Source organism: Neopelma chrysocephalum, unplaced genomic scaffold (genome assembly GCF_003984885.1).
Source record: "Neopelma chrysocephalum unplaced genomic scaffold, ASM398488v2 Primary Assembly neopelma1_77, whole genome shotgun sequence".
In the NCBI taxonomy this organism is placed as follows: Eukaryota; Metazoa; Chordata; class Aves; order Passeriformes; family Pipridae; genus Neopelma; species Neopelma chrysocephalum.
In genome coordinates this window covers 1,885,511-1,955,442 of record NW_020897738.1, presented here as the reverse complement: position 1 = coordinate 1,955,442, position 69,932 = coordinate 1,885,511, and the positions used below count along the sequence as shown (strand labels likewise).

The 69,932-nt window shown below is 51.7% G+C and overlaps 4 protein-coding genes across 5 annotated transcripts in view; 1 reads left to right on the top strand and 3 right to left on the bottom strand.

Annotated features, from left to right (window-relative positions):
• Window positions 1–6,357, bottom strand: part of CORO1C (coronin 1C) — a 43,280-nt gene extending 36,923 nt beyond the window's left edge. The window contains exon 1 of the mRNA XM_027689279.1: window positions 6,257–6,357. The gene's annotated coding sequence lies outside the window, so the exon portion shown is untranslated. The remainder of the gene's footprint in view (window positions 1–6,256) is intronic.
• Window positions 6,358–17,878: 11,521 nt separating this feature from the next.
• SSH1 (slingshot protein phosphatase 1) lies at window positions 17,879–52,799 on the bottom strand. Its single transcript, XM_027689278.1, has 15 exons — window positions 52,697–52,799; window positions 47,737–47,777; window positions 34,842–34,945; window positions 33,342–33,406; window positions 32,466–32,587; window positions 30,671–30,739; window positions 30,193–30,258; window positions 28,787–28,981; window positions 28,477–28,570; window positions 27,078–27,206; window positions 26,399–26,445; window positions 25,038–25,184; window positions 24,218–24,418; window positions 22,860–23,463; window positions 17,879–22,427 (listed from the first exon to the last, which is right to left on the bottom strand). The coding sequence occupies exons 1-15, from the start codon at window positions 52,760–52,762 to the stop codon at window positions 21,180–21,182; spliced, it is 3,198 nt and encodes a 1,065-aa protein (XP_027545079.1). The 5' UTR covers window positions 52,763–52,799; the 3' UTR covers window positions 17,879–21,179.
• Window positions 52,800–53,633: 834 nt separating this feature from the next.
• On the top strand, window positions 53,634–63,281 carry DAO (D-amino acid oxidase). Its single transcript, XM_027689634.1, has 11 exons — window positions 53,634–53,764; window positions 55,073–55,278; window positions 55,387–55,501; window positions 55,821–55,897; window positions 56,311–56,376; window positions 56,628–56,682; window positions 57,105–57,209; window positions 58,046–58,128; window positions 60,085–60,202; window positions 60,785–60,883; window positions 61,262–63,281. Exons 2-11 carry the CDS (start codon window positions 55,085–55,087, stop codon window positions 61,394–61,396), a joined length of 1,047 nt encoding a protein of 348 aa, XP_027545435.1. The 5' UTR covers window positions 53,634–53,764; window positions 55,073–55,084; the 3' UTR covers window positions 61,397–63,281.
• A 3,153-nt stretch (window positions 63,282–66,434) lies between these two features.
• SVOP (SV2 related protein) overlaps window positions 66,435–69,932 on the bottom strand; it is a 16,246-nt gene continuing 12,748 nt past the window's right edge. For both annotated transcript variants that reach the window (XM_027689378.1, XM_027689379.1), the window contains 3 exons: window positions 69,215–69,296; window positions 68,895–68,984; window positions 66,435–68,439 (listed from right to left, as the gene is read on the bottom strand). In XM_027689378.1, the coding sequence (XP_027545179.1) occupies window positions 68,251–68,439; window positions 68,895–68,984; window positions 69,215–69,296 (361 nt within the window). In that variant the 3' untranslated portion in view covers window positions 66,435–68,250. The remainder of the gene's footprint in view (window positions 68,440–68,894; window positions 68,985–69,214; window positions 69,297–69,932) is intronic.

Genomic DNA, 69,932 nt, shown 5'->3' with positions numbered 1-69,932 from the left:
GCCACCACTGTCCCTAACACCTCTTCCTACCCCCTCTGCCAGGGATGAGGGTATCACTGTCCCTGACAGCTCCATGGCACCAGTTCCATGTCCCTGCCTACCTGACAGGGAGAATCACACCCATCCCAACACACTCTGGGCAAAGGCAGATTCCTTGGGGAATTCTTGGACCTGCAGCTGCTCTCAGCTGGAGAACCGGTTCCCAGCAAGGGGTGTGAAGAATTCCAGCCTGTGCCTGATGACCTTTAAGCTTTACTTACCTGTTGGCTTGGCAGTCACGCTGCTGCACGTGCAACCCACACCTCCAGCCCCTCGGGAATCCCTGTGGCATTTACAGCAGCTCTAGAGGAGCCTGGCAAAATCAACAGGCACAATTCCACCCAGATAAGCCCCAGCTGGTTTTTCTGTGAGCTTTCCAAGCCCTTCAGAATTCCTCCAGTAGAGCAGAGGATCGATGTGGCAAAGCACAGAATATAAAGAATAAAAAGATAACCTTTACCCCCCAAAAGAAACATCAGGGAGCAAAGTAGAGTAGAGAGATAACCTGACCCTTCCCAGGGGTGCCCACCCTTAAACAGCAGCACCTTAAAGCACCACACAGAACAAACTGCTCCAGAGAGGAGCAATTTTCCTGGCAGCGGCCAGGAAAGAGCTGCTGGAGGCACAGCAACACTCAGCTAGAAGAGTTTTGTGCCTACACTTCAGGCTGTGCTAAAGCAGAATATATTGCAGAGGAACGTCTGGCAACTCTTGGTTGCCTAAGCTGGCTCAGGACTTTTTTTTCTTGCCTTGCAAATTGATCTCAGCAGATCCAAAAATTAAATTCAACCTTAAAAAATATCACTGAAAACTCAAAAAGAATTTAATCCACCTCCCGTTCTGAACAAGGCAGTTTTGTCCCCATTTACTCCAACCTGCAAGATATGGTATAATTAATGTAAGTACTGCAGAAAGGAATTAAGTGAGAAATTAAGGGTTGAAAAGGTGTAAGAATGGCCATTTATCCACACACACATCCCACCACGTGTGCTGGGGCAAATACCTGAACCGTGTGTAAAACAACAACTACCCTTAGTAGTACATGCTACAAGTATTCCCCAGGCCCTGAGTAAAACCTGAAACCTCACATTCCCAACGTGGAAAAGAAGGATCCCAATCTGTTTGACACACGTGTGGTGAAAAATGCCAAGTAAATGAGTCAGCTGAGGGTTCAAGATTCCAGCAGGAACCAACAAACCACCATGAGAGTTTTTAAGTATTTTAAGTAAAAATTAAAAAAAAAATAAGGCAACTTCAGGGACAATTCCAGCCCTGAGTGTGCTCAGCATGCAGCCTTTGCTGATGACAATCCTCCCTATCATGTCATCATCTGCCCAGCACGGGCCAGTTTGCCCAGCTCCCACGGGACACAGTGCTTCCTATGGACTGGATTTGTTACTGCTGCTAATCCCTGGTGCTGCTAATTACACCCATTAGCAGTTTGTCCAGGATCCAGATCTGCAGCACTGTAGGATGGCAAGTCCCCATCAGATTCAGAATCATGGGATGGTTTGGGTTGGAAGGGACCTTAAAGATCACCCAATTCCACCCCCTGCCACAGGCTGGGACACCTTCCACTATCCCAGATTGCTCCAAGCCCTGTCCAACCTGGTCTTGGACACTTCCAGGGATGGGGCAGCCACAGCTTCTCTGGGCAACCTGTGCCAGGGCCTCACCACCCTCACAGGGAAGAATGACTTCCTAAAATGTGACCTAAATTTCCCCTCTTTCAGTTTGAACCCATTTCCCCTTGTCCTGTCACAACAGTTCCTGATAGAACTGAAGACTTGCACGGAACAGGGCACTGCAAAATGTGATGTTTCAATAGAGCAGGTTTATATATTTATTTAAGATAAACAATGGATTTTCAATGGTTCCAGAACACTGTCTCTATGGCAACTATATGCAGCACCAGGGGGGAGGGAGGGGAAGTTCCCATATTTCTAAATACTCAAACCAGAGTGATTTGAAGTCCATTTTCCAGGGATTACTTATCCTAGAACTGCAAGTGCAGTGCACTGCCCAGGTTCATACAGGGATGCAAACAAGGAGTAGTTTCAGGCACATCATTCCCATGGAGTTTTAGGGAATCCTGCTGAGACATATTTTATAAAACTGTAGAAATGGCTGCTGTAATATTCAGCTAAGAATTATTATCTATATGCTTGTTCCTACACAGGAACTCTCATTCAGAGATGTTATGGGCAGCCAAAATCTGGAAAACCACAGGGAAACCCTGGTCCTTCCTACAGGGAACACTTGGCCTCAAGCACAGCTCAGCAACACTCCCAAGGAGAGCTGGGAGCTCAGCTGAGCCTTAATCACTTTAAGTCAGATCCCACCACTGGTTTATTTCCATTGCTCCTTCAAATTCAATTATTCAAAAGGAAAACAAGACAAACCTAATTATGCTGGACCGAGAGGCCCAGCTCAGTGTCACTCACTGGAACTTCCCTCCCAAGAGCCAGACCTCAGACATCATTACCCACCCAGAGCAAAAAGCACATTATACATCATTTATTGTTATCACCAACAAAATGTGGACTGAGACAAAACCAGGGACGTCAAAGGAGTAAAATGATAATGCTGAAGAAATTCTTTCTCCAATGCACGTGATTCTATCTTGATTCTACCCCAAATTCATCAGCAAAGAAAGGCACAGAGGAGAAACGGTACAACAGCCCACATTGTACTTTATCACCTGCAAATCAAAGAGATTCCTTCTATCCACCAAGAGCACATCAGAAGGTTGGCAGCTTTCAAAAACCATGGTTTTGCCTCTTTGGAGGCAGCAGCAGATATAATTTTCATTATTTCTCAGTCAAGTTCCTGACCCACAGAGTAGGATTTTAAAGCTTTTAGGATGTTCCATCACAAAATCCTCTTCCATTTCAGGAGCACTTTGTGACTTGTTAGGTTTGTTTGCTCCAAGGGATCACCCCTGTTTTATTGACATCAGGAATTACACGGGAGAGGGGTAAAATTATCCACTTGCCCAACAGTCACCTTCTGCTTCATAGGTACTTCATCACTCCATCCACATCCAGCCATTAATTCTGACTGGATTTATAGTCCCTACACAAACCCAGGCAGGCACATACACAACTAGGGGCTGGTGATACAACTAATGGTTGGTATATTCCATTAGGATCCTCTCCAGCTTGCTCCTCCAAGGAGACCAGCTCTGAAAAGCAGTTCAGTGTCACACTGGCATTTTACAGGTCTATATGTGGTTTTAGATGATAAAACCCACACAAAAAGTCACATGCTGAACAATTATAACCTCAAAAAGAAACAAATAATCCATTTTTTGTAGAGTTACTCACAGGAGGAAAATCAGAACAAAGCAATCCTATTAGCAGATAAAAAGAAAGGGCCCAGTGAACAATTCCCAACCATACTGGTGTATCCAACACATTCAGAAAAACGGACTTTCACTGCTGCTTTCCTGAGTCACTCAGCTAAGCTAAGCCAAGCCTTTTTCTGCTCAGTTTTGACTTGGCTTTCACCCCACCAGCACCTGCAACTGTGCATAACGTGACAAAACCCCAGCAGTTCACATCCTGTCAGCCTAAAGCCACCAACAATCTGACTTTTCACACGCGGCTCCGGGACCAGGGTGACTAAACTGAAGCTCTAAGCAGTTTCTAATCAGACTAATTTCAGAGTTCACCACCAGAATACACCAGCCCAAAAATATTAAGCAGGGGAGACCACAGGGAAAGAGCTAGAAGAGAACACAGCCATTTAATTCTTGTTCATATGCCCTGTAAAGGCTTAAACTGGGGCACTTCAAATCCTCAGTGAGTTTCTGTTCCAACACATCCTCAGAGAAGGGCTGAGATTATCACAAAAGCCTCAGTAAAGCAAAATCAAAACAAACAAAGCAAGACTTTAAAAGTCAAGTGAAAATGTGCCTGTGAGCTTGCCCGAGAGGACATTCCTGGCCCTGGGAGTGGTGCTCTGATGACCTCACCGAGCTGCAAACCCAGGCCAGGAAGTGTTTTGCTCATGTCTTCAAAATAGGAAGCTGGCACCCGAGTGATATTCCTCAGAATTGATCACCAAATTAAACCCAATATCATAAATCCTCTTCCCATCATAGCACATCGTTGTGCTTTAATGAGCCATGTGACGAAGCCATCGGTAAAGTCCAATATTGGCCATGGATGTGATGGATGGAGCAGCCACCGAGGGCAGAGCCCAGTGCCCTGTGCTGCATCACCCAGGGAAAAGCTGATATTTCCCCCTTTTGCGCATTCCTCCTCATTGCCATTAAACTGAATCCCTGCCTTTCGCTTGGAGTGAGTCCCAGAAGTGACAGATGCAATAAGCATGAAGATTTCACTTGAAAAAATCCGATGGTGTTTGAAAAGACAGCTCAGGAGAAGACACAGCAATGCCAACAGGGAACACAAATGCTGATTAAAGCAATCTGGATAAAAGGCTACAAGTGACCATTGAAAAATTACTATTATGAAGTGCTAGATTAAAACAAACACCAAGCAAATGCTCCCTGAGTGGGTCAGGTCTTACTGGGGCTACTGAAAATACAAAAAAACCTATATAGCCAAAATAAACACACAGTGCCACAATAATATTTGATCTACCTTTGTGTACACAGTCTTTAGCAAACATCACTATTAGCTGCAATGAAATGTCTCGGGGAGTGCAGAGCCATCTGTTTTCTCCCCCCGAGCAGAAAAGATGATTCAAGGCTTGTTATTCAAATGAAAATGGAATATCCCGTCCTGCCTCCCGCACAAAACACCCGCTGCTTTCTCCACATCCCCACACGCTTCTCCCAGGACACACTGTGCCATTCACACCATTTTCCCACACTCCAGAGCTTCCCTCATGCAACTGCTCGTGGAGGCACACGGAGGGAGAGGGTGGTGCCGGGTAATTTGGGTACAGCCTGGCCTAAAATTAAACCAGAGTGGGGAAATTCAGCAGCAAACTGACAAATCAGCCCCAGCCTGGTGCGTTCAGAGTGCCCCTCTCCTATTTTGCCACCATGCTTGGTCTTGCTCCCACACACATCTCCATGAACAGGCTGAACAGATGTGCTCAGACCAACTCCAGCTATAAAAAACCCCCCAACCCTACTGTGTATCACTTATCCTCAACCATAAAACTGCATCAATCAGTTTTGTTTCCAGGCAGCTTTCACTGCCCTTTTTTTTTTTAATACATATATTTTTTTAGATGTATCTCCTGTGCAGTCAGTCAGTCGCACCATCACATTGTCTGGCTGGGGGTCCTAAAGCTGCACCTCTGCGTGGTGGTGTTGGGACACCTTCCTGTGTGTCCAGTACCTTCCCGGGTACCTTGAGTGGAGGGACTGGGAATTTCACAAAGCACAGGTGAAGACTAAGCTTTAAATCCCATCTTTGACGTATCACTGTTAAACAATGTGGCTTCCTGCACAGGAAAACAAAGCCCCCCACGGCGGGGGGTGGGATGAGAAGCTCGTTAAGGTCCTTTCCAACCCAAACCATTCCGGGATTCTCTGATGATCCCATGACATGTCACACATCCCAGGGACTCCATGCATTTCCTGAACAGCCTCGAAAGAACCACTAATAACGGCGTGACCAGGACCTGCTCCACGAGAGCCTACGGAAAACACCCCCAAACTAACCCCGCATCGGGGCGCTCATCTTTTGTCCTCCGCCTCGGTGCTCGGCGGGCACGGGCGCTCCGGGGGCGGCACACGCCGCTGGCACCGAGCGGCTGCTGCATCGCCGGGAGGAAGAGAGGGAAGAGGGGGGAAAAAAAAACCAAACAAGGGCAAACGTGCGGAACAAAAGCCCCCCAGCGCCGTCCCCGCCGCGGCATCAGGTGCGCGGCGGGAGCGCCCGGCGCCGCCGCCCCGCCCCGGGCTTGCCCTGCCCGGCGGCCCCGGCCGGATGCGGATGCGGCGGCGACCCCGCGCCGCTGCCTAATAAGGAGGGAGCGGGGAGCGGCCGGGGCAGGGGCGGTGCGGGGAGGGCGCTCCCGCCGCGGGCCCCGAGCTGACAGCGGCCGCCACCTCACGGAGCGCCCTCCGGCCCCGCGCGGGAAGGGCCCGCCCGGTCGGACCCCCGCCCTGCCCGCCGCCCTCCCGCGGGCACCGCGCCGCCCTCCCGCCCCCCCCTCCCCGAGCCGCAGCGCCGCTCCTCCCCGGAGCCGCCCGATCGCCCGCCCGCTCGCCCTGACCGCCCCCGAGCCGCACCGCGATGCCGAGCCGCCTCCCGCGTCCGCTCCTCAGCCCGGCGGAGCCGCCGCCTCCGCCTCCTCCTCCGCCCGCCGCCGCCGCCCGACTGAGAGCCGCGGGGCGGGGCGGGGCAGCGCGGCCGCGGGGACACGCCCCCGCCGAGGCCACGCCCCCTGCGGGACACGGACCCTCCGCGCAGGCACCGCCCGCTCCCGCCTCTCCGGGGGGGCGGGGCGGCTCGGTGAGGGGCGGCCCGCCCGGCCAATGGCGGCACGGCGATTGCCGCCACGCGCGGTCGCGCGCTCTCAGGCTCCGCCCCGCCGCCCCTCGGTGGGGAAGGAGGGGCAGGGAGGTCATGGGGGACCTTCGTGAGGGGCAGGTCACGTCCTTCCTGGGGGACCAGGCATGTCCCCCCCTCAGGGACCGGTCGTGTCATCCTTGAGGGCCCAGCCGTGTTATCCCTGAGGGACCAGCCGTGTTATCCCTGAGGGACCAGGCGTGTCCCCCTCTCAGGGACCGGCCGTGTCCCCCCTGAGGTATCGGTCATGTCCTCCCTCAGGAACCGGTCATGTCTGCCCTGAGGGATCGGCCGTATAATCCCTGAGGGTCCAGTCATGTCCCCCCTGAGGGACCGGCCGTATGTCCCTGAGCGATCAGAGTCTGCAGTCCTCAGAGGCAACGCTGAGGAGAACCAGCAGACCCACATGAAAACAACCACCTCCCCTCATTTTGTCACACCGACTCGCTGAGGCTGATTTGAGAAAAGGACGGTGACAAAAGCCCCCAGCTGAAGGCTGCGAAGCAAAACCCTCGCTAAAAATCACACTACAACAAGACACCCAGAGCAGCAGCTTGAAATCAAAGGTTCTCCCCGTTGCACTCAAAGTAAAGACCATTTGGGGTTGCTGCACTGTGTGGTGTAAGGTTTGTACCTGGGCTGTTCTAACAGGTCACAGCAGGGTGAGCACTTTTCGGCACACACCTGGATGCTCACAGGTAACACCACACTCGGAATCATTCGGTGCCTCAGGGAGCCTGAAGACCGAACGAACAACCAAGAGCAGAACCCATATCCCTCAGTGTTACCATACATGGCCAAAACCAAAACTCCTTGAGCTTCCTCATACGTTTTGGCCAATGTTTGTGCATTCATTTGCATGTGGTTTGGTACTTGGGGGGGGTGATGGTTCAGGGCAGTGACACCCCGCTAATTCCCCTTCTAATCCTTCAGAATTTGGAGGAATATATGTCATGAGGAGATGAGCTGAGAACCCTCCTCTTCCCCCATAAAGCTGTGCCAGGACCATGAACTACCTCCAGTAAAATCTGGGTGTTAAAACACTTCAAAAACCTCAGGGAGATACATTTGTCGTGGTCTTGCTGGTAACTGTCTCAGCTTATGGAAACATCAGTAGCTACAGATTAAACAAATGTTATCCAACATATGTTAAACTTTGACACTAGTTAAACCACTGATTCAATAAGCAGGAAAGCCTCTCTTACCCACTGAGCAAGACCTTGATAATAAAATGATACACCCAGAGATTAGAGTGGCAACGCTGCATCCCTGCCCACGGCACCGTAAAATTAATTAATAGCTTCCTTCTGAACGCCAGCCCAGCACACTGACACCACCCTCTTTCCTCAAACAATCGTGTTCAAGCTAAAAAAGAAGAAAACAAAAGCAGTTTGGCAGCCTGGGAGCAGAGCTGCAGGTAACCCCGAGTCAGTGGGTTTGGGGTGTGATTCACATTTTCCACGTAAGTACGTGACGCGCTGAGTCAGTGATTGAGCTGAGAGCCCTGGCTGCCCATCCCTCATTTATTAGGAGCCTCAAACCTGTGTGTGTGGCTTGAAATTTTTTTAAAGTTATATTTTAATCATGTACCAGGCAATGCTTTACCCTGGACTGGAAAACAAGAGCCAGGGCAGCAGCACCCAGCACCACCCAACAGCTCAAAAGAGGAACTGAAGGAAGACTTTTGGCCTCCAGCTAAAAGGAAAGTGGCACAAAGTGAAATTTGCCCTGAGAAATCTGATTGAAGCCTAATCCTCTCAACAACTGCCACCGGCACGGTGCATCCTGCAGGGATGGACAATCCTTGCTTGACACGGTGCTGGACGAATCGCTAAGGATGGACTTAGGTGGAAATGATCCCTGTGGAATTTTTGCTACAGCTTCCTAAAACACCTGGATGGAAATGCTGCAAAGATCACTCAGACCCTCACCTGGAATAATGAGCTATTTAGATCACAACCGTACCAGGTACATCAATTTTGAGCTGAAGTCTCCAACAAACAGAAGCAATAGCTCAGATTTACACAAACTCTTTGATTCCACTGTAACCACTAATCTTCTTCACTTCAGCTGAATAAAACCACGCTAACAAACACTTTAAATGATATCTAGAGTGCTGCAAGCCCAGCAACTTGTCAAAATATGCCACAAATCCTAATTTTTCTGAAGGAAAATACCCTATTACCAAATTTTGCAGCTCCAAGGAGCCACACAACAAGGTTTATCCCATTTTATCTGTACCAACACGCCTGGTTATTACATTTTAAAGACTCCATTTCCCCAGTTTTAGCCATCCCACATATTTTCCCCTCGGCTTCAGCATTGCAGGATTGCTGCAAAGTATCTCACAGCCTTTATACGGAAACAGCACCGTGGCTACAGACTCCACCTCTGAAACTTATGTCAGCAGCTAAATTTAGCTTCCTGCAAATATGCATCAATTCCATCTCTGCAAGAAATCACCCTGGTTTGCTCCTGGTGTGTTTTATAAGTACCACATTTGGTGTGTCCCACAGCCCCCCTTGCCAAGGTGCTGTTTGGAGTCAGAAAAGGTAAAGAAACACCTGAAGCATCTCTTTTTAGGAGAAATTTTGATGCCTTCAGCTGATACCCTGCAATTTGGAATCTCTGAGCAACCCCAGATGGGCATCAAACCCCATCAGTGGAAGCAGTAAAGTCATTTGAGGGATGAATTTATCCTGCATGTCTCAGTTTGCTGAAATCCTCATTGCTAAATATATTCTGAATGGAGGGAAATGGCTTAGGGAGGGTTTAGGGAGATCAGCACTTTAAAGTCCTGTTATTTTGCAGCTTAACTTGTAAGTCACGCAAAATATGCCAGACAGGACAGTTTGGACCTGGTGTCCAATTTATACAGCTTTTCAAGGAGTTTTATGTCCCTATTTATCTATTTCCTGAAGCCTTTTGAATTTATTATTATATTTACTTTATTGTAATATTTGTGTAACAGGAAGCACTAGGTTCTCCCACCTGAAATTTGAATATTTCTTTTATATTTCTCTTTCACAGCTCCTATCATTTAGGGATCTCATCCCATCATTAGATACTCAAGGCCAGACTCAGCAGCATTAGGAAGAGCTGCTCCCACTGAAATCAGTAATGTGATCTTACCTTTCATTTAATATTACTGGAATGTAGTGCTTTTTAATGCAGGGAAATGTTCCCTACCCATGGCAGGGGGTTGGAATGAGATGATCTTTAAGGTGCCTTCCAACCCAACCCATTCTATGAAGTCTGAACTGATTGCAATGACAAACCCACCCCAAGCCATTCTCCCTGTGTGGAATCAGATTTACTTTTAGCATTAATTTGCTTTTTCTGCCTCTTTTCCTCAGTGTCCATGGGCACGGAGGGAGTTCCAGGGGCAGCTTTATGAAACCAGTCCCAATCCTGGTTTTTAAAAGACATTTCAAAGATCATCAACTGTTGAGCAGCTGCCAAGATGAATTTGTCCTAAGAGCCACCACAGAACAGCTCCTGATAATGGCAAATCGATTCTGTCTCGACGATGGGATCTGCCCAGGGAAGTGCCTCCCAGCTCCTGCAAAGTGTTTGTCTGGAGAGAGAGAGAGAGAGCAAAATCCCTTTGGATTGGCCTTATTCAGTCCTTGGCCAGAAAGGGGAGCTGTAGAATTAGGGAATGAAGATAAGGAGAACAAAATGTTCCAGCAGATATTTTAAAACAACAGGCAGGAAGGGAGAAGTGAAGGAGAGTGAATCTGAGCTCATGGGCAAGGAGAGAGGAAAACCTGGATTAAAGCAGAGGGTCAGGAGCCAGCACCCCCGAGCTTTATTCCCAGCTCTGTGTGACATGGAACCACCACTGAGCTATTTCCAGACCCCAAAGTTGGGGTCATATCCCAAACCCCCTCCCCAAAGGGTGATAAAATCTGCTGTGGTGAGAGAGGGTCTGTGCTGACATCGTGTCTGTGCTGCTTGGAATGGCTGGAAGATGCTGGAGATGGATAAGGAGTGAGTGAACATTAGGCCAGGATGGGTATTAATAATTTATGCCATTGTTATTAATGATTTACAATAGATTTCATCAAGCACATCTATTACTGCATCTACCCACTCTCACACATTTTGTGCAGTAATATCGATGTCAAACACATCCTTCCCAACTCAGCTGTAGGAAAGGCACCCAAAAGAGTGCTTTTACAGCAGAAAGAAACCTCTAATTTCAATTTCTACTTCCTCATGTATTTTTCTCCATCATTAGACAGGATTGTAAAATGTATTTTCATTTCTTTCCTATTTTTGCAGTGAAGGGGAGGTAAGTCCCAATACCTAATTAAAATGTTGGGCCACCAAATAAAACCAAAGCAATTACTTGCAACAGATGGGATTTCCTTTGTTGCTGTCTCTGGATGATTAACGAGGAGGAGAGAGACAAGAAAACAGAACACAAAAAGCGAAAAAAAAAAAGAGAAAGGAAAAAAAAAGCAAAAAAAAAGCAAACTGTATTTTATTTACAACATGAAAATCCTGGGATTGACACTTCCTATCATCCTGAAATCCTGAATAGCAGCAAAAAATCAGGCAGGCAGGGAAGGAGCCGGGGCTGGGTGCTGGTTTTCCTGGGCACTGAGCACAGACCTCATTATTTAACCACTTTGGAATCCTTTTGCCATCTCCTTCTGTTTCTCTCCCTGCTGTCTAGGATCAAGTTGGACCAAAGGTGCTGGAAAAATCAGAGATATAAGAAAGGAATCATGTAAGGGTAAATACAGGCGAGGTGTTCGTGTTTGAGATTTGGGAAGACAAATGTTTCAAACAGCTTTTTAAAACCCCAGCAGGCTGTCACGGGCAGAGCAAAATGAGAAGCTGTTCCTGCTCTTCTTCCTGCTCCAGTGGAAGGTGTCCCTGCCCATGTCAGGGGGTGGAACAAGATGAGCCTTTAGGTCCCTCCCAACTTGAAACATTCTGTGATTCCATGATTTTTTATTGCAACATTTTCACAGTTCAGCACTGAAATATTGTCTCAGCCCTCCATCCCTATTTCTTCTGGAGAACAAGGAGGTGCCAGGAGGGATTTACTGCAGCCAGTATTGCCCTGAGGACGGAGCTGATTCCTTATATCCCTTCTCACCCCCTTCTTCTGCCAAACCACCCATTGCATCTATTGCATCCACCTGCTCCTTCCATTCCTGGGAAGGACGGGCTGATCAAACATCCCTGTGTGGCTGATGGGAACACTCCAGATCAGCTGTGCCACTGATATCGGACAATTCCCACCCAGGAGCAGCAGAGATCCAGACACTGGGATAACACCAACCCCATCCCTGCTCCATTCTCAGAGCCTGGCACAGCCAGTTTGCAGTGACAAACACCCCTCAACCCTATTTCTTTACACTGGGAGAATGACAACGTGTCCTCAGCTGCCTCCTAAGGGGACAGGACCTGTTTGTCATCCCTGCAGGGATTCTGTTATCCCTGACACACAAACTGTGGCACGTCCCTGCTCTGCCTCAGTGTCGCGACAGTAACCGACAGCACAACGTGCCTGGTGCTGTGGGATAATCACACCTATTTTTTTAAGCAAACACACGACTCAGTTCAAAGCCACCACAGATTTCCTGTGCCTTAAAACACTTATTTTCCCTTATAAGGAAATGCACAATTGCAGATTGTCACTGAACAGAAGATGTGAGTTAAGCAGCGTGGGTCGGGTGGCTCCTTGCAGGATCCACTCTCTCACACAAACACTCATTTCTGTCCTTCCCTATTTCTGCAGAACTGCTGTTTTACCAGGAAAATTTCAACAAAGTTCACTTATCTGTATTTTTTCAGTGAAAGGCTTTCCAAGTTGATGTCATTCTCCTAAAAGGCTTATTCAGTGAAGTCACAGTGCAGGAGAAAAAGAACTTAAGGAAAATAATGCTTCTTTTTAATGCCACAGCTAAAATAAAATTATACTGGCTCACCCAGTGCCTGGAGAGACAGAGGCACATAATCCCACATGGCAGTGGGAGGGAGCATCCTATGGGCACTGCTGCACTGTGGCTGTTGAAAAAGCAGTATACTGTATTTATTCCTATACAGAAGAGTTTGACAAAGCAAATCTTTCTCCAAAACAATTTCACTGCACAAAGTGCTTTGAACCAACACCTGAATTCCATCCTGTCTCGTTACAAGATTCCATGTGCCCTGAGCACATCCCATCTGTCACCCGGCCATTCCAGGCAGGTATTTTCCAACCACCTCCGTGCTCCCACCCCCCCTCCCCCCCATCCCCGGCGCAGTGCCCTCCAGGACCCCCAGGGCAGAGCCAGAAGCCCTCACTCCTCACCTTTCTTGGGCGCTGGTGGTGCCACTGCCCCCTCTGACGCCTTGGGCTTTTCGAAGGTTTTCTTGGCGTCGGCGACTGTCAGCACGTTCTCATCCTCCTGACTCTTCCTCCCCTTCCGCTCCGGCTCCTCCGAGCCCCCTCCTCCCGCAGTCCTGCCCCCAGGGAGCTGCTCCGTGCCTGCTGCCCGCTGCTCCTTGCCAGGCTTGGCCTCATCTCCGCAGGGCTCCAGCAGCGCCTCTGTCAGCGCCACAGCCTTGCTCATACTCAGAGCCAGGCTCTCCTTGCTGTGGGTCCTGACCGGAGGGGCCGGGGGGGTTCTTTTCTGGATGTAGGAATCGAGCATCCCCGTGTCAGCTTCCCCTCCAAGCTGCTCCCAGCTGTCCTGGAGCTGGCTGCTGCTCTGTCTTGAAAGCCTCTCAGTGTCCCTGGCCACTGAGGGATAATTTGTGACCGCAGAGACCATTCTCTCCAGGCTCTTTGCTACCTGCTTGTCTGGCTCGTGCTTCCTGGCCAGATCCTCCTCGCCAGCCTGGCCGTTCTGGCACAGGTCTGGCCTTCCCTCAGGCTGGGGGGAGAAGCTCCGCGCCAGCCTGAGGCTCTCAGCTGCCTTGCTGTCCCTGGGGATGTAGGAGAGAGATGTTGCTGCCTCATGTTTGCTTTGCAGGATGTAATCCATGAGCTCAATGCTGTCGGACCTGATGGGGACCGTGGGCTTGTTCCTCTCCGAGGGGCAGTTCAGGCTCAGTTGGTTCACCTGCCTGCTCTCCACGCTGCTCTCCGAGTCCGAACAGCTCATCTGCCTCCTCAGGACCCCTTCGAAAGAGTTGAGCCTGTTCAGGCTTGGACTCGCCACCTTCCCATCCCCTGCATAGTCCTCCTGAATCTCAAGCACCATGTCCTCTGTCTCTTCCCATTCCTCCTCAGGTTCTTCTTCTGCCTCCTGGATGAGGCGCCGGTACTCGCTCTCCTCCAGCCTGTAAACCACCGGCCTCACCGTCCTGCCCGTGCGCCTGGGCCCCACCTCCATCTCGTACACCTTCGGAGGGGCTTCTCCGTCCTCCCCTCTCCTGCACCCTTTGGACACGGGATGCTCTTCCAGGCACAGGTCCCCTGCCAACCCTCGCTGCCCTCTCTGCCCGTTGCTGCTCATCTCTGACCTCCTGGCAGGGGCCCTGGTGTCACTCCCGAGGTGGGGGAGGTCCCCCCTCTCCAGCCTGTTCCCCAGGCCCTCCTGGCCGAGCTGCCGCCGTGTACAATCCTCACGTGTTCCCGCGGAGTCTCCCTGGGAAGCAGCGCAGTCTCTCCCCCTCTTCTTACTTGTGTCATCCCGTAAATATCCACAGTACTGCCAGGTGGAGGCTTCCATGGCCGGCAGCTCCGTCACTGTAATTCCTGGTTCCAAATGCTTTGAGAGTGGCCAGCCAAGATTTCTCCCCACCTTGGGTCTGGGCAGGCTGTCGGCACCGCCTTCTCCTTGCTCCGCTAAGGGAGAGAGACGAGGCAGTTGGAAGCATTGGAGCCTGGGTCATGTGAACCGGCGTTCCTTGGCCTCATGGCCAGGAGAGGAACATCCTGTTGGCGCGAGGGAGCGTGACAGCACCCAGCACAGCTACATTGGTCTCTACCCACATATATCCCACCTGGATAACTGGAAAAGCACCCCCCAGCTGCTAATTTGTTGGTCCATGGCACTTCACAGCCAGGACTTGCATCCCATCTGCATCCTTCTCCAGGGATTCTCCTCTTTCCCCAACCTGCTGAAGCAACAGCTCCCCACAGTCCTGTGCAGCAATCCTGGCTTCCCTCCGATCCTGCTGCTTCCACAGGGGTTTACAGCCAGGTTGTCTGCTGCAGCTCCTCTGGCCAGGATCCCCTCCGGAAGCTTCCCCGTGGGTCTCACGGAGAGCTTGGAAAGCCGCATCCGTGCCCCTGGCTCTCCTCCCTGCCTCCCTGCCCTGCGCCCGGGGACGCGGAGCGGCTCCCCCAGCGCTCCTTCCTTGGAAGCGGCGCTGCCTTGGGCTGCGTCCCAGTGCCTGGGGGAGAGATGCCGCCTGCACAGAGCACGCGGGGCAGTGACGGGTCGGCTGGAATGATCCTGGGAATACGTTACTGCGAAGGGAATTGCTGTGACAGAAAAAGGCTGCCCGAGATAAACAGGAGCCCGACAGCAGCCCCAGATACAACTTTCCCTGCGGAGACTCCCAAACACAACTTATCAAAAATCCCTATTAACGCCTGGGCATTTGTCTAAGTAACCCTCCGAGCAGAACGTTCCTCCCTTTGGATAACGCTCCGGAAGGCGCTGGAGCCGGGGAGCTGGAGGGCTCTAATCCGTTTGTACACAGCCGGGATGCCTGGCATTGCAGCGAGCCGCGGCTCCCGGCCCGGCTCCCAGCCCAGCTCCCAGCTCAGCCACTGCCCCAGAGCTTTGCCTTTTATGGTTCCCCGAGCTGGGAAGCATCCCGAGGCAGGATGCAGGAAAACACCTGATGGTCCCAAAGAGGCGCCTGCAGAGGCACCTTTATGGTGCCAGGGCTGAGTTACCCCAGTGCCACCCCAAGAGCTGGCAAACAGCCCCCAGGACCTGCCCACTGGCCTCAGGCCAAAGGCATCCCCTGATATTCCATGGGGCTGGAAAATCCTACCTGCACCTCCATCTAGACCCCCAGGGACCCTGGCAGCCCTCTGAGCACTCCCACAGGCTGCGTGAGTGACACGTGGGCCCACGGTCACGATGCCACCACCTTGTCCCTGTCCCATGATCCATTTCAGGAGCCAGTCCTGGCTGCTGCCGAGGGGAAGGAGTGAGGGATGACGGTTATCCCAGCCCTTATCGGCCTGGAGCCAGACAGGCCCCTCGTGGGGACAGTTCTTTATCAATGCACGTTGCAGAGCTGCTCTGCAGCGAGACAAAACCCCATTTGTTACCACTGGAAGTCTCAGATCCCTGCCAAGGCTGCCCAGGGCAAACACAACTGATTCCCAGCAGGATTGGGACCAGCAGCTGGGCTCCCGCTGCTCTGGCATGAGGGGGACCTGGCAGCACCAGTGCTGGCAGGTAGAGGAATGCTGAGCAAGATGTGCTGACAGGTGTGTGAGTGAGGAATTCCAGAGCAAATCTGTCACCTGAGTGAGATGAACTTGCTCAGTGTTGGCACCATGACCTGATCAATAATTCAGGTGTTTCCCCTCGAGCCCTCGGTTCCCCATGGCAAAGCCAAATTCATTCCGGGCTTCTCACAACCCCTCATGATTTGGGGGTATCTGGGTGGGTTTGGCTTGTCCTGTGTGGAGGTCACAGAGCCCAGGGTTGGTGTGGAACAGGCACGTCCGGGTCCTTGGGCACGCCCTGGGTGTTCCAGTGAACTCTCGGAGCTGTGACATGGCTCTGATGGTTCTGCTCCTGAACCCTCTGCATAAAAGGCAATGGCAGCTGCTGCAGCGTCGCCAGTGCTCCATCCTTCAAACTGAGAGAGGAAGAGACTTTTAGGGAATGTGCAACAAGGCTGGAGCAAACCCGGCCGGCAGCACAGCCCAGGCCATGCCTGCTGCAGGAACCGGCTCCTCTGCCCTCGGCAGCACTGACCTGCAGCTTCTGCTGAGGAAAATATTTACATTTCCACCTCTCCAGAGGCCAGTGAGGCTGTTCCGCCACAGCCCAGAGGGAAGGGACATGGAGGCAACGCCCCGGGGCTGCAGGAGAACCACTGCCAGGCAGCAGCTTCTCTGCTGCAGTCACTGCTGCTGGGGATGTCCAGCAGCAACCCTGGGAGGCCTTCCTGTGTCTTCTGTGTGTGCTACAACCTGCGCCGCTCACCGGCCAAACCTCATCTTTTTGCCCAAAAACATCATTGAAGTATCTGCTCACCACCAAACTCTACATGGAGCTGGGAAACGCTGCCAGCAAACCAACTTCTTCCCATCAGAGGGTCCTTGAGGAGACACCACTCAGCTCCTTTCCGATACCACTCAGTACCACCTGCAGCTCCTTCAGGCAGGAGGAACTCGCACCTTCCCACCACCCCAGTTCCCAACCAGGAGGGCACCCAGTGCCAGGCTGCCCCTGTCATGGCCTGCCCAGGGCAGCTCCACACTCAGCATCTCCTCTCGCCAGCAGGGCTATAAATAAACCCTCCACGGTCGCCGGAGAGAAGTTGTGTTGCTCCAGATGTTGCCTGGTTTTGCCATAGCAACATCACAACAGGATGGAACAAACTGCTTCGAAAAGAACCAACTTTCAATCCAAACAAGACTAAGAAAAGTCCCAGGACTCACCGGCAGCCCAGGCACCCTCCGGCCATCCTGCGCTCCTGGCCTGTGGTGTCCCTCACACAACCTCCCACACCCACCTTGGGAGCTGGGAACAGCTCCGTGGGGGGGCTCTGCCTTTGGGAAACCAAGCTGAGCAGGGATGTCTTGAGACCCAGCCAAGGGATATGGGAGTTAAATGGGCCAACAGCAAACTGACCCCAAAACGGCGTTGGCTGAGGGACAGGCTCTGCCCCAGGATCTCAGACACACCAGTGGGAAGCTGTTATCTCCCCATCCAGAGCTCCAGGGCTCCCAGCTCAGCACGAGCTTCCCAGCATTGCCATGGCTCGGCACTGGAGAGAGTTAACCCCGGGGTGTACAAGCTGCACACACACACAGGCACACGGTCCCGCTGTTTTCCTTCCCCTGCCATCATGTCAGCACGTTTGGGCAAATCTGGGAAGGCCTTGACCCCCAGCCAAGTGCTCTGTGACAGGGTCCCTGTCCTCCACCAGGGCAGGACAGAGCCAGTTCCCTGGTGCTTCCCCTCACCATGGCAGAGCTGCTCCCACACCTGAGATCCACCTCTCCACCAGGGACACCCTCAGGTGGAGGAGACCCAAACCCTCCCAAGCCCACCCAGGGAGCCCAGGGCTGTGTTACCTCAGTCACCGAACTCATCCCATGACTCCATGCCCCAAGCTCCAAGCATGGGAGGAGTTGGCAAATTGGCATCGGGAATTGCCCACCTCCAAAAAAAGCTGCAAAACTCATTGCATAAGGAAACAAAAAAACTTTATTTTATTCCTCACAAGAAGCACATAAAATATTCAGGACATTCTTACAAACAAAAGTAAAAAAAAAAGTGCATGATGCATCATTCCCTCCCACGGACGTACAGTACAAAAATCCCGCCGATTCCAATACAAAACCGGGATTTGAAATACCATGGAATTAAAGGAACCTTGTTTTCATGGAGGACAGCAATGCACAGGAACAGCTACACGTTACTCACCCCCCTCCTCACAGGCTGACTAGGACGGGTCCTGCTGGGACACGGCCGAGCCAAACCCCACCTGCACGGGAAGGACCCCCAGGAGGTTGGGCACTGCCACCACACGGACCAACAGCACCTGGACTTGGAATAAGGTGCCAGTTTGTGCATTTCAGGATTCCTGGCAGGACAGGATTGGGTTTGGATCTGCCGAGCAAAGCGCAGCCGGTGATGGGAAGTGTCCCCGCACATCCCACTTGTGTTTCGGCAGCAATGCATAGATAAACGGGATAAACAGGATAAATGGGGATAAACAGGGACACCAGGAGCAGCCCCCAGCTGTCCTTTGGTTCTGCCATACCCAGAGGGAAGCGGTAGCAGGTGAGCAGACCTGAGCTCGGCAAGGATGGGAGGGCGGGATGCAGGGGGAGAACGGTCTCACTGCCACCAGAAACACCAAAAGCACCAAAACCTCCCCAAAGAACAGCAAACAGCAGAGTTGAACAGCTCAGCAGATACACAGTGTTTGTAAACTATGAGTAAGGCACTCTGTTGTAAGGACACGTGGGGAGGATGAGCACATCGACCTTCTCATGCAACAAACCCAACGGGACCACACATGGTGCAGGTTTGGCTACAAACCCCTGGGAATGGCACAGCCGCTTCCAGGCCAGCTCCCACTGAATCCTGCCTCTATCCCATGACACAGCGAGGGAGCCCAGGGTCCAATGAGGGAAGCATGGGGTTGATCCAGCAAGAGCTGAGTGGGAGCAGCAGCAGGGGAAGGCGGAGGGAGCCGAGCTGTGCCCCGGAATGAGGGGGTTGGGTCGGACACGGTGGGTTGGATGCGGCAGAACTCGGCAGGCACTCGAGAAACAGGAAGGAAATCACATGTTCACCTGCAGCAGTTCATGGAACCTTCTGAAATTATTCAAATCCGACCCTGCGCCTCCTCCCTCAGCTGGGCAGGGATGGGAAGGGTTGGCAGCAGAGAAAGGTGACCCTGCTATGGTCACACGCAGGGGTTCACTGGGCAGGAGCCCCTGAGGCTCCCCCAGATGCCACTCTGAGCCCCATGGCACCCAACAGCCCCGGGGCCTCCTGTCTGCCCTTCCCAAATCCCAATCTGGGTGTAAAGCAGGGTGAAGATGACACAAGCCTAGGAGATGGCTCGCAGTGATCTGGCTGTGCCGCATTCCCGGCTCACTGACGGGCTTTCATCCTGCCCTGAACTTGACCTGGCAGCTCCTCAGCCCGACCAGAGGCTCCTGCACAACTTCCCTCCTGGAGCAGCTCGTGCTCCTCACCAGCTTTCCGGGGTGAGACAAGTGCAAATCAAATTCAGGCTCCCTCAGCAGGGACGTTTATTTACTGATTGCCCGTCCCTACAAGTCCTCATACAATAGAAATGTGGGACAAAAGGGAACTCAACATTCAGGACAGGCAAACCCACAGCTCCCTTCCTTGAGACACTGGATTTTGGATTAATTAGTTCAGACTGGCTGCTGCAGCCTCGCTCTGCCCCAGCTCAGAGGGGAGTTTTAAAAAAGCCTTTCCATGGGGATTTTAAAACGTGGGAGTGCTCACACTCACAGCCTGGTTGAGCAAATCCACCACTGAGCTCCCAGATCTGACCCCCAAATCTGCTTCAAAATATCACCTGAAGGCACGAGCGGCCAATGTGGCTTCAGATGGGATTCAGGGAGCACTGAGACTTGGCAAGTGTTCCCTGCACACTTCCCAAGCTCTTCCCCCCACATTCGGCCAGGGCTTGCACAGAGCAGCTCTTGACCAGGCTGGCTGTCCGAAATATTCCAAGAAAACGTGCATTCCATATGGAATGGGGGCACTGCTGCAATCAAAGCACCAGCCCTGGCACAAGGGGGAGCACATGGTAACACCAGACCCAGGAGGGCACAGGCAGCTCCCAGCTGTCCCCTTTCCTCCAAGGGGAGATCTCACCCTCATCTCCAACATCCCTCTCCTTGGAGCACACACATATTTCTGCCTGACTGCTCCCCCTGAGCAGGATTTATGGGGCTTTCACAGCCCTGTGAGGGTTGGGACATGTCCAGCTGGGCTCCTCACTCCAGGGCCACCCAGGCTCCTGACACACGGCATAAATAACACCCTGGACTCCACCAGCAGCTCTCCAGGCTGCTGGGAAACCCAGGACACAGGGACTGTTCTACCAAAGCAACAGTAACAACCAGAAAAGACACAGTCACCTCCTGGGATTTCAGCAGAGCTGACCCTCCTTGGTCACCCACAGCCAACAGAGGGTCCCACCACAGGATCCACGACACTGACACAGCATCACATCACAGGGTCCACGGGCACTCACGGGCTCTGTCAGCACTGGGACATCACAGACCACAAGGACAGCAAAAATACCCCAAAAACACAACACCTGGGACGGCCACACAGTTGGGGTCACATCGGTCCCACCGTCCCCATGGACACAGCTCCTTCACCTCCCAGCCACAGGGGAGCCTCCATGTCCACACTCCTCCAGGCCTTTACAGCCAACACCAAGGGAATTCCTTCAAACAACAGCAAGAACTCTGGGAAAAGCCTTTTGGATAAAAAACTCAACCAACAAAGCAGGACAAAAAGCCAGCGGGAACAGAGGTAGTGTGCGTGTCACCATCTTAAGGATTTCCCACAAGTGCCCTGTTCAGAGCCTTGTGTTTGCTCTGTAAAAAAAAAAGTCATGAATAATTTTTTTGAGTCTTTGAAACAGAACATTTCAGCATTTTAGGTAGAGATACAAATACCTATCCATAACCACACACAAATCCACGTTATTACACTTGGCAAACAGTACTAGGAAGAGCATCCTGCAGGACAACAGGCAAGTCACACACCAAGGCCTCCTCTAAGCCATGCAACACATTTGATTTCCCTTGTGCCCTTCACGTGACCCATCGTGGTTCTTTTGCCCCCTCTCAGAGCACAGGGAGGGGATGAAGAGGTGGCATTGGATGAACTGCTGCAAGTCAGATGATAAAACTGCACCGGTGCAATGAATAAATGCTGTAACCCCCCCAAAATCCAGCCCCCCTCCTTCTCTCCACAGAAAGCATCAACTTTTGCCTATCCAAAGCACGTTCTTCAAGTTCCCTCCCACCGCCTTCACCCCCGGTTTGGAGGAGCCGTCCGCGCTACTCCGGGAGGGTTGTGGCTCACATAACACAGAACACTCGCTGGAAACGGCCTCTTTGGAGTCTGTTACAGTGGACACGTCCATGTCACTCGACAAGTCCTCGGAGGACAGGTTAAGACAGCCCAGTTTGGCGAGGGAGTTGGACCTTTTGAGGGGCGAGGACACGGTGAGGCCGGCCAGGCGCAGCCGCGTCTCGATCTCCTGCGTGCGCTGCTTCACCAGCCCGGGCTTGCCCCGCACGCTGTGGATGCTGTCGCTGCTGGAGCTGCGCGTCAGGTTGGAGCTGCGGGACGAGGACGGGGTGTAGCAGATGGTCTTCAGGAAGTCCTTGGTGAAGCTGCTCGTGTGCTCCAGGCGGCACACGGTCGGCGTGGAGGTTTTCTGGGAGACCCCCTCCAGGATGCGTTTCACCTCCAGCCTCTCCACGTTGTTCTCCGCGTCTCCGAGGACCATCGGGGCCGGTGTCAGGAGAGGCACGAGGCCGGGGTGGGACATCATGTCCTCGCTTTCCTCCACGATGCTGGAGTCCACCCTGTCCCGGAGCAGCGCTGAGGCGTCCGAGGGCAGGCTCTTGAGCCGCTCCAGCTCCTTGGTGTGCTTCTTGACCAACCCCGCCTTCTGCAGCTGGATCAGCGACTCCTGGTGCTGCATCAAGTAGCTGTTGGCGCTTGGCTTTTCCAAGTCTTTGCTGAACAACAGGTACTTCAGGTCCTTGGTAGGTCTGGTGTCCTTCCTGGCCAGAGACTCCTCTCTCATCACCTCTGCATGAAGGAGGCTCCTGTCACAGTGGGAATTTCTCCTGGGCAGCAGAGTTTTTGGCGCATCTTTTCCTCTCTCCAGAACGCTGCAGTGCTGATCCAGTGACCTGCACGTGCCAACCTCTAAAGTCCCGACTCCTGGCACCATAGGAACTGGAGCCTCATTATGTTTAGTTCTGATTGCCTCCTCTGGATGTGCCCTGCTGGGCAGGTGGTCCAGCAGGTTGGAGTGGAGGTGGGACAGGAGGGCTGGCTGTGTGCAGATGGTGGTGCTGCGCCGTGCAGGGTTCAGCTTCTCACACTGCTCCCCGAAGGGGTCGGAGGACAGCCCAGCTGAGGAGTACATGCAGTCAGTGCAGGACTGGTAGGGAGGCTTCACCTTGCTGAGGATCCCAAACACGGCATCACGCTGCAGGAGAGAAAACAGGAGTAGATCAATGGGCACAGAACACACACCAGCAACCAGCACAGGGTGTATTTACAGCCAAGCAGCTCTGAAAAAACAAGCATTTCCACTTCAAGCCCTGCAGCAGGAGCTAAAGCCACGTGCTTTCCCAGCAGACAGTGTCTCCAAGGAATACCTACCGTGCCAAGCGAGGGTCATGCAAGCGAGCTGCCCAAAGCACTTTACAGGGCACTCACGTGTGCACTCCTGGCATCTAAATCCACAGCTCGGGCAAGCAAAGCCCTGGTCAGAAGCACTTCGAAAGGGAAGAAGCTCATCATGGAATGAAAGGCTTTATCCAAGTCAAATGAAACTGGGCTATGAGGATGAGAAGAGCAGTTTCACTTGCAGCGGAGTCAGCCATGCCAATCACCTCCATCTCACCTCCATACGCACCTCAAAATCCTCTGGGCAACTCCTTTTGCTGTTGTTGTTATTCAAGTTCTCCCTATTGAGCCTGCTCTCCTCCTTGTGCATGGACAAACGCCGCTTCCACTTCTCCATGGGATTCTCCTCCCTGACACCGTCCTCCCCTGGCTCCCCGAGGCCCATCCTTCCCTTCCTGGGGCTGAAGTCCATTTTCCTCTTCACCTCCCTCTCGAAGCAGCTGCCCAGCTCTGCCGGTGGCTCTGCTCTCTCCAGGGCCTTTCCCATCTCCAGCAGCCTCCCCTGTGGCAGTGCAGATGGGGGCTGTCCCACCAATGCATCCCGCTCCAGCTGCTCCACGTGGAAAAAGCCCTCCCTGTCCCCAGGAACCTTGTTCTCCAGCAGCGTGTCCGAGAGGCGCCGGAAGCAGTAGTCAAAGCCCCCGGGCCCGTCGGTGCTGGCGCGGTTGTCCAGGTATCCCGACTGGGAAGGCATGTCCAGGTCAGCCAGGCGGTTTTCCAGGTCGATGTCCAAGCTCTCCATCAGGAAGTCTCCCGAGCCTGTGGTGCCGTCAGTGTGCTGGGGCAGGTTGCTCTCTGCCTGCTGTTTCCACAGCTTGTTGTGGCGCTGCTTGCTGGGGAGAGGACAAGGACATGAGTGACTGTCCGGGAACTGCAGAAGTGCCAGGAGCTCCCCTCCCTCTCCACAGCCCAAAACCGAAGGGCTGGGTCCCATTTGGAAAAACAACCTTCAGCATCAGAATCTGTCCCCCCACCTGCCCACTCCACAGCAGGCTCAGAGCAGTGCCCCATGTGCAGCTCTGATGGGATCAGCCCATGGGAGACCCCTCAGGGCACAGAACCCCCACCAGGACAAAACACCCCAACCTGACCCCTCTGCATGTGCCATGGCACAGCTCCTGTCGATCCAGAGGGACAGATATCCCTCCTCTTCCCTTATTAGATAAACACTACAGCCCTTCAATGACAGAACCCTGGGATTGGCACAGAACCTCTGACACGGCTGAGCTCAGTTCTGCCTCATAGAGCAGGAACAATGTGCTGAGCAGCACTGGCTGCTGAGAAATCCAAACGTGCTTCCCAAGCGCAGAGAAACCCTCCCTGAATTACACCAGAGCAGCTCTCCCAGCTAATTTCCATCCAGGGAGCCTGGCACAGGAAAGGTTTAGGAACAGCATGATTATCCCAGGATTCTGCCTCTGCCCTTCCAAAGGGACCCTTCAGGCTGCAGCCCCTGCACGCTCTGCCCGTGTCTGTGGGCATGACACCGACAGAACCACAGGGAGATCGATCAGTACTTTGTGGTGTTACCCACAATTAGCTCCTCTACTTTCAACAAGCTGCCTTCCCACCCGTCCCCAGCCTTGCCTGGCATCCAGAATTCCCTCGTACTCCAGCAGCTGCCGCATGAAGCCGGCGTTGGGCCGGGCGATGCTGCGCTTCTGCTTCACGTAGTTGTAGGCCTTCTCCAGGGACCAGCCGAACTCCTTCATGGCGTAGGCAATGACCGTGGACGCTGAGCGGCTCACCCCCATCTTGCAGTGCACCAGGCACTTGGAGTGGTTCTTCCTGCACAAGGACAGACAGGAGAATCAATCCCATATCCCTGGTTATGGGTCTGTTACCACTTCACACGGAGGAGGGACAGTGCTTCCTGCTCCTGCCCACCCCAATGTGCTGGATTACATGGGCCATGAGAAGAGTCCCTCTCTGGAAAAGCTGGAAGGTAGAGGAGGGCAGTCTCATTCATTTCAGAGACCACCAGGAAGCCTCCTGCCTGCCCAAGTCTTTGGATACAGGGATCAGCGGGAAAAGGTGGAGTGTAATGGCCCAGCAGTGTTTGATGGGCTCTGTCACCATCTGTCTGCAGGGACAGCTGGGGCAGGTCACACACAGACACGTGCTGGAGCAGCTCCAGAACTTCTCCAGAAGAGGAAATGTCCTCATTTCCTTTTGGAAGCAAAACTAAGTAGTAATCAAAATGACAGGCAAGGAACAGGTTAATGCCAGCACAGGAAGAGACAAGGCACAGGGGAGTGCCAGGGACACGGAACTCCTGGCACGAAACAGTGATGCCAAGGCCTTGACTTTGTGTGTGGCTTTGGGAGGGCCCAGCTCCACATGGGATGAGACACGGAGGGTGGCTCAGATGTGCCCCCACACAAAGCCAGGGGTCCCAGGCACTCACTTGGCCTTGTTGATGAAGTGATAGGCCTCGTTCCAGTGTGCCAGCAGGTCCGTGGTCTCCTCGTCGTACACGCGGATGTTGTGGTACGCGAACAACCCGGGGAAGAAGTTGTCGATCTCGCGGGTGACGTTCAGGATGTAGTCAATGCTGGGGGAAACAGGAGACACAGGATCAGCCATGGCCATGAAGAGCAACCAAGGGACACCGTGAATGCAGGAAATCTGACCCAACACGCACCATAAGGTTTTATCTACAGCCCTAATCCCAAAGTCCTGGGACACCCGGTGACACAGGCGGCCGTTCACCCACTTCTCACCACCAGCACCACACAAAGCACCCAAACACCCTGGGCACAGGAGGGAGAAGTTTATTTTATCCCATTTATTTTATCTGAGTCTGTGTAACCCAACCAGAAAGTCCTGGCTGTGCTACACAGCTTCGGGGATCCTGAAGGAAGAGAAGGGCATCGGCTGCAAGTGAATCATCTGGGAACAGAACCCAGGAGTCACCATTTACAACTGCAGGTTTTAACTGCAAACCCACCCCTTTCTCTTCTTCCTGACCAGAATCATGAGAGTCACATGTCATCTCTTGAGTCCTCCCCAATATTATAGGAGGGATGACAATGTACCTGAGGAGAACCAATGTGCACATTCATTTATCAGCTCCTATCACTCAGACAAAACAAGGACACAGGATATTTGTCTCAGAATTTGGCCAGGTTTGACTTCAGACACTGCATGTCCCCATGCAGAACAGAATTATTAACGCCCTGCTTGATTTACTTGTCCCAAGATGTCCAGACATCTGTTCCCAAGAATTCCAAATAGTTTTCAGTTCCTCACACAAGGTTGGTGCAGGTCTTGGGTGAGCTGCAAATATTTATATGCAAAACTCTCCTTTGTCCATAAAGTGTTGCAGTAAATGGGGTGAAGCAGCCCCGTGGTGATGAATGTGGTGAGACACCCTGAGCCGCCTGTCTGGGCAGGAGAGGAGGAATTGGCTCATCCACAGGCAGCTCTGCTCCTTTACATGGAGTTTATTCCTCAGTGCTGTAATCTTTGCTCCTCTGCAGCCTGCAGGAATTCCCACCTGGCACAACACCAGGGATGGCACACACTGGGGGGATGGAGATCCCGATGGACTTCACAAATGACAAGTTTTGTAATTTTCACTCTGTGTGTTAAGTGAGGTTGGAGAGATTTCTCGACCAAGGTGTTGGCACTAAAGTTACCACATGGCTGAGAATGGGCCCAAATCACCCCTAAAGCTACAAACATCCTCTCCAGAGTGCTGGGTGGGAGTTACAGACAAACAGCTGGAGGGTTTAAGGGCTGGTGCCTGAGAGGAGCTGTACTCACCCCGAGCCCTGCAGCTCCTCGAGGTTGGAGGCATTCCACTCAGAGCCCTGCAACAGCCACAAACACACATTTCCAAGGAGCCCCAAAGCAGCCCTTTTCCCTCAGGTTCTGCAATCCCCCAGCCCCAGCCATCCTCCTGAACTGCCAACTGAAATGTTGGAAAAGGCCTCTGAGACAGGAATGTGGCATCAGCAGATGTCCTGTTCTGGCCAGGGACCTGCTGGAGAAGGGGACAAGGAGACAACTCACTTATAGAGTTAGTTCTAGGCTAGTGTGTGACTGAGCTCATCCCAAATCACTGTCTCTGGCCATTCTGGATTTTTAAACACATGGATAAACAGTGCAGGGAAAGAAAGTGATTATACCTGTGATCCCCATCATGCCACACATGAAAAGTGAGGCAAATCCCGAAAGCTTCAGGGGCGGTTACTCCTTGGATTCCCCCCAAACCTTCACAACAGAAAGTTTAAAACTGGTTAAAAAGTAGATTTTGCCCTCAAACATGGGCACTTCCTCTGATTCTCTCCAGAACAACAACAAAAAGACCCAGTGGGCACAACTGAGTTCATCTCCAGGAAGCCTTTGTTCCAGAGGCAGTGCCTGGTTTTGCCTGGAGTACCATCTAGTGGCAAAGGATTGGATGCAGCACAGCTCAGCTCTGCTGGAACTCAACACTTACCAGGTATAAATGATCGAAAATCAGAGATGGTTTGTCCATCTGACCCAGGATTAGCAGCATTTCATTGTCTATAAATTCCTTGAATTCCTTCAAGTTGCAGTTCATGTGTTTCTCCAGCTCGTTTCGGATCTGCAGAGCACAAAACAAAGGATGGCACTGGGATCGTGGTGTTCAACAAAAACATTGTTGGCACTGCCCTGCAAAACACTTTTCTGTTCTTCAATAAAAACAGCAACAGGGATTCAATCCTTTGGAGACAAGGGATCTCCATAAGTGGCATCTCTCCAAGGATCCCAGAAAGATTTGGGTTGGAAGGGACCTTAAAGATCATCTCATTCCAACCCCTGCCACAGGCAGGGACACCTTCCACTATCCCAGGTTGCTCCAAGCCCTGTCCAACTTGGCCTTGGACACTTCCAGGGATGGGGCAGCCACAGCTTCTCTGCCCAATCTGTGCCAGGCCCTCACCACTGCTGCACAGGGAAGAATTTCTTCCCAATATCCCATCCAACCCTGCCCTCTGGCAGTTTAAAACCACCGCTCCTTGTCCTGGCACCCTGACATCCTAAGCCCCCAAACTGAAGAGTTGTAAGATAAAGTTTCAGATAATATCAGAGAACAAAAAAAAAATTTACTTTGCAGTACCTGATTCTTAAAAATAATAAACTCAGAGAAGAAAAACAAGAGCTTGGAGAGCAGTGAACAAAAAAAGTGAGACCCATTAGAAGCAAGGAATGAAAATGGCAGCAGAGACAGATTTCCAGCACTCTCCCATTTTAAAATGGGACATAACGTCCTCTCCCTGCCCTCAGGTTCTGGCTGGGGCAGTGCAAACCCACACAACTTTATTTAACCTACTGTGGAAAATGGCTGCAGCACAACCAAAGTATCTTGTGTGCACCAGGAGCGAGGAACACGTGCACAGACAGACGAGTTCTCAGCTTCCTCCTACCACTTTCATGTTAATAACCTCCCTTAAAAAACAACCCAAAGAGATCTATTTCCACTCTGAATGTCTGCACTGCGGGTGGATGTATTTCACCAGCCTGGGGGATGGATCCCAACTAACTTTAGCTTTGACTTGTGATTTTCCAATCTATAAACTCATCAGCAAAATGCTGTCTGCAAGGTCCTCTGACAGGAAAAAAAGGGAAATAAAACCTTAAAACTTGACTTGAAAGTCACATACTTGTTACTAATGTCCTGAAAAACATGTTCTGATGCTGATATTATCCCGATTTTTTAGGAGAGAGGTGAAGCAAAGCCAGAGCAGAGCCTTTACGGAACAGTTGGAATGCACATTCCAAAGCCAATGACACCCAGGGATACAGCGCCTCCTCAGCACTCTCTTCAAAGGGAGTCTGGCAGAAAGAATAAGAGCAAACATTTTTCTATTTACCTCCTTAGAAGTCACATTTTCCAGGTCTTTGCTTGTCATGATGCTCCGGAGTTTGGCTTTAATGAGCCGTTCTGTCCGTTCCCTTTCCGTGGGCCTGGAAGGGAACAGGAACATGAGAGGAAGCTCCAGGTTGGCAGCAAACACACAGGGGGGGCAGAAAGGCTTGTGGTCAAGGCAATTTTGGGGAGAATAACAGAAAAAAACCCATTTGAAGCCTTTTATGAAAAGGAAATGAACCAGGTGAGGAAGAAGAGGGAGAAGGGGATTTTTGTGTGAGCCAAGACTTTTCCTAATCCAATCCAGCACTGACTTGTCAACAAAGAGGGCGGGAGAGTCGGGGCGGGTGGACTCCAGGTCCTGCATGGCGTTCCACTCGTTGATGCAGCTCTGGTCAGAGCTGATGCAGCTCTCGTAGTAGGTGGCCCAGACCAAGGCCACCCCTCCTGGGAAGTAGTTGTACCTCCTGGCAACCTCACAGGCTTTGTGGAGGATCTGTAAAGCGGACCTGCAGGTTGGGAGAAGAGATTTGTGCAGCTGTGAGCAGCAGAGACAGAGCAGGACCTGAGAGATTTTCACAGACAAAACCTGATTTGTAGCATTATTTGTTGCAGTTTGCTCTTTGAGAGCAGTGGATTTACGGAGCTCAAAGAGGGCACAAACTGCACCTTGGAGGTTCCTCATAGCAGGGCCAAGGCAGAGGCTGAAATCTTCTCCTAATTAACATGGAATCAGGAGGCACAAGTCCCTCTGGGATCTAATCATCATCCAACTTGTACAGCCAAAGGAAAATAAAGAACAGGGACAATTTTCAAACCACCTCCAGCAAGGAGCCTGATGCATATTTACCAGCATTCCTGGCCCCTGACAGGCTCCAGGGACCAGGCCCAGATTGGGTCATTTGTTTTCGCAAATTCTAGCATTACTTTTTCCTTCCTTCCCTCCTCAAATTTTTTCTTTCCTTAAGGCTCCAAACTTGTTGTACTGAACAAATCAGCCACCTCCAAGGCTGCCAAGTGCAAAGAACGACAATAGAAGTTTCACTTGTTTCTGTACCAAATCATCCCCAGCACAACATTCTTCAGCACATCTTTTCCCTGTCAAATGCTGCTGGGACAGGGATCTCTGCAGGCTCCAAGGGGAGCCAGCACACTGCCCAGGCCCAGGGAGATGCAGTTCCATGCAGGGCTGGGCAGCAGCCTCTCCAGGGAGGAATTTGCTGGCACAGCCACTGCTGACTCAGCCACCTCTGCTTCAGGGGTTTGGAATCCCTGCACAGGGGAGGGGTGACAGGAGCTGAAAGGTGAACAGGCCCCTGGAGAGGCAGGAACCCCAGGAATGAGGCAGGAGACAGGGAATGCCACAGTTTGGCAGAGGGTCCTGAGCCTCCTCTGTCAGCCTGGGAGAGAAAAATGCAGAGGGAGGAAATTCTGGGTTTGCAGCTCAGTGAATTCAAGTTAATCTTTCCTATTTATTCATCTCCCTGGTGCCACTTCCCTCTCACTGAAGGGCACAGAGCTGCTCTGAACTGAAGCAGCAGATCCTGGTTTTGGATCAGGATTCCCACAGTCCCTTAATAGCCCTGCTGACACAGGGAAGTAGATCTCTGCTGCACTCAGAGATAATACCAGTTTATAGAGAGTTCTAACATGCAGTTGGTTGTTTTTAACTGACTGACAGAGGACAGTCTCTGTGCCCCCAGCCCCTCAGCACACCTACCACATGGCCTGCACCGACACGGGCTTGAAGATGTGCATCCTGCCTGCTGTGCTCACACTGAAGCCACTGCAGAGAGAGGGGAAAACAGGTCACAAACTGCTCCTCTCTGCATCACAAACTGCTACTGCCAAGCAGCTACTGGGACACTCACAGTCCAAAAGAATCAGAGACAAGAATTTCTATCTCTGATTTTCCAACACCCTCCTAAATAAGAACGGCAAGAGGACACCCCTCCCAGTGTAGGCTGCCAGGAATGGGAGCTGCACCTCTGGAGTGGGATTTCAGAGCATTCCCGGGGTACCACAGGTCCCACTGAACAGTGTGAGGGCAGTGAGACCAAACTCACTGTGTGAATAATGGACTGCAGACACGAATCCAAAATGGGAAATTTCTGTGCAAGGTGACAGGGAATCTCTCCTAGAGCAGCCCCCAAGTAGGGAAGGACATTCACATTTATCCTGTTAATGTGGTTTCTTACCCATCCCCATCAAGATGGATTTTGGTGTCACTCCACAGGCGAAGAACCATTCCTATAGTGCAGCTTTTACTGGAAGAGAGATGGTTATACAGGATGTTAGATATAGGCCATGATGTGGTCACACCAATAGCCTAAATTATTAATACCCTTTAATTTTTAAAATCCTCAAGCCTTGCTCTAGTAATGCCTAGTAATATTTTAGGCTATCAAAAGAGGCAGCTGCCCACCCTCTGCAAAGGGCACCCCAGGGGCCTGTCAAGTTGCTGTTGTGCTCCCTCCCTCTGGCTGATACAACAGACAAAAGGGACTTTAGGGGTTTATCTGACCCAAAAGGACATCTTCAGTTCAGAGATGAAATTTGGCAACAAAGCCCTACTATAACGGGGGCCAGCAATTTCCAACTGGTAAATAATTAAGCTACTGAGATATTCAGGTTTTAAAGGAAATTTGGATGCACACAACAGAACTCAGGTTTGGTTTGCTCTTTCCCTTTCTTTTTTAAGCCTTCAGCCACTTTCTACAATGGATTTGACAGGCCAGTCTAAGCACACGTGGGCAATGTGCACTTTAGAGCTTTGCAAGTTAAAAAGGATTTTATTAAACACATGTAAAAGGAATAAACCCCACAAAAGCACCTGACTAGTGAAGTTCTCAGCAGGGAGAACATTTACAGCTCAGCGGTGACATCTCAGCCCCAACACAGAGCCATGGAGTCACTCAATGAAGTCACTACTGCCAAATGACCTCTTTGTGCATGAAACTTCCCTTAATCAACAAAAACTCTGGGTGTTGGGGAGCCACTCACTGAAATGGCAGCTGTCCCTACAGTTGGGATGGATTTGTCACAACTTTTCCATCTATCTTCTTGTCTCACATCAATAGTCACCAGGAGCAAATTACTGCAAGGTTGTTTCAGGTTGGAGGTGACAGTGCAAACCTGCACTGCTGTGGCACACAAAGGGAATGCCACATGGGAATTTCCTCCATAACACTAACAACAGGAATTTCAGAGCAGAATAGGAGGCAGCATCAAAGCAATGGCAATAAACTTATGAGGAAGGCATGGCCAGGAGCTTCCCCACAGATCTCTCTGCTGTGCAAAGCTTCCCCTTTCCACTGGAAACCACCAGTAAGGTTTTCCAAAATTAAACAAAACTCGCACTGGCTGCACCAGCACGACAGGGCAGCCTGTTAAATCATGGGAGAAAAGACACAACAGCCTGGCAGTTCTGACTTCTGACTCCAGAAACCAGCCCCATCTCCCCCAGCCAAGAGCTTTTCTGCCTTGGTTTACTCACCCAGGACTGGGATAATCTGAGAGGGGCTGCGATAACAAAATATTTCCCTTGCTTTGCCAAATTCTGTGTGCTCTTATCAGTCAGACAAAAGGAACAGCTCGTTACTGACACAGTCGTTTGTTGGTTTTGGAGCTACTTCTGCAGTATTGTTTTTTGACAATATTTGGCAACTAAGCTCCCCCAAACCGGCTCCATTGCATCATCCCATCAACAGACTTGAGTCTGGTGGAGGGAGCAAGTTCCAGCTTTGCAAATGTGTCTGCAAGAGCATTTGCAGGGATGAGGTGGATGCCACATCCCTACAGCTGGATTCTACATGTGTGCTTTGATTCCAAGGGGACAGCAAGCTTTCTGGAATAAAAATGTCAGGAAACTCAATGCATGTCCTTCCTCTTGCTTGGATTTGCAGATACACATAAACCAACTGCTCAGGGGGAGGTTGGTGTGGACAGGCTCTCCAGAGAGCCCAGGCTGCCTCATTCCCAAGGCTGCCATACCTCTCCTTGCTGGAGAAATCCACCCCCAGCAGGATGTTCTCCTCAGTGTCCTGGCGCCCGCTGCTGTACACGACCACCATGTACCGCACCCGGTCCGTCCACACGCTCTCCAGACGTACAGCCTGCAAACAGGGAACCAGGCCTGCTAATTACCTTCTGGCTAATTAATATCCCATTGCTGCCTCATACTTTTTAAGGTATGATTGTGCCCCAAGGCTTTATTTAGCTGCAGTATGACACACAGCAAGGCTTGCTGCCAGTTTGACTTGGCATCGAAGGGGGAAAAGATCAGCTGAGACCACCTGCTCCAGCTCGGGGGAATGCTACAAAATGTAACCCAAAGGTTTGTTCCAAAGATTTTCAACCAGGAAGTATAAAAACACTGGGCATGCACTGAACTGAGAACATGCAGGATCAGAGGGTTGTCCCACTCACAAGCCTTCACTGAAATATGCCTGTGCAGGAGGGAGAACTGACATCGACTTCTCTGCAGCGACTTTTGCAGCAGATTTTTATCTGTAGATTTCTTTAAAAGAAAGCCCAGCCCCATGTGACGCAACTTCAAGGCTGACTTAAAAGTGTTCACAAGCATTAGCAAGCTCCTGTCTCTCCTCCTGTATTCATGTTTTCAAAATTAAATCTAACAGAACAACACATTTCAGACAGAGCAGTTCCCTGACCCAACTCATTACCTGGATGTAAAGACCAGGGCAAAAGGAGTGGACAGGAGAACACGGTAGGGCTGGGAAACAGCACAAAGTTAAGGCAACTCTGAAATCTAGGATTTGCCAATACTTTTCCTGATCCTCTACAGGTCTGTTTCAAACACTTCCAACACTTTTCCGAACAGAAGCAGGAAAATGCACCTGTCCTTACCAGTTTGATCCTGTCCTCACAGCGAAGGAGGTTGATCATCACCTGGAGGTGCTGGGGCAAGTCACCTGCAGAGGAAGGAGAGAAATCATGAGAAAGGGGCTCTTGCTGCACTAAGAATCAGCAGAGTCTTGACCTTCAAAGTTTCTCAATCAAAAAATACCAATTAAGGGAGGGCAATTAACTTTGCTGTCCCAGAGAACACCAACAGCAGGGAGATTCCTGGAGGAGCATTTTCTGGCTGTGTGAGAACCCAACCAGTGGCCTGGGTTGGGTGATGGAGCCCTTTCTTCTCAAAGTTCTGCTCATGCAACAAGTCCCTTCAGCTCCTAGAGTGGTGGGTACATTTGTTTGGGGAAAGCAAACCAAAGGAAGAAGGAATCTACAGGAAAACAAACCAAGTTCCCATCTAATAACTCAGTCATGCACTCATAACTTTCCACGAGAGATAAAATTCCTTCCGTAGGATGTTTGCTGGGCATATGGAATTGCTGACAATTAAAGAAACCCAAAGCAAAGCTTGGCATTCAAACACCCCCTTTGTGCTTGGAGTGTTTACTAAGCAGCAGCCACACAGTACCACACTGTGCCTTTCCCACATGCTCCTGCTCTCCAAGTGCCCCCAAGATCCTATTTCTTCTTGCCCAGTGACCACCTATTCCAAAACTGCCAAAGACAGAAGGTATAAAATCACTGGAGAAGCAGAATCCGCTTCCCTGAACCCCCTTATCTGCTTATCAATCCTGGTGTACACTCACCATACCCTTCCCTACCATTTCTTCCCACCAGTTTGGCACACTGGAGGGGACTGGGGGAAGGACAGCCTGTTCTCAAACCATGATAAACTCTCACAGGCCAGACTGTGGGGAGTTAACAGGAAAGGGGGTTTTCCTGAAACCAGGAAAAGGGGATATGAGCAGCTATCCAGATGCCCAAATTCTGATAAAACATCCCTTACCCTGACCAGCAACATCATACAAAACCAACAATAGGGAGTTTCAAAAGGAAGTCCCAACCATTGGACTACTGGAGGCTGGGAGAGCACTTGGAGAAATGCCCCTGCTGTGCTGAACCAGGATATCCATAAGCACCCAGAGGTGCTGAGCCCCGTGGCTCAGCACATCCACTTTTCCTCCCCCCAGGCCATGAGGAAGGCAAAGATCAAATCACTGAAGCACCAGTGACATTTCTTTATCTGTGGCTGGGAAAAACAGGGATAGATATTCCACACAACCCTTCCCTGCCCAAAGGGAGCCATGCAAAATGCCATGATTTCCACAGAGAATAAGTTTCTACTTCAGTCACAGTTCCAATACAACGATAAAAGTTTAAACCAAGACTCAATAATTCCACATTTCCATTTGAAACCCTGGGTTTGCTCAGCAGGTTGTACAAAGCCCACCAGGACAATCTGGGGAGTCACCCACCCACCCACGTGTGTCAGCAGCCCGTCCACAGGGATGGGATGGAAAAAGACACTCCAGAGGGGATTTAATCCACTACCTGCATGTTTGTGAGGGTGCTGGAGGCTTCGCTGGCCCTGGGAGCTGTTTCCTTGCTGTAGGAAAAGGGCTGCTCCTTTCACCATGAAAAAGCTCTCGCTGAGGCTGCAAAACAAATGACACAGGAGTGAACTGAAAGGAAACAGCAGCAGAGTGTGCACAGCTGGGGAAGGAAGGGCTTCCCCCACTACAACATTGTAGGATTTTGCCGTGAGAAGCTGTTCCCAGAGGTTGATCCTGCCACTTGCACCGCATGGCTCCAGGATTATTCATGGATTATTCATGTGTCATTTTCCACCACCGTGTTATTACTTGGCCACTGCCGGAGATCCTTTCCCTGAGCTGTCATGGGCTGGAAATGACTTTATCACTTGACTATTGAATTCTGCAACTTGAACACAGCAGAGGGTAGGACTTGGTGCAGGCTCAGACCTGCAACAGGACTGAAGAGTGGATTCGGAGTCCACCAGTTCCTGCTCATTTCAGTTCTTGGGATTTCTTTGGAATGCAAAAACAAGAACACAAAACTGTGTAAAGAGGAAGGGAGGGAGGGCAGATGGAACCTGCACATCACAAGGGAAAGGAAAGGGTTCTGAACCCTCTGGGGAAAACAACCAGCACAACTGAAGAAGTTTTGCTTTCCTTGGAGCATCCAGGGAGGAGGCAGGACACGGGCTGGGCAAACACCATGGCATTCCCAGAGGCAAATGACACACAGGGCCTGGAACATACCAGAGGAGAAGGTGGAACAGCACTGGTGGGGAGAGCAGGCACCAGCACAGCCTGACCACACCACCCTGACCCACACGAGCACTTCGGGAACGGTTTAGAAACAGATCTGGCCATGAGCAGGGAAGCTGCAATTCCCACATGGCTGAAAATCCCATCTCCTGAGGAACCTTTGAGCTGCCACAGGAACTGCTTACGCTGCATTTCCTCCGCTCCCAAACAGCACAAGAGCCATTTCTTCTTACAAAGCCCCATTTTCTGCCACCCCACGCTTCCAACCACAGCTCATCATTAATTACTGCAGCTACTAAACAGAAATGCTCCATTATGAGGTTGTGCTGCACAGGAGTTACTTCTGCTGCAGCAAATGATCCCTCTGGAGTTACTACTCCCAGCACTCATCTATTCCATACTTTATCCAAGGTCTTTGCCTTGGGCAGGAGTGAGCCCTAGTGCTCCCAATGCTCCGTTCTCCCTCAGTGTTTCTGAGGACAGACATGAATTTCACGTCTTTTCAGATTTTCCCATCTCTAGGAACACACAGCCATGGTTCCCAGGCTTCCTCCTTTCCCAACTGAATTTCAAGGTGCACAACCCCTGGAGAAAATGTGGATAAGGTTTAAATTTGATCTTTTAAAAAGTGAATTAAAATTTCCACCTAAATTCCAGGCTCCACAAGATCAGTAAAATGCAGCAGGAGAACCGCACTGTAATTCCAACAGGCTTTTCTCCATTCCCATTCCTGCAGGATCCCAGCACTCACCCCTGACTTCCCCAGCTGTGTCTGGACAGGAGCCCTCGGGGTTTGCTGCTCTGCTCGGCCTGGCTCCTGCTCCCAGTGGGAATGCGGCTCATTCCAGGAGCCAGCCCGGAAGAGCCTTGTTTCCTTCGCACCCCAGAGCTCACAGGAAAGCGTTAAAAAAGGCCAGAAGCGACACAAAAGCAGCGACCCCAACACAATGTATGGAATATGCAGCTTCACACACAGTCCAGCAAGAGGAAAGGAACGGTGAGATAATGCACAAGGAGGTAATTCACGGCATTCCCATCATGAGAATTTGGGAAAATGAAAAAGGATATTTTTTTATCCCTAATAAAGTGCCTAGGATTTTTCCAGCAGGAAAAACCTTGGAAAAGGCAGAGCTCCTTCCCAAAGATCTCAGAACTCCTGCTCTGATGGTTCATCTCACCTGACATTCTCCTCTCCTGCATCAGGAAATCTGTTACAATAAAGCACAGTATTCCCAATAGCAGGAAAAGGGAAAGCTGTGCTACTGGAGCAGAAAGCGGTTGCAGGAAAAGGACAACCCAAATTGTAAAGGTTTAAAGGTTTTCTCTGCCTGGAAGTGATCCGGGAAGCAAAGCCCAGAGCCTGCTGAGAGCAGGATTTCTGTTCCAGTTTGAATCCTTGTTCCCCACCCAGACCTCCTGTAGCCTCAGCATTCCCAATCTCCACACAAGCTCCCGTTTCCACAGTGCCGGACACAGGACACACCCAAACACCTCTGAGCACAAACGCATAGTTTACACCACACTGTAACAACAATATTACCCACACATCCCTTATCTCCACGCTGGGAACACTCTCTGCTCTCAGTCCCTTCGCACAACTGCTCCAAACACAGCTGAGTGAGAAAGGCAAGGCACAATATTCCAACCCCCTTTTAAATCCTGCAGATCCAGTAAACAACTAAAACTCTGGCCTTTTGTAAAAAAAACCTCCTAGAGAACGGCCAAATACTGCCATTAGAGAACAGCCCCAGCTCTGCCCCTCGGCAGCGGTGCCAGATGCCCCAAAGCAGCACAAACCAGTGGCTCATACATACAAATTTGGGCTGGTTTTCTTTGCACAGCAGCAGCATCGTGCTGGCCCCAGAGTCAGGCAGAAGCCAGGAAACTCGAAAAGATTCATAACTAGCAGTAAAACTCACATCCTTCTCCTTCTAAACCCATAAAAGAAAAGAAGGCAAAGAAAAGGTCGACCGTATATTGTGCGTGGAGCAGAGAGATCGCGGCTGGTGATGCTCCCCGGGAACTGGATGGCTTTTAGAGAACACTGTGTCTTCCACTGATATCCTGCCTTGAAAAAGCACTTGTCCCAACACATCCTGATGAAAGAGGGCCATTCAAGAAGGGAAACAACCAGCTGAGGCTCGTCTAATCATTTCCCTCCTCCAGACTTGTTTGTTTGTTTGCTTCCCCCCTCGTGCTCCGGAGGCAACGTGGCTCCTTCCAGCACCCACACAGCCCCTTGCTGTGGGAAGTCCATATTCCCTGAGACAGGACTGGAGGAAAAGCCTCGTATCAACTGGTGCCTGTTCATTCCTTTATGATTAAAGCACTGCAAGCCACCACCGTAATACAGATACAGCAAATTAAAATGGTCCTTTCCTCACTGTACAGCTCCCACGTTGGACTTTCAGAGTGACTCCCGAGTTCCTGAGCTCCTGCCGAACAAGGAATTCTCTCAGGTGCCTGGTGTTTGTGTGTTGGGGGCTGGCTGGCACCGAATTCCCTGAAGATTTGTCCTTACAGACCCTAATCCTCCAAGCACAAACTGGAATGCCATGCTGGTCCCACCAGCCTGACCAGGGGGAGAAGCAGCTCCCTGTTCAGTTTTCACCCGGTTCTCACCCGGTTTGACTGGCACACACCACAGAAACCACCCATTCCCTGGATGCCCTTCCAGGAATCCTGACCAGCACAGCTACTCTACAAGGAGTCACTTCAGGCTCTCAAATAAATGCAGAGCCCACAAGTTTTGTGCACCCCCAGGACCCTGGAACTCCAGTACAGCTGCAGATCAGTCCTCCTTCCACTCCCTAAGCTCAGCTCATCGAACACATGGAATTATCTCCCCAAGAGAGGTAAAACCCTACACATTCAGCAGCTGGGAAAGGCCAGGAGGAGGGTACAGACAGCTACAGCCCCTTCTGCACCCAGGCACTGGCAAGGAGAGGGTGCTCATGGCCACAGCTCCATGGAGAGCCGGCTCCAGCGGCTCTTGCTCCATCCGGCGGCTCCGTGCTGCTCAACTTGAAAAGGAAATATTTCTTTCCCTTTGGGAAAGCTCCAGAGGAGTGTGGCTGCAACACACATCAATCACATCTCGAGTTGCTGAAGAACACAATAGGCAGCGCCTTCTCGGCGGTACAAACCACCCCCCGGCTTCAGGAGTAAGAAATCTGTTAAAAATACTGGATTTTGGGAAAGGACAGCTTGCTTTGCTATAGTGGCTCCAGCATGTCCTAGGAAGAATCCTGGCATGCCTCAGGTGTTGGAGTTCCATGTTTTAATGGGGAATCTCACATAAGCCATGATGATCAGGACAGAAGAAAACACCCTTATTGCTACAGAACATCTCAAAATAAATATCCACACTTAGAAGTCAGGAGAGAGAGAACCACTTTTCCTGGGAAGCCCCAGCCAAGCCTGAGGTGAGTCAGCAGCCTCCTGCTGCCTTTCTGCAACCAGGTCTATGTTTAAGGAAAAAAACCCAAACCCCTGCAAAAAAAGGAATGTTCACTTCTCCCAGAATTGGTCAGGATTTTACAAAGGCAAACACAGTAATGCCACCTGGTTTCTTGGGTTTTATGGCATCTTCTACTCAAAACACTTCCAAACTGAAAAGGTGAGGGAAAAACAGGCCTCCTGAGCACCACAGAATGAAACACACTTCCCTTTTCCACAGCTCTGTTGATAAGGAGGAAAAGAACTGATCTTTCCCCCTTTTCTTGTCCCATTTGCTGCTCAGTCTGGAACAAGCCTGGTCACCTCAAGGAAACCAAGCAAGGACACAAAACACAGCCCTGGTGAGGGGCCAAGCCCCCTCGGATGCTCCCAACCTGGTCAGACCTCTCAGTGTTCCAGAGGTGGATTTTAGGCAGGGCACTGCTGCAGGGAGCAGAGGGAACTGGGATCATCCCACAGCCACACTGAAAGTCACACAAACCAAGCTGGAAGCACATCAAACAGAAAGGAAGATACAGGGAGAGGAATAGCAGGAAGAGTTGGGAGCAGCTGCACAGCTCCCACTTCCCAAGACAAGCCGACAGTGGAAGCAGTCAGGCTGCTGCCTTTGGCTGGAGAGAGGCACATCAGATAACACTTCCTGACCAGGAGAGGGGCCTTTGGAAGGGGCCTGAGCAACACAAACAGCGCCAGGGAAAAGGCACTTCAAAGCTACTCAGTCCTGCATGCCCCAGAACAGCCCTGGGGGCTGCAGGGAGTCCCTTCTCCTGCTGTTAATGAAGGACTTTGTGTGTCCAAGTGGCCTTTGTTCCCTGTCACACCAGACATACAGAGCCCAGAGCCACAGAAAGGTTAAATGACACACAGAGGAATCACCTTGACAAACACAGCTGCAGTATCTCCACAACCATCCCTGCTCAACCTGACACGGAGCTGGCTGCCAGCAGGAATGAGCAGCACCTGGAAAGCCCAGTTCCAACGTGTGCAATGATGTTTTACAACAATCTCATTGCACATGTGTAGAATTTGTGATATGCTGACAAACTCACCTGGGATCAGGACTGTGGGTGCCCAACACACCTTGGAAGGTTGGTGAGAGCTGCTGGGATCACTTGGATTGAGGTGCTTTACCTCTGCTGAAATCTCTGCAGCATCACTTGGATTGAGATGCAGCTTTAGGAAATGTTTGTCTTCTGAAAGCTCCTTTCATCCCCAAAGTCATCATTCCCAGTTTTCCTGAGCTGAAGACAAGTCATCTCCAGAAGAAACCCAAAATGTGAGCTGCAAGTCTGATGTTCACAAGGAGAACATTTCCCCTTCCTTGGACATCATGCCAGGGCAATGAGCTGCCTGCGAGGGGGCCAGGCAGCAGCCCCGGCTGAGGGGGGTTTGTAACAGCTTCCTACAGGGACAAACATCTTTCCATTGATTTTCAAGGAAGGAGATGGTTGGGCAGGCAGGAAAACCCATCAGGTTTTGCTGCTCTCAGCAGTGCAGCGACCAAAGGGGGGTCTGAGCACACATTGTTGGCTCAGAGGCATGGGCCACATCCCGGCACAGGAATGCGAGAGGGGCTGGAGACACTGCAGGCCGTTCACACACAAACACTCCTCTGGCACAAAGGGGAGAAAGGGAAAAATGAAATCAATCATGAAGCCCACAGAAGCCAATTTCCCAACACAAACAGACTGCTGCTGATGTGCCTCCAGCTGCTCCTGGGATGCATCAGGATGGAGCATTCACCGGCACAGCTCCGTACGGAGCCAAACTGGCTCAGCTGTGTGTGCCCCACGCTGAGGGTACCCCATGACCCAGGCTGGGCCTGCAGGCAACGCTGCAACAGCTGGGATAAACCTCCAAGAGACAGGGCAGGAAGAGGGAAGCAAACAAATCAGCAGGATCATCCCTCATTCCAGCAGACTTGCGCAGAGTAAGTTATCAGAACTGCTCCCAAATGGCCAGGAATGAGAAAATTCTAGGAATCCCTAGTACTTGGATGGGGAAAAGCCAAATAAAATAAGAGATTGTTTCACAAGGAAAAAGAAATCCTTTCTGCTCATCCCATTAATCGCAGAGTTCAAAAAGGCATGAGGCTGATCCCAGCATCAACTCAGTGACATGATGGGCTTGGAACTCCGAGGAGCATTTCTGACATTCCCACTGAAACACGATGGCAGTTTTGTGACAGCCACTGGCTGGGCCAGATCCTTTCCCTGCATGAGCTGCTGGGAAGAAACCCTCCTCTCCTTCTTTAGGAGTATTAACCCTATGGAGCTGCCCAGCCACTTTGTGCTTGGAGTTCACCCAGGACTTTCCCTATCCCCCTGTGCCAGCCCAGGGCCACCCACTCCGCAATGGGATGTGAGGAGTGCTGCTCCACACAGCTCCATGGAACAGCTTCTGCTTGCCTGGACACATGGATTCAAAGGATAAGGCTATGGAAGGTGGCAGCTGGCATAGGGAAAGAGCAAGAGGCACATACAGACATTCCAGCATCGGCAACAACATGGATTTCCCCATGCACCCTCAGCTGTGCAGCATCCTGGTGGTCTGAGGGAAGCCAGCTATTCCTAAAACACTGGCTCCCTTCTGCCCTCACATCAAAGGACACCCTGTGTTTTCCTACAGGTCACTTTTTTGGATGTTGTTGCCAAGTCACTGCCATCGCTGTTCCATGACTGCAGACAGAGAGGAGAGAGCCCACAAGCCCTGGAGTTGTCCCAGAGCCATGTCCAAGCTGGAGGAGAGGTGGGATGATGCCCCATAGAGAGACAGAGCTTTCGGGCAGGAGCCAATCCTGCCCTCACCCTCCTCCCCAGGAGCCACTGGCACACCCCCCGATCCTCCTGCATTCCTCCTGTCAGCTCATTGTTTTCATCTTTCCAACTATTTCCTTAAGTCACCCCACTGCACCCACTCAACAGTGTCTCCCGGAGACAGCCCAGGGAAACAAGTGGAAACTCTCCAGCGGTGCCACTGGGAAAGAAAAGGAAGGTGAATAACAGTTTGAAGGATTAAGAAAGCAGCTTCCTGGCGGTGTGAGCGAAGGGCAGCCAGGACACAGACAATGGCATCGGAAGCACGGCTGAGAGCCTTGGTGGCACAGCAACCCAAAAAACAGCTCAGCTGCTGGGCTTCAGGAGGACTCCAAAAAAGGCAGCTCAGAGCAGGGAGTACTTGACACACTGGTAACACGGAAAAATATAATAAACTAAATCCAGAGGGATCACACGGGGTAAAAGCAGAGCGAGAAAAGTTCTGACTCAACCCTGACACCTCCCTGAAGGCTTAACTAGACCACGGCCTGGGGGAACGCAGCCAGCACCTCAAAAATCAGGAGACCGTCAGGCAGGGGCAAAGCTCCTGGCAAAAATGTGTTGGTAAAGACCTCAGGATCACTCTTCCATCCACTCCAAACCCATCTCTTACAAGGAGAATGCAGAGGGAAGCAGACAGCTGGAATCCAAAAGGTTTTGCAGGGCTGGGAGGGTGATGCCCAGTCATGGGCAGTGCTCTCTGCTGGGATATGAGTGTTGGATGTGACCATTTGGATGGCAGTCAGGGCAAACAAGGAACCTGGCAGCTTCCTGGGAAATCTGAAAGGCACATTTTGTCCCGTTCCCTGCATTTCTGGCTGACTTGGTCTGTGATGTGAAGCCCCAGAGGTTTCCTGCCCAGTTGCCTTCACCAGCGGTTCTTGCAGCAGGATTCCTTCAGGAAGCTAAAATTTTCAGAGATGGAAGTTCTGCACAGGAGAGTCCTGATCCCAAATAAACCTGAACAACTAATGGATGCAGTGTGCACCCTAATCCATTTGAATCTGGGCTTATTTTTGACTTATTTTGCTTCTTGATTTGTGCAGTGGCAAAGCAATTCTGCATCAGGGATTCGAATGCTGCAAAGGGATGTGTAAATGTTTGGGAAATAAACTCAGCACTCTTGGGAAATAAACTCAACACTTTTCATTAGAAGTAAAGCCAGGCCTAGGAAGGTGTTCTATCCATTGCACATTGTCCAAAAACATCTTAGCACCACTTGCCAGGCAGACCACAGCTCTGATTTGTATGAGAAATCCCTGACTCACAGATCTTGGCAGACGATTATCAAAGATTAAGATATTTAAAATCAAGAGGCATTTGGAACCAAAATATTGCTCTGACCCAGCTCTAACACCTAAATAAACAGTGACCACACTGGCCTTTTACAGAAACAAATGTTCAGTGCACAGCCAGCACCTCTGATAACAGGACCAGTTGGTTTGGGTTCTGCCAAACTGCTGAGGTTTCATGGAATAAAAAAAGGGAAAAAAAAAAAAAAGATGTAGATACGATTCCAAAAGGGTCTGATCTTCACATCTTCAAACTGGCAGCTCTCCTGCTGTTCCTCTACCTACATCCAAATAAACTCCTTGTGTTGCTCAACTGCAAGTCAGCAACAGTTTCCTGGAAAGGCCCGATCTTAACTAAGCGCCAAGTAAGCGCAGTTTCCTCGGCTCCACGGTGTTTGACCCTCCCCACACCCCCCATCACAAAACGGCAAGGCCTAATTACATCTCAGTCGGCCACACCCCCAGGCCAGAGAGCTCCCGAGGGTCGGGAGCCTGTGGATTTGCTCCCATTGTAGGGAGCACGCTAAGGCAGGATGCGGCCGCCGGGCCAGGATGTGATTCAGCGTCCTGTTTTGAACAGTTCATGAAGTCAGCAACTTCTGCCCCGAGATCTCCACCAGCTCGCTGGGACACAACCAGTCTGTGACAGGACTCGTCAAGGGTGTCACGAGCCGCTGTCCCCACAAATAAACCCTCACACAGCTGTCCCAGTGCTCTCCCAGCCCCAAGCGCCTGCCCGGCACATGGCCACGGCCACCCCACGCTGTAGGGACAAGCCCTTCTCTCAGTGCTGCCTCCAGCAAAACATGCTCCTAAATCCATAAAAAGGTTAAGGATCAAGGTGTTAATAAATAATTTTTCGTGCATTAAAATATCATGTATGTAAAATAGAACATATATACATATAATGTACATATATGATATACACTATAATATAATGGCATCCCCTGGTGTGTGCCAGAGGGATGATCACGGAATCATTTAGGTTGGAAAAGACCTCTAAGATCGAGTCCTACTCTTCCCCCAGCACTACCAAGGCTACCACTAACCCATGTCCCCAAGTGCTGTATTCATGCAATTTTTAAATCCCTGCAGGAGTGGTGACTTCACCACTGCCCTGGGCAGCCTGTGCCAAGGCTGGACAACCCTTTCCATGAAGGAATTTTCCCTAATATTCAATCTAAACTTGATGATGCTCTGCAAAGACTTTGTCTGCAGCAACAACTCCTCCTGTTGATCACTGATCTGCAAATGTACATGAGCCTAACCCTGAAAACCTCTACCTCCCACAGCTGCTCTTGCCAACTCCTAAAATTTGGTTCACTGGTGCCAAACAAGAACAGTTCTTTCCATAACCATCTTCAGTCTTGATCAGAGGCTGGAGATAACCAACTTCCAGGCCCTTCTGCAGCAGTTCAACCTCTATCTCCCTGTGGAAGGTGCCCGAAAACACTCACCAGGCCCCACATTCAGGCTGTGATTGTAAAGCCAACAATGGCAAAGATTACAGAACGACTGGCTAAACAAACTTATTTATGTTTGTAATTAAAACCAGTGATTATCTTGCTGTGTTTGCCAACCACATCTGAGAACCAGCCAACACTCACAACTGCCTGGGTTTGTGCAACGTCTCCTTCGAGTTGGTGCGACAGAGCCAACCCCTGTCCAAGGGTGAGAATCCACTGGGCTGCACCAAAAAGCAGTGTAGGAAAAACTGCACATCCCCCCCTGCCAGCGAAGAGCTCAGCTCAGCTCTGCTCTGCCTCCCCTGTGCTCCACACCATCTCCTCTGGGGTTGTTCAGAGCCAGAGGAGCAGGACGTGGTGCTGCCATAGGGCCGCAGGCACCGCGCGCACAAGGCTCACGTGGAGCTCGGCCGACCCTCATCTTGGACAACTTAAGGTTGGGCTTAACTCGAGGTTAACATATCCTCCCATGGGCTTGGCCTAACCCTGCCTGCAGTTGTATTATGATCCAGGTGAGCTGTGGGTGCGCTGCATCTTTAGGGGAAAAGAGGGATCCCACTGATGGGCATCCCCAGAAGGGAGGTTTGAGCAGACACAGATCTACACTGAGCCCAATAGGGCTTTTAGATCTCACTCTGGGCTCTTACATTTTCTTCTGCTGTGAATCTTTACCTGTGGGGAGCAACACAGACTCCTGGCTGTCTGCTGGGAATAGTGTGGATGGTACCTGGTAGATGCTTCCACAAAAATTTTTGGAAAGGAAGAAAAAGAAGACTTAAAAGTAACTTAATTCTAAGAAAATGCAGACAGCAACAATATGTTTGAAAGCAAAGCTGAACCTGAATCGTGTCCCCTTGGCCTGTGTTAGGGTAGAAGCTGTTCCAGGGAGAAAACAGGAAGAAAAGCATTTTGGAATGACAGGAACCATAAGGAAGGATGGCCACAGAGCAGCAAGAGGTGGCTGGGTACAAACTCATGATACAGCCCTGTTCCACCAAGAGAACAATCAGCTGGCTCACGGAACCAGATCCAACCATGCAATCTTGAATAAAAATCCTGAAATTTTTTGGAATGCATGAAAATAACCTTGTTCAACAGGCAGATGAGCAAATTATGTCATAACTGTGTAACAGCACTGCCACCCTGTACTGGTGAAACTCAGCTTGAGCCGGCAGCATGATGGGGACATGTTTCCAACAATCCTTCCTTTTCCTAACCCTAAGGATCTCCAAGGTCTGCAGAGCCAGGAGCTGCCAACCCCTGTGCTTGGGGCACGTGTGACAAAGCCCAGCTGTCACCTCTGTCTGCACCAAGGCTAGAGCAGGATTTAAAGATTCACAAACACCATCACAGCCTGTTCCTGCAGGGTTTTTTTTTTCAGAGCAGCAGCACAATGAAGTTGAACAATTCTGCCACCCCATGGGCACGGGCAGAGTCTCCGCAGACTGATCTGGAGCAGCTGCCGGTGGGAAGGGGACAGGATCGACCCACCAAACTATGAGGAGCTTAATTTATCATCTACAGTGTGTCCACACATTTTCTGCAGCCCCTGGCAGTGTTTCCCCCTGAGGACAGCAAAGGCTCTGCACCAGAGCCATGTGATTCCCGAGGTCTGTCTGGCTATTTAATTACCAGATTCTTATCCTGACAATTGTATACGGAAGAGCAGCCCCAGGAGACTGAAGGACAGAGGAAGCTCGTGGGATCTCGGTGTCCAACGTCAGTGCTGCAGCATTTTTCAGCAGCCAGTAGAAAACCATCAGCCTTTAAGCCTGGTCTAAGTACATCTACACTCCCCATGACTCTGGTTGGTGGTGGATACATGTATTCGACTTGCAAAGAAGCCAGACAGGCCAAAGGTGGCCACAAATCCAAGGATTTATCTGGACATTGAAAACATTCGTAATGAAGAGGATGAAGCTGCATTTCCTCTTTCAGCACAGAACTGAATATCCCAAAAAAGAGGCTGTCATCCTGCTTGGTTACATGTTACTGTTTAATGCAACACGGGAAAAAGCAAAAGAATTAAAAGAATTATGGCTGTGTGGCTGTTTGTGCCTTCAGCAGATTCCTGCTGGAGCACTGCATTGCGCAAGGAGAAAAACCAGGAATCCTGAATTTTGCTTTAACCGATACAAAATCCATTCCCCACAAAATCAGCTCTCAAATGGCATTACAGACAGCCATGAAATACCTGGAATGCACAGGAGAGCACACAGAGCCAGACACACAGCACTTCTGTCTGCAACCATGTGAGTGCAGACAGGACAGTCATGGAATTCCGGGCTTCCCAGGTGGGCTGCAGCCATGAGAAACCACCCCGGAACACAGAAGCAAAGAATTCTGACTTTCCTGCTCTGTCAGGGAGCAACTCTGCTTTTCTGCCCTCTGACTTCACTTGCAGGGCAAAGACAGTCTGAGCAGCAGCACGAGTGGCTTTGCTTTTATCTGAAACCAGGATAACTAAAGCAGGAAGGAGTGGCAAGGAGGAGACAACTGAACTGCTGCCTATCTTTACACTTCTCTCCCAGGCTGTAGTTTACAGGTTAGAGGGTAAGAGCTGCCTGCAAGAGCTGGGCTTGGAGTGGAAGCCCCACAGAATTACTCAGAGCCCCATCAGCCAGGGCCCCTCCACAAGACCTTTGTGTCATCACTTCAGATCTGCACAATGTCGGTGAGGATCTCTCAGCCCTTTTCTCCCCGCACATGAAGAAAGTGGCTCTACACAACCCCAGGGAGTCCAATTCCCAATGGTTAATGCCCAGGAATGAGCAGAGCTCTCCCCTCCCCAGCCCGGAGCCTCAGGGAGCAGCAGCAGAGCCAGAGATGCTGCGATAACAGTTAAGTGCTGTGGCCAGAGCTGACGAGCAATTTTCCAGTGTCCTCCCACCAGGAAAAAAGCATCACAAACCCTCTTTTATGCTTTTAGCTCGTTAAATGCTCATCTCAAAGTTGATAAGGGAGAGAGCGTGCCCACTGCTCTGCTCTCTGCAGACCATGCCGTTCCCTGCAGGCAAGGTACAGGCTCGAGGTCGGGGATCTCTGCGGGATCAGGACTTGGATACATGGCAGACAATTAACAGCACTGGAAACAATGTTTAGAGCCCAAAAGCTCCGCTTACCTCACATTTAATTTACGCTCTTCATCGCTGCCAACCTCCAGCTGAGGGGAGAAAAGAAGGACACAGAGAAAGTTACACGTTGCTTGTTTCCACATTACAACTACGAATAAACCCCCCGCACTTTTTAAACCCATCCCTGCAACAACAGGGTGCGGGTGGCTGGGGGGGGGTGTTTCTTCCCGGTGCTAGGGATAAATGAGACTCCCTAGTCATGCCATCAGCACCGGCGCCGGGTGACAAAGGGGCTCACGGGGATTTTAAAGCTATTAGGTCCTAATCCTGCAAGCTGGGCCTGGAGCACAGATCGGTTTGACGATCGTCACGGAGCGCACACATCGCGGCCACCGCGCACACACGTGAGGGCAGCGCCGGGAACCGCGGGCTGGGCACGGGGAGCGCCGGGGTTCGGGGGGTGCGGGGACAGCACAAGGACACAGCCTAAAGTGCCCCGCTGGGGCTGTCCCAGCTCCAGCACCTGAATCCCAACCTGGCACCACCAAGCCCAACCACTGCTCACACCGGCAGCACAACAAGGCCACCTCCACCTGGACGCTGGCCAGGACAATGCCCACCTTGTTGCCCAGGCATCGGCAAGTCCTACGTCTGCTGCCTTCCTGAGGGACACACTGCTCTGGTGGCAGGCACGGATTAAAACAGGCACTTTCTCACCAGGCACTGGTGGGAAGTCCCCCTGGAGGCAAATCTGGCTGCTCCGGTGACATTAGTGGCCCTCACACTTTATTTACTCTCCCCAAAGCAGAAGTGTGGCTCCAGCCTGCTTCCAGAAACAAGCATTTTCACACAGCCCTGCTTTCCAGCCATCCCTGCAACTTCTGGACAAAATTCCTCATTAAAGGAAAACAGAATTGGGGCTAATTGCATCCAGAGCTGATCAAAAAAAACCAACAAAAAACAAACAGGCTCAAAGATAATTCTCCTCCTTTGGTCCTGTGTGAGTAGACAGGGGAGAAAAGGGCAGGGGCAATCCCTTGGAGGGCAGGGCTATGCTGGGGAGGTGGTTTGGGCCCAAAAAGCAAAGTAGGGATTTTACAGATGGTCCTGCAACAGGAAAACCTTCACACTCACAACACACCAGACCCTGACAAAGCTGGAAGTACACACGCCTTGAAGGAATCAGTGCTGACACTCAGGGAACATCCTGGTATTTACTACAACATTGCTGAGAACCCACATCAAATAAGGGTCACCATAAGGGTTATTTGTTTCCAGGTGCTTTTGTACAAGTTAAAAATAAGCAAACAATTCCATTTAAAATGTTCAGGCTTGGGGTTCTGTGTGTGTGGAGGACCTGGATTGTTCCCCACTCCTCAAGTTAGCACTGGGGAGGCTGGAGTGCACAGGAGCTGCTCTGCTGAGAATCTGTGAGAACCAAGTAAAGCCAGAGGAAAAAAACCCTCCAAATGCAACAGCAGAGGCCGGATATTGGAAATATGGCCATTTGGAGGAAGAGAGATGCACAAGGCCCATCCCAACTGACCCAGCAGAGGGTGAGGAGCATACCAGGGCTATTTTTAGTCTGTTTACAGTGAGCAGTGGCAGCACAGAGCTGGGCTCTGAAGGCAGAGCCCCAGAGAACCCTGAGTCCCAGTGCTCCCACCGGCAGATCCCCCAGCCCTGGGAAGGTCTGGCAGGTTTGTGGCCTTTGCAGGGCCACCCTCCTGTTTGTTTGGGTCTGTCACGTAGCAACAAGGGGGAGAAAAACTCTTTTTCCCTTTTTAAACAAATGTGACTGAACTCTTGGATGTTGTCAGCTGGGGCTCGGCAGCAGGGCTGGGCCTGGGGTTGCTGTGGGCTCCTCTCCTGCAGGAGCTGAGTTGCTCTCAAAGTCAAATTTCCCTGTATCTTCTATTAAAAAGCTGCAGTAAAACCAAATCAAAGCAGCAGCAAGGCTGCCACGCCAAGCCCTCCTGCCTTATCCTGCTCAGAGCATCCCTCTGAGCAGGCAGGTTTTGGGGTGCACCACCTCCCACGGTGATGCTGTGGACCCACAGCTGATCCCACCACAGCACAGACACCAGGAGCAGATCCCCACCAGACACATCCACGTCCTCCCTGGGGACTGGGCCAGGCTGAAGGACGTGGCAGGGAACGGGATATGTGTGGAGGGGAGATGCACCAGCAAGTGCAAGTTCCCAAGTGTGTATGAACCCCCCTCTCCTAAGAATTTACAGCTCACTATGTTAACACAGCAGCAAACCTTGTGCAGGCAGCAGCATCCATTTTATAAATTCCTTGGGGCTCATGAGTTAGAAGAGGCCCAGCAGCACAGTCACAATTAGCAAAGATGTATGGTCATCATTTTCCATTAAAAATACCTTCTAGTAATTATTGAGTAGGCTAAAAGTCCCAAGGAGACCTGGTTTCCCATGCAAGAAAGATCCTAAAAGATCAGGGAGCACGCTGGCACTTCTGGATGGGATTTTTCTTTGAAATTAACTTTGTAAAAACAATATGCTGAATCTGGAAAAAGCTCGTTTCTGGTTTTATGGTAATTCAAGCCAGAAGGAGCCATTCCAACAGGAGTGAGTGTCTTCCTCTGGGAGCCATCACAGCACACCTGAGCTGTGGGTGCTGTGGGCAGAGGAGCCCTGCCATGGACATCACATGGATGCAAGTTTGGGGCAGCATTTTTGGGAGGAAAAGGGAGAATTGTATGGTAAAAAGAATCACCACCAGCAGCTCCTACACCAAGCAATGCCCAACACAGATGTACATGGCAAGGTCTACTTCGACTCCTCTCCCACCTGCTCCAGTTAAATCCAGTCTAATTCCACTGCCTGCAACAGGGTTATGGCTCATTTTCCTCTCCACAGATTGGGTGGTCAGTAGGCCTTGTTTAAGGCTCTGTCTAAACTAGAACCCAACAAAATTCCTTCTGAGAACTCCTTGGGAAAGCACATGTCCTGTCTCCAAGTTTCTCAATGAACACGGTGTGGCCCAAACCGGGTTTCTGCAGCCAGGGACCCCCCGCAGCCCCCGGGGTGAGGGAGAACCCGGGAGCCTTGTGGCACTGCCCCCCTCCCGCTCCCCCCTCGGACCAGCTAATCGGGGGAGTCACAGGGACCTGACAGGTGACAAATAGGATTGTTTACCTGGCAGGAGTGGGGACAGAGCAGAGCCAAGGGCAGCGAGCACCAAAGGAAAGAGGTGTAGGAGAGAGGGATGCACGGGAAGGGTGTGCAGAGAAACACCAGGCCTATCTTTGAAGGTCACAAAAGAGATGGATTAGGAGGAAAAAATGCAAGAAAGAAAGATGAACTGGAGGTGCAGCTGTGTTTGAATGGCATGTGGGAACTGCAGGGAGGGGAGCAGAAGCCCAAGGCCAGGCAGAGGCAGGAGAGGGCATTTCTGAGATACAGGAGTGGAGGGGGTGTGCAGCAGAGGTGGCACATGCAGGGTGCCAGGCAGGCAGGACACAGATGCACAGGACATGGCACCACAGGGCACCAGGGTAAGTGTCAGGTACAGGCCCTGGAGCAGCAGAGCTGGGGCAAGGACAGGGCAGCAGCACAGTGCAGGCCGTGCCACAGTGAGGAGTGGCAGCAATCAGGGATGTCACACAGGTATGGGGTGCAGCATGACAGAAGCTACTCCCAGGGTGGAGCAGGATGGAAGCTGCTCCCAGGGAATGGACCACAGCCACCTCAGGGAAGAGCTAAGCTCTCTGGGGGGCAGGAGCTGCAGCAGGAGGGGGAAAAGGCAGTGCCATGGCAGCATAGGGACAGAGGGGAAAAGCAGAGCATGCCTGGGTAGGAGTTGGTGGCAGCTCTGGGATGTCAAGGAGGGAGAAGGTCTGGGGTCAGCAAGCACAGCTGCTCCATGGAGACAGGCCCAGCACACTGCCCAGGGATTTATCTGGCAAGGGAAGGTTCAAACAGGCTGCCCAAGGGGTTAGGGAGCACAAGCAAATGCTGGGTGAGGGCTGGAGTGGGAGACACGGGGACCAGGGGCTGTGTGCAGTGAGGGGAACATGGGACAGACCCAGGCCTGGCTCAGCCTGGCAGCATCACAGGGCTGGGGCTGGGCAGCACTGGGGGCTGTGAGGGGAAGGGGCTGGGATGGCTGGGGGGCTGTGAGGGGCTGAGCTGGGGCCAGGAGGGTCAGGGAGCTGTAGGGGGTCAGAAGGCTGCAAGGGTCAGGGCTGGGAGGGGATGAAGACAAGGGGTAAGTGGCTATGGGGGGCCAGGGGGCCATAGGGCTAGAAACCATAAGGGGGATGGAGTGAGGGACTGAGGAGGGCTGTGAGGGCTGAGCTGGGGCCAGGGGGCTCTGGGAAGTCAGGCCATGGGGACTGCAAGGGATGAAGACAGGGCAAGTGGCCATGAAGGGCCAGGAGGCTGCAGGGCTGGGGACCATGAGGGACCAGGGCCTCCCTGTGAAGGGAATGGGGGATATGGGAGGGTTGGGGGACTGTGGAGGGCAAGCAGGGCCCAGGGGACTATGGAGAGTCAGGCCATGGGGACTGGGAGGGGATGAAGGCAGGGGGTGAGTTGCTATGGGGGGCCAGGGGGGATGAAACCAGAGGCTGGAGAGGTGTGAGGGGCCAGGGTGGTGGGGCTGGGCCATGAGGGACATGGGATCTGGGCCTCTGAGGACGGAGCCAGGGCCTGGGGAACATGGGGTGGCTGTGAGGGGCCTGAGCCTGTGAGGGGGACGGAACCAGGAGCTGTGAAGGGCCAGAGCCGCGAGGCCGGAACCAGGAGGGACCTGAGTCTAAGAGGGGGCCGAAGCCAGGGCCTGGGGGAGGCCATGAAGGACCCGGGTCTGTGAGGGGACGGAACCAGGAGCTTCGGGCCATGAGGTGCCGGGGGGGGCCGTGAGGGGCCTGTCCCTGCGCGGGGCCTCACCCCGCCCCTCCCCTCTCCCCATCCCCCGCCGCCGCCGGCAGGGCACACTGTCCCCTTCCCTGCCCGCCCCGTCCCGTCCCCTCGCAGCTCACCTCGCTGGTGCTGGCGGAGGAGGCAGCACTGGGGGTCGGCGAGCGCTGCAGGGTGACCAGCGCCATGGCTGCGGCACCGGCCCGGCTCGGCTGAGCCGCCCCTCGCGCGGGAAGGGGCGGGGCCTGCTGCGCGGGGGAGGGGCCTCCGAGTGGGCGGGGCTTGATCCTGCCCCATCCCACCCCAAATCCCGCCCCATCCCACCCCACCATCCCGTTCCACCCCCTGCCATGGGCAGGGTCACCTTCCACTAGCTCAGCTTGCTCCAAGCCCCGTCCAACCTGGCCTTGGACACTTCCAGGGATGGGGCAGCCACAGCTTCTCTGGGCAACCTGTGCCTGGGCCTCACCACCCTCACAGCAGAGAATTTATTCCCCATATCCCACCTAACCCTGCCCTCTGGCAGTAGGAAGCCATTCCCCCTTGTCCTGGCACTCCAGGTCCTTGTAAATAGTCTCTCTCCACGTTTCTTTTCAACACCCATCAGGTACTGAAAGGCTGCAACTAGGTCACCCCAGCGCCTTCTCTTCTCCAGGCTGAATAATCTCAATTCCCCCTGTCTACCCAAAAATTGAGCCTGAAGCACTCAATTTTCCCAGATCCTGCAGGAATCTTGTGTTCAAGGAACAACTGGACTTAGCACTTTGGTTAACCACATGGTGATTGGTCAAAGGTTCGACTCGACAATCTCGGACGTCTTTCCCAACCTCAGTGATTTTGTGATTCTGTGAATGCAGAGGCTGGGAAGTCATTGAATCGCTGTGGTTGGAAAAGACCTCCAGGATCATGCCCACTAAGGCAATGCCGGTGTCCTGATCCAGCGGTCACCATGGTGACCAGTGTCAGGGATGTTGTTCTGCCACCCGTGGTGGTGACTCCGCTTCCCATTGCTCTGGGACCGGCTGCCAGCAGCACGTGGGAAGTCCACCTCCCCAGGGCTGGAGCAGACTTTGGCCCTGCTGCCCCAGGCACTTAGACTTTGCCTTGCTGGACTGTAAACGAGCCACTCTGAACTCTGTGGAAGCCTCTGAAACTCGCAGTGACTCCTCTGAGGACCCCCCACTCCACAGGTAAAAACCTGTATTCCTGTTGTTTTTTGGCCAGTGAGGTGGATCCTCCTCGGCTGGAGCTGTGGGGGCAGTGGGGGAGAGTCCCCATGGCTGCAGGTGGGGGAGGTGACCCCGGTTCCGTGGGGTTTTTTTCCCTGGGGTTGTAACACCACAGCAGATGGGAAGCAGCTCCCGCGGCGCTGCCGTTCCGGTGACTCATCCCTCCATCCCAGCAAATGTCAGTCCCACTGTGGGCAGCCTTTCCAGCAGAGATGCTGCACTTCACCTTGTCCAAATAAAATTGTGGGCTGGAGTTTATTCCTGCTCCCAGAACCAGGCCTGGGGTGCAGCCAGCACGTCCTCCCCTGCCCATGCTGTGGGATCTGACCCAGCCCTTCCCCAAATCAGTCCCTGTCCACTCCCTGCCCAGGCAGTGACCACAGGGCTTTTCCAAGGCAGAAAAGCTCTGCTGAGAGGGAATCAGGGGACTGAGGAGGCTGCAGACCCTCTTTGCAGCTGCAATTTCCCAACAGTTCTTTCAGCCATGCCAGGAAGGGTTTGGGGTGGTGGCACAGCCACCTTCATGCAGCCCCAGGGGTGACAGCAGTGTGAGGATCCAACCTTGCACTTATCACACCTGGCATTACTCCCTGGAAAACATCCAGTGCTTCCTATGTCTTTTATCCATGCCCACCTCTTGCCTCCAGCCTGTGCCCGGGGCTGGGAAGGATTGGGAGCAGCCCAGAGCAGGACTGGGTCAATGGGAATGGAGGGCTTACACCATCCCATGGCAGCCAGTGTTAGTGGTGGGTGCTCCCACCTCTCCCTGGCTGGTGGGAGGAAGAGGAGGATGCTGAGGGCTGTGCTGCTTTGTCCCGAGGTGCCACAGGGCAGGAAGCACCTGGAGCTCTTTCTGCCAGGTGAGGAATGTGGCCATGGGCAGCTGAGCCACTGGCAGAGCCAGGGATGGAGAGACATTCCCCAGTCCCCATGGGGAACCACACCCCCTCATCCATGATTGATTCCTGTGCCTGGTCAGCACAGGCAAGGGTGGAGGAGGACCTGGGAGTCTTTACAAGGAACGCACAGAGATGTACCATGAGGACCGTGGTGTGACTTTTGAGGATGGTCCTGGGCAGGGCTAAGGGTTGGACTGGTTGATTCTCGTAGGTCCCTTCCAACTCAGCACATTCTGTGAGTCTGTGAGTCTGTGACCTCAGCCCTTCCCTACTGCTCAGGCAGTGGAGCCGAGGCCGGGTGGGGTCCTGGGGAGCTGCTTCTCTCCCTCCTGGGCAGCCCCAGCTGGTCCAGCAGCCTCTGTCCCCGCAGGGAGCCGGAGCCATGCGCGTGGCCGTCATCGGAGCCGGGGTCATCGGGCTCTCCAGCGCCCTGTGCATCCACGAGCAGTTCCACGGGCTGGTGCCCTCCCTGCAGCTGGAGCTCTACGCCGACATCTTCACCCCCCACACCACCAGCGACGGCGCGGCCGGGCTGTGGCAGCCCTACCTGAGCGACCTCGGCAACCTGCAGGAGACGTGAGGGACAGGAGGAGGAGGAGGAGGCTGGAGTTGTGTCCTCCCAGGTGTGCCCGGGCACAGCTCCGTGGGGCTGGCAGAGCCATCACTCCCCTGTTCTCATCGCAGGCTCTGGAATAAAGAGACGTTCGATTACCTCCTCGGGCACCTGCACTCCCCAGCAGCCCAGGAAATGGGACTTTTCCTGCTTTCTGGCTACAACCTGTTCACTGAGCCGGTGCCGGTAAGGAGCAAGTTCCAACAGGGCTGGGAAAGGCTCCAGCTCCTCCCCGAGGGCGGGCAGGGCTGTGCCTCTTCCCAGCCAATGCTCCCGAATCCTTCCAAGTTTGCTTTGTGCCAGTGCCTGGGACACGATGTTTTCTGTGCCATCCCGGTATGAGGAAGGGCCGAGGGAGCAGCAGAGCCTCTCCAGCCCTGGTTGGCAGCTGCCCCCCCATCTGTGTCCCTCTGGGATAGGCTGTGTCCCTTTTCCCCCAATTCTGTCCCATGCTGACATGGTGATCCAGGTTCACTAATGATATCAGAGCTTTTCTCTACTGTAGGACCCATCTTGGAAGAACATTGTCCTGGGATTCAGGAACTTGACACCAAAAGAACTTGAACTCTTCCCTGGTTACAGGTATTTTTCAGTCTGATTTCTGGAGACTCAGGCAGGGCAGGTGTGGCTGGACACCTCCCTGACATGGGGCAGTGGGGACAAGAAACTGCAGGTGCAGAAGTGTCCTACAGCTGCTTTCCTTCAAATAAGTAGGAAACACCTCAAATGGCCAAAAAAGCAGCAGCCCAGCATGGAAACCATTCCAGCTCCTTTCTTACCTCATCAGATATTGTCCAAATAAAAATCAATATAAGGTGTTTTATGCTGTAAATGGGGGGAGGAGCGGGGGAAATTCATGCACTTGTTGTGCAAGGGGAAATTGGGGTCTCAGGGGGAATTGGGGCCCCAGATCCAAGTGGCTGTTGGGAGCACCGGGGCGGGAGGCTCCTGTGAAGGTGCTGCAGGTCCTCACACCTCCTCTCTTCTGGTTTCAGCTACGGCTGGTTCAACACGGCACTGATGCTGGAGGGCAGGAGTTACCTGCCCTGGCTCACCCACAGGTGAGTGGATTCCTGCTCGTTGCCCCAGTGGGGTAACACCCTCCCCACTTTAAGAATGAGCCCAGGGGTGTATTTTTGCATGAGAAAAATGAAAGTAATGGGATGCTTGGAGCTGCATCCAAGAGCTTTTGGCTATGGGAATATTTGGGCTTGATTTCATTCCTGTAATTCTAACACCAAGTGGGTGCCCTGGCACTGAATGATACATTTGCTTTTAATTTGCCAGTAACAAATGAATTTGTTCTTCCCAGGCTGACACAGAGAGGAGTGAAGTTTTTCCATAAGAAGGTTGAGTCTTTCCAGGAGGTGGGTGGGGATGTGGAGGCAGGGCAGGGGGCACAGCCCTGTCTCAGTGTGGGGAAGCATCATCCAGCAGGCATGTCCTGCTCTGGGATGTCCTTGGCATCAGTGATGGGCCAGGGGACAGGAGCAAGGCTGTGCCAAGACCTAGGAAATACGTTCTACCAGGAAGGATAAAGGGGCTTGGGCATCAAGAGGTGGCTGAGAGGGTATGGGTAAAGTATTAGTCCAGCATGGATTGGCAGCTTTCCCTGGAATGGCTTCCCAGCACACATGGGGTCTCAGCAGGAGCCGTGGGGGGGGAAGCTGTGTCCTGGATCCAGCCCTTATGGTTTATCCATTACCACATGCTGGACTGAGCACTCAGCTCCTTTTGGAGCAGGAATGTTGTGCCCTGAGGGCAGCACCCTGTGTCCATCTCTCCCCAGCTGTTCTCCCAGGGTGTGGATGTGGTGATAAACTGCACTGGGGTGCGCTCAGGGGAGCTGCAGCCGGACCCGGAGCTCCAGCCTGGCAGGGGCCAGGTCATAAAGGTGAGGTGGGGGTAGGGCTTGGGGCTTCCTGTCGCAGGGTATCTTGTCTTGAGGCCTGGTCCGGTGGGGGAAGAAAGACGCACAAGACACACAAGACACACAAGGATAGTGAGACGAGATGTCTGCCTGCTCAGTGCAGCAGGCAGCCTTTATTGAGTTTGCCAACTTCACACACAACACAAACATATTCCCACAACAACACCCAGGAATCCAAGCACCTGCACATTATCAAACCGTCTTAACCTTGTACTCCCTGCAACCCAAGGCCGTGTCCATGGAAACCATCTAACCAGCTCCACTGCTTCCATGGAACACGGCCTAACTTTTGCACTGCCTCAAACTTTAATTGTGGGGCTACGACTTCCCCCCACAGCTTCCCAAAAACCTACTTCTTACCGTGAGGAAAACCTGTGTCCTCTGGGGCAAACCACGGGCTTGTGGGTTGGACCAGCACTGGGATCAGGTCCTGATTCCCAGCAAACACTGGTCGTGTGAAACCCACCTGGATCCCATTCCTGGTTCAGTTGTGGGAAAGCCCTCAATCTCCAGCCTGTTTCTCTACTGGGTGAGCATGGGGGGAGGTCAAAAGCATAATGCTATTAATAATAAAACGACATAAAATCCTTGGGAGTAGAGGATGATTATTTGGGCAAACAGGCTCATGCCAGTAGGAAGCTCCTCCTCTTCCCTACCTGCATTCCCATCCACCTGTCTTCCCAGGGAGCACAGAGCTTGAGCAGACGGTCCCACATCTGGCCCCTGATGTCCCTCCCGCTGCCTCCCAAGCTGTCACCCCACTCTCCATCTCTCCCTGACCCTCTCCCCTGGTCTGCCAGGTCCTGGCCCCCTGGGTGAAGCATTTCATCATCACTCATGACATGAAGTCTGGGATCTACAAGTCTCCCTACATCATCCCAGGGTAGGTGACAGCGGCCCTGGAGGGTCTGGCTGGTGCTGGTGACATTCCACTGTCAGTGTCCCCAGAGTCCTGGCTTGGACACGGCTCCTGCTGGCACCTGCCAGGGCCTGGGGTCACCCCTGGCCTGCTGGTGCTTTTCCTGGCTGTGTGGGAGGGGAGCAGAAGGACGTGAGCAGCAAAGTGAGGGAGCTCCCAGAGCCTCAGGACTTCAGTGTCCCATCCTTTTCCAAGGAGCAAATCCCACCAAAGCAAAAAGTCAGTCCTGGCCAGGTCCTCAATAGGGCCAGACACTGACCGTGTAGTGGATATTTTGGGGGAGGCCTTTTGTTTTCACATTTGTACCCATCTGTTTTATCAACGATGCTAGAATGCATTGCTGATCCCTGCTCCCATAAAACCAGGGCAGGAATCCTTTTACTTTAATAAAACCTCCCCTGGAAATCTCAGCCTTCCCCTCACTGGCCCCTGAGGTGTGCCTGAGCTCTTGGTGAGCCTGGAGGCATCCCATTGGATCATGGAATGTCCTGAGTGGGAAGGGACCACAAGGATCATCCAGTCCAATTCCTGGCCCTGCCCAGGACCCTCCAACAATCCCACCCTGTCCCTGAGAGTGTTGTCCAAACACTCCTGGAGCTCTGTCAGCCGTGGGGCCATGACCATTCCCTGGGGAGCCTGTTCAGTGCCCCACCACCCTCTGGGGGAAGAACCTTTTCCTGAGATCCAACCTAAACCTCCCCTGACACAGCTCCAGCCCTTCCCTCTGATCCTGTCACTGGTCACAGAGAGCAGAGATTGGAGCTGCCCCTCTTGAGGAAGTTATGGATTGGGATAAGTCTCCCCTTAGTCTCCAGGGCTCCCTGCCACCTCCCTGCCAGACTGTGGAGGAATCCCAGGGGAAAACCTTATGTCTGTGTCCTCCTAGGGCTGAAATGAGATCCTGGTCCCAAAAGCACCATGTCCAGAGCTCAGAGAGTGTCTGTGGCCAGGCAGAGCCCAGCTTCCAGCACTTTTCCTGCACTTCCCACCTGCTTCCCACCAGCAGCTTGCTCAGGGAAGTTGGGATCTATTTGAGGCAGCAGCAGTTGCTGTGCCCAGGGAGCTGCACTGCAGGATAAATAAACACATCTGCTGTTCATCCCAGCTCTGCTTCCTCCTGAGGGCAGGCAGAGACCCCACTCTGGCAACGGAGAAGGGTTTTTTAAGCTGGAACTCCAATGCTGCATCTCTGGCACTTCCTATTGTCCCAGTATTCCAGGATTAGGCAATAAGCCAGGTTGTAAATGGAGCTTTGCTTGCTCACAGCCCCCAAGCATCGTATTCTGAGCGATTTCTGATTACAGTCCCAGACAAATTCCTCTCCCTGTGTTTGTTTAACTCAAGCTCTCAGAGCAGCACCAGGCTGATCCCTAAAGAAGACAGATCCTCTTCCCTGCTGGAGAGCTTGGCCCTGAGAGGATTCCTTCCACATGCCCCAGCCCTTTTTTTTTGTGCTTCCCAGGGATCACACAAGGTTTTGGAAGGGTCCAGCCAGCACAGAACCCCTCACTTCCCCCCAGCCTTAATCTGCCTCTTTTCCTCTGCTAATCCAGGGGAGTTTTGGGCAGCAGCAGCACCAGTCTGCTTCTCTGTGCTTCCCTCCAGAGGCATCCCGTTCCTTCCAGCTCTTCTCCAGGCAGGCAGGAACAGACCTGTTTGATAAGGATGGAATTATCTGTCTGGTTTGCCCAGACAAGGAAGGGCCTTTTGGGTGCTGATAGGATTTAATGAGGTACTTGCTCCTGAGCTGAGCAGGCACCGCTCTCCACCTGCTCCATGTGGGAGTTTCTCCAGCAGGAATATGTTGCAGGCTCAGAATGTACCAGGATCCAACACCACACACACACACAGAGTCCCTCCATGAGATGACCCCGCAAGGGACAGCTAGGGACACTCACCCTGTGTGTCCTTTGGTTGCAGGAGCGAGTTCACGGTCCTGGGAGGGATTTACCAGCATGGAAACTGGAGCGAGGAGAACAGTGCCCAGGACCACAAAACCATCTGGGAGAGCTGCTGCCGCCTGCTCCCAGCTCTCCAGGTGGGTGACCTGACCCGACACCCACTGGGATGGGGCACAGGGAGCTGGGGAGCTCAGGGATGTGGGAATGGGCACTGGAACAAACCACAGAACCTCAGTGTTTCCATGAGTCTGTGTTTCCATCCGTCACAGATACCCAGGGCTCTTCCACCCGGCTGATGGACAGGCAGGGACAAAGTTTGTAGGAAAAATAATTCCTCCTAGAGCTGGTAAAAAAGTAGAACTAAAGCTCTGGGAGGTCCCAGGTTGTGGTGTCTCCATGGCTTTAGAGCAGGGCTGGTGTGGGGTGAGGCTGGTATGTGTCCACTCCCAGTGCTGCTGTTGTGCCCTGGATCAGCAGGAAAGGCAGCACAGGGATTTGCCTCACCTGCTCCACACAGGCTGGTGATGAGCAGCTGTAATCCCAAATTGTTCTGCCTGGTCACCCCCTGCAGCATCCCAGGAGCTGCTGCAGGACTGGGGACCCCCTGTCCCTGCTCTTCTCGTGGATCACCTGGAGCCGTGGGGTTTGGCTGCTGTAATTCCAGGGGTGCTGTAATTCCAAGGAATGCTGTGCAGATGCTGATGTACTTTTGCTTCCAGAAAGCAAAGATCATCACTGAGTGGAGTGGACTGAGACCGTCACGGCCCCAGGTTCGCCTGGAGCGGGAGAGCGTCCGGCACGGGAATGTCCAGGGAGAGGTATGTGCACAGCCCCGGGGGCTGAGTGCAATTAGTGACCGTGTTAATTGTGCCCCAGTCCCCATGACCTTTGCAATGAAACACCAACCAACCCCCTGCTGTGCCCTCAGCCTGCCCCACCATCCTTGGCCTTTGCTGTGGCCCCACCAACAGCCAGGGAATTTTTGATTCCATTCCAGCCCAGTATCAGAGAGAAATGTCAGAGACACAGAAACACGATACTGATGTGGCTGCCCCGCCCATGGAAGCGTCCAAGGCCAGGGCTTGGAGCAACCTGGGATAGTGGAAGGTGTCCCAGCCCATGGCATGGGGTGGAACTGGCTGGGCTTTAAGGTCTCTTCCAACCCAAACCATTCCATGACTGTGATTCTCCCTCAGGTGATCCACAACTACGGCCACGGCGGGTTTGGGATCACCATCCACTGGGGCTGTGCCATGGCAGCAGCCCGGCTCTTTGGGAGCATCGTCCAGGAGAGGAGGAAGGTGGCCAGTTCACCACAGCCCCGCTTGTGAGTGCCTGCTCACCCCTTTGGGAGTGCCTGCTCACCTGGATCATCCCAACAGCAGTAGCTTAGAAATCACACAGAACAATGGGAATAGCACAGGGATACGTGTGGGTGCTTGACCCTCCACAGCTCCAGCTCAGGGCCACAGTGCCTCGCTGCCCTTTTCCAGACAGCTCAGCTCCCTGCACAACCTGCCCAAGGAAGGGCTTTAAAATCTGGACTAATTACCCATGGCAAAGCGCAGTCCTGTCTGGGATCAGCCTGCAAAGGGCAGGCAGGGTTCAGCTGAAACCCCGACAGCCCTGCAGTTCATCTGCACATGGGACAGGATCTGAAACCAAGCCAGTGCCACCTGAGGTCTCCCCTGGTGCTCCAACACCCAGCGTGTAATTAGATTTCCAGGCTCCCCCCAGGAGGCAAAAGCTCCTTAGTAGGAAGAAGCTCTGAGGCTCCCAGGGAAGTAACAACAGCTCTGGGAGCACGTGCCTGGGTTCCACCAGCTTTCCTTCCATTCCTGCCAGGACAAAGCCCGGGGCCACAGCACCTGGTTAGTGTAGCTGGGAACAGACAGCAGCACTTGCCTAAAATGGGCTTTCCAAAGGATGTTTTAGCAACAAAAGCAACTTGTTCCAGCCCTGGACTTGCCAGACTCTATATATAGCAGAGAGCAAAATAGCTCTTCTTGTCCCTAAAACTCCCATGGGCCCCTCAGTTTCCCATTTCTCCCAGCTGTGGGACATGGCTGGGACACAGCTCAGAGAACAGGGCTGGCTCAGGGCAGGTTGTGCTTCCCAGAGGAGTTGGGGCAGCTCCCGGGAGGGCAGGATTGTTTGGGGTGTTCAGGGATGCTCCTGGGGACCCAACACACTGTTCTGAAGGTACAGCCTGGCTGATTTTTCAGTGCCATGTGTCTTTCCTGCTCTGCAAGCCATCCCAGGCAGGGCACTGGCTGGTCAGGAAGCATTAGCCTCAAATCCGAAGGCTGTCCTGAGCCCGGCACAGTGCCTGACTCACTCTCCTCCACGGATAAGCCAACTGTTCCTTACTCAACCGTGATGCAGCTCCTCTCTCCCTATGACTCCATGTGCCAGGAATAGCTCCTCAGCCTGCACCTCGGGAACGGGAGATGCTGCAAATCAGCAGCATTACATGGGAATTCTCATGCCTGTGGAACTCCAGCCCAAGGAAAAGACTCACTGTTGAAGGCACAGTGAGAGCAGAGTTGAAGTTCCTCTGGCTGTGATTTTGGCTCAGTGCTGGTGCGCCTCACATCCCCGAGAAATATAAAACATCCAATGGTATCCGGGGTTTGGGCTTCCTGGCTGCAGGACATCATCCCTTTGGCTGTGCTGACACCTGTAAGGGAGGTGAGACAGTGTCCAGAGAAGGGAAGGGTCCAGAAATTGGGAGCCACTGTCAGGCCCAGTCTGTCTAAAGGGTTTTCCACCCTCTGGCAGCTCAGCGGAGATGCTGCAGCCTCAGGGTAAAATCGGGAGTAGGGCAGGAAAATGAAAACCAGAGCTGGAGAAAATTCACCACCAATTAATGCTGAACCCAGTGGTCTGTGGTCCCACCTCAGGAGAAGCCACTCAGGGGAACTGAATCCCTTTGATTGCACTTATTCCAAATATGAGACAGTCAGGACCATGTTCTCATCTGTTGTAAATCCAAACTGTGTGATCTCAGAAAAGCTACACTGGAAGAGCAGGGGAGCAGGAAATCACTGTGTACCTTCAATGAGCAGCTGATCCTTCTGGTCTCAGAGCTTACAGGAGCCAGTGTCCTGTGATCTCACATGGCCTCTCAGGAAACAGGAATGATTTGATCTGTAATTTTATTTACAGGCTAATTTTGTTTGCTCTCTAAAGGCACAATTTCATATTTGTGAACAATAAAGGAAATATTCAAACATCTCGCACGTGATGCTTTTTCTTCCTAATGATGGCACAGGCAGGGCCTCCAATGCTAATTCCATAGAAACATCCCAATAGATCATCATTCCATGTCTCCACCCACATTTTTCCTGAACATTGCATGCTGCAGGAGGAAGAGTTATTATTCCATGTTCCGAGCAGACAGTGAACCTGAAACATCACTGTGGGAAGGTCTGTGGTGGCTGTCAGTCCTCAGGGCATCAAGAACTCACAGAAATCATGGAATGGTTTTGATTGGAAGAGACCTTGAAAATCACCCAGTGCCACCCCTGCCATGGGCAGGGACACCTTCCACTAGCCCAGGTTGCTCCAAGCCCTGTCCAACCTGGCCTTGGACACTTCCAGGAATGGGGCAATCACAGTTTCTCTGGGCAACATGTGCCAGGGCCTCATCAACATGTGACTGAAGTTCACTCTTGAGGTCAGGGGAGGTGAGGGAGTCAGGGAGTGATGTCTGGAGAATTCCTGCATGTCCTTTCCTGACATACACAAAAACACCGAACAACATCCCATCTCTGGCATCAGCACATTTCAGGAACTCTCAGTTCTCCACAAGGATCTCCTGTGACCCAGAACAAAGCTGGAAACACATCAAGGTATCAGGAAAGTTTCCCTCTGTGAGCCAACAGCAGCTCTGGCATTTGGGATGACTCCTGCCAGAGCTAAAGAAGCATTTGGGCAACACTCTCAGGGACATGGTGGGATCCTTGGAGTGTCCTGTGCAGGGCCAGGGGTTGGACTGGATGATCCTTGTGGGTCCTTTTGAATGTTCTGTGATTCTGAGAATGAACTTTAGAAATGCCTCAGGATGCCAAAAAGTAGCCACAGAAGAGCAAACATTTTCCCCAGCATTGCTTCAGGCACACCAACCATTCCATAGCTCCCAACTATTTCCATTCCTGGAAATAAGACTGCCCATCCCAGCGGCTGCACGAGCTGGGAGAGGGAAGATTGATGCATCTGGGATGAGAACACCCTGATTAGCACATGAAGGATTTGCTGCTCATTAGTCATTTTGACTCACACTTGAACAACCTCCTGTTTGTAAAATTCTTAGACATCAAAATAAGAGTATCAGTTACAGAGGAATAGTCAGGGCTGGGCACTTCATTAGGTTTTAGAAAAATCAGAGCTAAATGAAAAGTTTCTATTAAAAAGTAAATAGAAGGAAATCTGCCTGCCCTCAAGTCCAGACATATGTGGAGCTACCTGCTCCCAACACACCCAGGCAAGAGGCCAAACTGCTGGGGTTTAGCGTCCAAACTGAATTAAAATATGAAAATCAACTAAAGATTTAAGATAATCTAAAAAATCATAGAATCTTGGAATGGTTTGGGTTGGAAAGGGCCTTGAAGATCATCCAGTTCCAACCCCCTTCCATGGGTAGGGACACCTTCCACTAGACCAGGTTGCTCCAAACCCCATCCAACCCGGCCTTGGACACTTCCAGGGATGGAATATCCACAATATTTAGCTGTGATGAGGTTACTTACAATGAGAACAGGAATCCTGGACTTTTCTTTATGACCAAATACAAAAAAACACACAGAAAACGAGTCAGATCTGCAAAGTGCTGAGCCCACACTGTATCTCAAACCTCTGAACACCAAGACAAAAACACAAGGGAAAGTTATGACCCCTCCTAAACATCCCCCGGGACAGCCAAAACTTCTTTACTGAAAAAACTATTTATTTGTTTAACATAAAATATCTAATGTGGACTTCAACCATCCAGGACCAGGAACCAAAGAAATATTTTACAACAAGCTTGATATACACCAAGTTTTTCAACATTAAAATGTAAATCCAGCTTAGAAACTGTACATTCAGACACAGGAAACATTCAATGCTCTTTCGGCAAGAAGTTTGGAATAACAAATCATTCCATCAAAGCTCACTTGGAGAATTCTTTTCCCACGCCAGCTTGGCACGTTCATGACTTGGACAGTTGGCAAATCTGAATCCCAAAATTCTGTCTGAATTCCAAGTGATCTCACTTAACGGTTTGAAATGAAGCAGTTACAGGAATTCCTTCATCAGTGAAAAATACTCAGTGTGGAAAACAATCTTTGGAAGCTGATTTTCTACATAAATGGTGCTGCCTTATTGACAAAATTGATTTGTGGTTATTTAGAGGTGTTGTGTGTCCACCCAAATGGTCTCAGTTTTACAGTGAACAAGCTCAAATGTCCTTCTGTTCTTAATTATATGCAAATACCTGCAATTCCTGAATTTCAGCTCTGTTTCTCCGGCTGAATTCAGAGGATCAGCTGTAGTGGGCTCCTGTCTCCTTCTACTCAGCTCATGCAAAGGCCACAGATATGCACAGGAGTTCGTTCTCCCAGACTTTAGTGAGCTTTGGATCAAGCTTTAGGCATCACTTAAATCAAAGACCCAGCAGGACCAATCGTGGTATTTATATCATTAAACACATTTTTAGTGCAGAATTCGTAAAAGGTGAAAAGCAAAAATGCCTTTAACTGTTGTTTTTTCACACTGTAAATGTCACAGGCTAAAAGTGACCTATTCAACAGCATCAAAAGTTTGCATTCCCTATAAATCTTTAATGAGAAATAGTTTATCTGTAGGATCCAGGTGTGCACAAACAGATAAATTTTCCCTAAAACTCTCTGAAGGCTGTTGCAATTCTTCAAAACTGTTGAATAGTGGCCTAAGAACTGAAGTGAAACGTGACCATTAACATGGAAAAGCAGCGTTTTAACTAAAGGTAATGAATAACTCCTGTGCTGGGAGGTGGGTTCCTGCAGCCAGGGCTGTCCTGCACTTGGATTCTGTCACCTCTAACCAGGCTCAGCTCCAGAGGCCCCCCCCTGTTCTGGGGTTCACACCCACTGGGAATAGCTCAGGGCAATCCCACAAGGAGAGGGGCACAGGAGCACCTGGGAGAGTGACCCAACCCCAGCCCGGCAGAAGGGGGTGAACACAAAGGAGTTGTGGGTGTTGCCAGTGCCATGAGAGCCCTTCTGTTTACTGGGATCAACTGGAGCCTGAGCTCACAGGACACAGGGACAGTGGGGACAGAGAGAACCAACCCCGCTGGAACAGACAGCAGGATCTGTGCTGTCTCCCACACCTGATCCAGGGATCCCAGGGATCCCCGGGAGCTGAATTCATTTCTGTGTAGCTGGGAAAAGCCAACTTTGCCTGTTTACACCAACCACTCCTGGAATCTTCCACTGAGCCACCAGTGGGGACTGGATGGACACTACACTCTGGTGCCTTGGCAAACTGTGCCTGTTCCCAGAGACAGGCACACACCCACACACACAACACCAACAACCTCTTTGGCCTTTTTCCTTAGCCTGAGTTTCCTCAGGTTTTTTAAGGGATTATCCACTTCTGTTTTCCCTCCAGTTTCTGAACAATGAGCCTGACATGTGGTGGAGCATCACACAGTGCTGGGAGACCCCCAGTGACAGCTGAGCCCAACAGTGTTCACCTGTACTGCCCCCAAACATGGGCTCAGTGACCTATTCCTGCTCCCAGGAACAGGACCTGCTTCCCAGGATACCTAAAATATTCAACTGTGCAAAAATGTGCTGCACACTTACCTGTGTTTATGTGAGACACCTGATCAGACAGACTATGAAAACACATCCCAGGACGAGCACAGAGTCCATCTCCCTCACATTTGGTTGTGTTCCATAATCTGGAATCCTGAAAATACACTGGGACCTGGAGGAGGCACGTCTCAGATCCTCACACATTCCCATAGGCTCTGCAATGGGATTTCTTGCCCAGTGACAGGTTTCCGAGTTTGTCCTCACCTGAACTCCATGACATTCCCTGACAAGAGTAGGATCATCACCTCGAGGAGCCGAACCTGAGGGAGGGATGTTCCCCATCCAGGGGTCATTGCAGTTTGGCTCTTCCTGTGACTTTTGTTCCTTTTATGTCACAATTCCAGCTACATTCCTTTGTCACCAGTCAATGTACAATCAGCAGCTCTGGAAAAGTCCTGCCCAGCTGTCAGGAGGCCAACTTTTTTTGGGAGACACTTGGAAGCAACTCCATCCCAACAGCAGCTCTTCCAACTCAGATTCTGGCTACACTGTGGGAAGGTGCTCAGGTAAATGGAGCAGGGGCACACCTGGATCCATGGACAGAACCACAGCAGTGAGCACCTCCCCACACCAAGCAAGACAGAGAGCTCAAGGTTTCTGGCAATGTCAGAGAACTCAAATTCTGCTACAAACCATGAGGATTTAAAAGCTGGACTTGATGATCTTGGAGGTCTTTTCCAACCTTAATGATTCTATGATTTATATTTGTGATATAAGGTTTCAGCTCTGCAGCAAATACCACCCTCAGGGCTCCAACTACCTGCTGGGATGGGAGAAACATTCAGGAGTTCATTTCCAAGCAATCCTTCCCAGTTAAATCTCCAGGAACAGAACCCACAACCAGGGGAACTGCAAAGGTTGGTTTGCCAGAACCACATTTTGTTGTGTTTTTGATGGCTAAAAGTGCAAGGCAGGCATGTAATTCCTAGTGTAGTGTATGGAACCCATCCTGTGCAGGGCCAGGGACACAATAAATATCAACCTCTTGTTTTTAGGCTCAAGAGTTCAGTATTTAGTTACAGCTGATGCTGGGCTGCAGTCACTTGGTGATTTGCTTGGCACGGGACGTTTGAAGCTGAAGAGCTGACCATGCAAGCACAACAGAGAAACACCCTTCCTGCTAAACTCCAGAGGATGTCTGGATTAAATCCCTCTCCATACAGATGGAAAGTTTCTATGAGTGTGAGCAAAGAGCAGCAGAGACACAATTTGCTGAGGTTCACCCCCAGATTCCTGCAGTTTGACACGTGACGTTGGCAGTGACGAGGCTCAGCTTTCGATGCTTCAGGCTCGGAGGTTTTGTGAGAAATCTCGCTCCAGTCATTCGTTCTTTCCATGTGCCATCACTCCTGTGATTCCCCTGGGGAGTGAGATCCTCTCCCCACCATCTCCTGGCCCCATTCCTTGTGGCTGGACTCCTGGAGGCCACGGCCCTTCGTCTCGATGGGCAGGAAGCAGGAGGCCAGGGCGGCCAGGAGGCAGCAGCCGCTGTAAACCACCAGGGTCAGGTACACTGAGGATTCCAACATCACCTGCAGGAAACAGGCAGGAAAGGAACACAGGACCTCAGCAGGGAAACAAATATGGATACTGATGTAGTAGTAGAAATTTTAATTACAGCACTGGAAAAAAGATTAACAGCTTATAAAAAGGAAGGAGGGGGGCATTTTGTATGGGCAGATATTGGCAGGACAAGGGATAATGATTTAAACTCTCAGAGGGCAGGGTGAGATGGGATATTAGGAAGAAATTCTTCCCTGTGAGGGTGGTGGGGCCCTGGCACAGGTTGCCCAGAGTAACTGTGGCTGCCCCATCCCTGGGAGTGTTCATGGCCAGGTTGGACAGGGCTTGGATCAATCTGGTCTGGTGGAAAGAAAAGCAGGTTCTCCGTGACCTTCACAGAATTATGGAATTGTTAAAGTTGGAAAAGACCTCCCAGACCATTGAGTCCAACCTTCCTCCAACCTCAGACAAAAAGGGATTTTACCTGTGCAATGAAGGGGGTTATGAGGGCTCCCACTCTTGCCATTCCACTGCATGTTCCCAGGCCCAAAGCACGTGTGGCTGTGGGATAAACCTGGGGAGAAAACATCAGCCCATTAATGCCAGTAGGAAGTTCTCTTGCTTTCACTCCTAAATCAATGGAAATGACTAAGTGCTGCCACAGCAGGTTCTGTTAGACAATGACAATGAGATCTACAACTCAAATCTTGGCTGGAGTCCGTTGTGAGCAGGTCATCAAAATTACTTTCCCCCCCATGTTCTCACTCCCCGTAAATATTCTCATCACAAAAACAACCCCCTTACCTCAGGAGTGTAAACATAAGCAGCCTGAAATCCTCCTGAAATAAAGGCTCTTGCAATGAAGAGCAGCACAGTCAGAACATTCCTGGGAGAAGAAAGAGGAGAGCAGAGTTTGAGACTGTTTGGTACAATCTGCTGGGGGTTCACTTGGAGACAAGTGCAATAAAGATGCTAAATTTATTAGAACCATTTCTTTTGGCTTTTTAATGAACCCTTTGCATTTTTTTCTGGACCTTTTAATATAACAATGATGCCAAACAATCTGCATTCCCACAATCCCACGAATTTTCTAAATTTCCAACTGAGAGCTGGGGCCTACTGAAATAAAAATGATGTCCATGAGAAGGAAATGAGAGTCCACCTTTCCTGTTTAAAAGACATGAACCCAATTACCACCTGGATATGTGCAATTTTATAAGATTCCTTATTACAAGGTTTCTGTGAGGTTTTGGACAGAGCCTGAAAGAGTTTAAATTCAGATGTGATTTAAAAGTGTCCAATGGTTACATCCTACCCAGACTTAAACTCTTATTTTCCCCTTTGGATTGCTCTGTCCACAAGATTATAGTAAAGGATTTCTTCTCTCCTGCTTCTTCTAATTTCCTTACAAACTCTGGTGAGAAAACCCAAACCCAGCCTTAATCCTTTCTCCAGTTGAGCACGACCATCCCATGGCTTTTCAAACCACCACTTCCAGTTCTCCTGCCTCAATCAAGAGAGA

Bases quoted from the DNA above. Each gene is read 5' to 3' on its own strand.
- SSH1 (XM_027689278.1), bottom strand. From the start codon at position 52,762: ATGGCGCTGGTCACCCTGCAGCGCTCGCCGACCCCCAGTGCTGCCTCC. The intron at 28,982-30,192 runs GTAGGTGTGCTG...CCCAACCTGCAG, and splicing joins GTGTCGGTGCAGGCCATGTG to GTCCGCTTTACAGATCCTCC. The intron at 26,446-27,077 runs GTAAGTGTTGAG...TGGCTGTTGCAG, and splicing joins TTTTCGATCATTTATACCTG to GGCTCTGAGTGGAATGCCTC.
- DAO (XM_027689634.1), top strand. From the start codon at position 55,085: ATGCGCGTGGCCGTCATCGGAGCCGGGGTCATCGGGCTCTCCAGCGCC. The intron at 55,898-56,310 runs GTATTTTTCAGT...TTCTGGTTTCAG, and splicing joins GAACTCTTCCCTGGTTACAG to CTACGGCTGGTTCAACACGG. The intron at 56,377-56,627 runs GTGAGTGGATTC...TGTTCTTCCCAG, and splicing joins CTGCCCTGGCTCACCCACAG to GCTGACACAGAGAGGAGTGA.